The sequence below is a fragment of the Paroedura picta genome, chromosome 1, assembly GCF_049243985.1.
Source record: "Paroedura picta isolate Pp20150507F chromosome 1, Ppicta_v3.0, whole genome shotgun sequence".
In the NCBI taxonomy this organism is placed as follows: Eukaryota; Metazoa; Chordata; class Lepidosauria; order Squamata; family Gekkonidae; genus Paroedura; species Paroedura picta.
Window position 1 is genome coordinate 6,393,542 of NC_135369.1, and position 72,089 is coordinate 6,465,630.

A 72,089-nucleotide genomic window follows, 5' to 3' on the forward strand; every position below is an offset into this window, starting at 1 on the left:
TATACGCAAAGGACTGAGAAGTCAAATCTGCCAGAGGCCAGATTTGCCCCAGCTTATCAATACATTTCTCCCGCCCAAAACTTGACAGTTCCCAAGGGAGGGGGCAGGAGAGAAAAGACATATGTGTTACATAAACAGGATCTTGCTCTCCCAGCCTTGAAGAGGTGACAACAACCCGCGAGCCCACAACAAGATAAGGTTAACATAACATCACTATTCAATTTTATAACTAGCAAACTACAAGACCTGGGCAAGAAGGCGCCAGGTCCAATTAAGCAATATAACTGACATGGAGGAACTCAGGCTAATTTATGACAGAGATTCTACAATCCTGACAGCTTTGATTCCAATCCCAGGTCGATTCAGTCCCTGCCGTATTCACTGAATGCGATTTCCATTTTGATTTTGGGTGATTCAAATTTTCCCTCTGCAACAAGCGTGCTTGATCTGGAGTGACCCTACCTTCCCCCCACGACATCCTGGAGTGGGTATAACCCTCGATATTTGAAAAATCAACATGATTAAAGATGCAGCTGTCCGCTTTTCCTGAAATAACTTGCTGCCGAGCCTCCAACAATGTAGAGAAGCCCTGATTGGCCAGGGTGTCAGTTCAAAGGCTTCCTCATTCCCAGGTTGCAAGGCTTCCCTTCAAGGGGAAGCCCTAACTTCTCTTGGCAGAAGCTCCAGAAGCCCTAACTTCTCTTGGCAAAAGGTCCAGAGGCCCTAACTTCTCTCAGCAGAGATTTGCCTCTTGGATTTATTCCCTTTGTTGTCTCCAATCCTCTCCCCACCCCGTTCAAGAAAATCACAGAATCACAGAATCATAAAGTTGGAAGGGGCCATACAGACCATCTAGTCCAACCCCTGCTCAACGCAGGATCAGCCCAAAGCATCCTAAAGCAAAAGAAAGCTAGTGGGCTAGAAATTGTTGTTGTTGTTAGGTGCGAAGTCGTGTCCGACCCATCGTGACACCATGGACAATGATCCTCCAGGCCTTCCTGTCCTCTACCATTCCCCAGAGTTCATTTAAGTTTGCACCTACTGCTTCAGTTACTCCATCCAGCAACCTTATTCTCTGTCGTCCCCTTCTTCTTTTGCCCTCAATCGCTCCCAGCATTAGGCTCTTCTCCAGGGAGTCCTTCTTTCTCATGAGGTGGCCAAAGTATTTGAGTTTCATCTTTAGGATCTGGCCTTCTAAGGAGCAGGCAGGGCAGATCTCCTCTAGGACTGACTGGTTTGTTCACCTTGCAGTCCAAGGGACTCGCAAGAGTCTTCTCCAGTACCAGAGTTCAAAAGCCTCAATTCTTTGACGCTCGGCCTTCCTTATGGTCCAACTTTCACAGCCATACATTGCAACTGGGAAGACCATAGCCTTGACTAAAAGCACTTTTGTTGGCACACTTTAATAAATATTTGTAATATTTTTAAATATTGTTTTAACATAGTTTTGCAGCTCAGCTTTTGGGTTCCTGACTTTGTCCAGATTGAGTTTTTGTTCCTTTTTTTGGTTTTGCATTATAATTGATTGAAAACATAGTGTATCACAGAAGTGTGCAGGACAAGGAGACCAGAAGGGTGAGAACTCCATCTGGCTGTGCTACTGTGCATATGCACAGAAAGCTTAATTGTGCTGTCCTGACAGAATCATTGCAGCTGTCTAAAACTGGATGTTTCTACGCATGCTAAATAATGCCGTTTTATTGCCCTTCTGAGATCACCCAGTAAAATCCACTTGAAAAGTGCATTGAAAGTGGATCGAAAGTGCATCATATAGTGTGTGTGGCCCATTATGCACGGAATGGAAAGTCCACATTCGGGGTGGAATGCTGGCAGCTAAAATCACCAATTATGCACGCTGCAGGCGGCAAGCAGGCGCAGAGTCAACGTATACTGCCGAAAAAACTGCGTTAGCGAGATGTGGAAGAAAGTGGAGCTTCCGGGACCAGGGTGCAACCAGAAGCGACTCTTGAGTAGCCGCATGCATAATCGCATACCCTGGGTTTTGCCGCCGTTGCGTTCCGTCTCGTGCATAAGCGGTTTGCTTTGTTTCTTCCTCCTCCGCGTTCTCCATGCCGCCGTTTCAGCGGCCGTGCATAATAGGCCTTAGCGATGGGCACGAACTGGGAAAAAAGTGGTTTGGTTCAAAATTTGTGGAGTGCCCCCGTCGAGATTTCAGACTTGTAAATAAACACACCTCTGTGTTTCAAGAAGGTCGTTTTATTCAAGCAGTTCTCTCGGGACTTTCTAAACGAATCTGGCATCTACAGATTAAAAAGGGACATTTATGCCCCCAGCTTCCTGCTCTTTCTAGAATCATTGGGTTCACACAAGCAAGCCCCACTATCAGAGGGTCCAGGTGCAGGTCCGGGAACAGCGCCAAGGGAGATAACTAGGCGGCTAGCAAGAACCTTGAGACGTGCGCCTAAATATAAAAGGAACAAGTTGACTGTGGGAAGACAGACGAGCTACACAGAATCAAAATGGTTACAGGATGGTCAAAGCAAACTGTTACAATCATGGCAGAACCCAGGGGCTTCTGACAGCCCCGTTCACAAACCACAAACTATCGCAAACTTTTAGGGGCCGCACAAGTTAGTTCGGTTTGTGATGTTTGTGACCCAGTAGAATATCCCTCCCTGCAGTATATTAGAGACACCAAATTTGCAGGGGATTTTCAGCTGACTTGCCTCTAATTTTGCTGAGGACTGGATTCATGAGATCCAAGATATAACCCTACCCAAAAAGGTTTCCCCAGAAAGAATTGTCCTGGGGGGAATGTATTTTGGGGCTCAGTAATTTGGGCCCCATAAATCTAATCCTCACTCATTTTGGAGGGGATATAAAGGCCAGTTAGTATGAGAATCCCTGTGAGGTTGGTACATCTACCTTACCCACAAGACTCCTGAAACTGCACCTGTCAAAATGACTGAGAGGAACACATTTAGGAGGCTCAGGAGACTATTGATTGGATCCTGTGAATGCTAGAGGCATCAAAATTGTAGGGGACTTCCCCTGATGATCTTCTATGTGCTCTCCAAGTTCTAACCCACCTGTTTCTTTGAAGTTTTGCAGGCCTTTAGATCAGGCTTTCTAAACCAGGATTTCATGAAACATTGGTGGTCCTGGAAACATTTCCTGGTGGTCCTGGAAGGGTCTCCCAAACGGGTGAGAGTTACAGTTACCAACAAGATAGTTTTGGAGAGGAACAAACCAACTATGTCATTAATAAGATATCATGGCTAAAGCTCACTTACTTTGGACACATCATGCGATCAAACTTGCTAGAAGAATCATTAATGCTTGGCATGGTCAGTGGCAAAAGGAAACGTGGTCGGCAAAGGATCTTCTGGCTCGACACGATCAAAGCTGATATAGGGATGACCATGAACCAACTAAAAGAAGCAGTCAGAGACAGGGGCGCATGGCAAATACTTTCCTATAGAATCGCCAAGGGGCGGACATGACTGAACGGATGACATCATCATCATCATCATCATGACCATATATGGTCATGTTGACCACCTCCCCCCCCACACACACCAAAGTGGCCAGAGATGGGTCAGGAGGGAATGAGAAGGGGAAAATACCTGAGGGGTTATGTACACAGCTATTCTTCCAACAATACAATCATGCCCCTTTGTGGGTTTCTCAAAGCTTGAAAAATGTTTCAGGGATTTCTTAATGGTAAAAAAGTTGAGAAAAGCTGCTTTAGATTGAGCAGAAACAGTCTGTCTGGCTACGTATCCATTCACAAACAGGCACGAACCTCCGCAAACCGCTCGAATGTTTGCACCATGAGCCAACTAAAATTTGTCATGAACTTTCATCCGTGAGCTGGTCTGTGCCCATCCCTAGTCCCTCTGTCTCTTATAACCACTACATACAAAATGGGGATAAAAATCTTTGCATAATGTTGTAACAGAAGATTCCAGCCTCTGGGAATGTACAGAGTGCTTTCCAATGCACACCAAACTTCTCACGGTCTCTCAGGAGCACACCCAAGGTCCAAAAAGTTTTCCAAAATTAATATAGGTTGCCCTGCATTACTTGTCCATTAGGTGGCTGCAGTCACCAAAAAACACCACTTGGCAAACTGAAGACTTCTATAAGTATTGTCTATGACTCTGGGCCATTTCTCCTAACAAGCAATTGAACATGCATGAAGGCTTTAAGGCTATATGTGGCTTGGGTCCTACCTATCTGAGTGGCCGCTTATCTGCTTATGCCCCCTACAGGGCTCTTTGCAGGCATGAATTTGCTGGTTGTCCTGGGCCCCCAGGATATCCGCCTGGCCTTGACCAGGGCCAGGGCCTTCTCTGTCCTGGCCCCAACCTGGAGGAACAAGCTCCCGGAGGAGCTAATGGCCCTGATGGAGCTGTCTAGGTTCCGCAGGGCCTGCATGTTGGAGCTCTTCCACCAGGCGTTCAGTTGAGGCCGGGGTGGTTGACCGGAGTTTTGATCGGGGCGGGGGAGGGGGACCGTATCTGAGCATCCCAGGTTTATAATTAATTAAGATCATAAATAACATTGGTTCTGGCTGGAATCAGCAGAATTCGGTAGGGGAGATTTCCATCCGCCGTCTTATGACTATGGGATTTTGGGTTTTATACTATTGCTGTTTTAAATGGGGTTTTATGGGTTATTTTGTTTTATGCTCTTATTCTGTCTCAAGGCGACACTGTCGTGAGAGGCGGGGTACAAATGTAACAATAAATGAATAAATAAATAAATAATCCATGTGAACCTGTAGGTAGGACCGAGAGAGCTCCGAGAGAACTGTTCTGCAGGAGCAGCTCTAAGAGAACTACGATGGGCACAAGGTCACCCAGCTGGCTGCATGTGGAGGAACGGGAAACCAGACCTGGTTCTCCAGACTAGAGGCTGCCGCTCTCCACCACTACACCAAGCTGGTTCTCAATAGTCAACAGGTGTGGCACCACCCCTCCTATTTGAATGGGAGAAGGGAGATTCCAGAATGACATGAAAATACGCTCTCAGCAGATGGGTAGAATGAATAGGTGGATGAATTTGGTGATTTTTGCATAATCCGCCAGCATGTTATGCCACCAGCACAGCCTTCTATGAAAAATGTGAGGTCTTTAATAATTCAGCTAATATTTAATTCATTCATTCTATATTTCTGATTTGGAATTAGTGAGAACTGTATACTTTGCTAGACGTTTTGACCAAGGATTTATGGGAGTTTGGTCAACTGTTCTTCAAAGATAAACAAAAAGGAATCAGCTGTCAAGTTTTAAGGAAATTTTACTTCCTACATATAAACATTCAAGACATCAAGACAGTAGAAGAAGAACTGGCCTCTTGTAACCCGCTTTTTATTACCCAAAGGAGTCTCAGAGCGGCTTACAATCGCCTTCCCTTCCTCTTCCCACAACAGACACCCCGTGAGGTAGGTGGAACTGAGAGAGATCTGAGAGGACTGCTCTGTGAGAAAAGCTCTATCAGGACTGTGAGTGGCCCAAGGTTGCCCAGCTGACGCCACGTGGAGGAGTGGGGAATCAAACCCAGTTCTCCAGATTAAAGGTTTCTGATCTTAACCACTATGCCAAGCTGGGTCTCAATAGTCAATCTTTTATAACATCTGTAAACCACTCACGGGGCGGTATAAATAAAACAGTTAGTCTAAGGGGGGTGGGCTGAGTCCAGGATAGAAACAGGGGCCAACGATTGGCCCCTTTGCCCCGGACTGACAAGAATTCCAGCCAGTCGGGTGAGGGGCCATTTGAAAGGTGTGAAGGCCAGAGTTCCATCTAGTAGGAAGGTGCAAAGCGCCTCCTGACCCTCCCACCCAGCCTAGCCAGAGGCTATCTGGAGACATCATTGCCAGTCTGCTCCTGACCACTTCAGGCAGAGGAGGTTAATAGGGCTGCCAAGGGGGATGAGAACAGAGGCTTGGACAGACTGCGCCAGCCCATTTTGCCCCAAAGCTGTCCTAACTGTCATTTTCAACTGCAAATTGCCTCAGAACTCTGACAGAGCTGGCAGGAGGCTGGTGAATGCTCTCCCTCCCCCACCCTCCCTTCAGGCCTGCTGGGATGGAGCCTCTGACAGGCTCTGACTGAGGGGAGGGAGGTATTTCCAAGAGCAACGCCGTGGAGCCTGAGAGCCTTCCTTTTGAGGGGGGGGAACTTTCCCCTCCTGCCAAACAGTTGGGTGACAGGGAGGCCACAGAAAAGCCCCTTCTCACTTAAAATACTGCTTTGGCCAGGGGTTAGACACAGCCAAGCCATCTGTATTTCTTCTTTGTAACCCTCTGCAGATTTGAGGCCACTGCACAGCATTATTCTGCAGATGAAACTGGATGCTGTTGCGGAGGTTCTTTTGTCTCCTTTTTCATCTGCACAACAACCCTGTACAGTACTTATTGAATTTGTGGATGATACTAAACTGGGAGGGGTAGCAAACACAACAGAGAACAGAATCAGATCTCAGAGTCTTAGTAGACCAAACATTGAACATGAGTCAGCAGTGTGACTCGGTGACTAAAAACGCAAGTAGTATTTTGGGCTGTATCAAATGAAGTATCATGTCCAGATCATGGGAGGTGATGGTACAACTTTCCTCTGATCTGGTTCAGTCTCACTTGGAGTACTGTATTCAGTTTTGGGTACCATTGTTGAAGAGGGATGTAGACAAACTGGATCATATCCAGAGGAGAGCAACAAAGATGGTGAGGGGTTTGGAGACCAAGATGTATGAGGAAAGGTTGGGGGAGCTTGGTCTGTTTAGGCGGGAGAGGAGGAGATTGAGGGGGGATCTGATAACCATCTTCAAATATTTAAAAGGCTGCCATATAGAGGATGGAGCAGAGCTGTTCTCTCTTGTCCCAGAGGGACAGACCAGCAGTTTCTCACTGGAACAGGCTTCCTCAGGAGTTGGTGGATTGTCCATCTTTGGAAACTTTTAAACAGAGGCTGGAAAGTCATTTGACAGAGAGGCTGATTCTGTGAAGGACCAAGGGACTGGCAGGTTACAGAGGATGAGCGGTAGGGTTGTGAGTGTCCTGCATAGTGCAGGATGTTGGACTAGATGATCTAAGAGATCCTTTCCAATTCTATGATTCTATGATTCTAGGAAAGTACCATAGATGCTAGATTTGAGGACAAGCCTGGTCATAGAGCTTAGAACATGCATAAATAGCAGATGACCCACTGGTCAACTCCTCCAAACCAATTAGATTAATAATTTAGGACAATAGGTTTCCGAGGAACTGGCTACTAGGGCTAAATGCAGATTCCAGATTTTTTTTTCGGGCTCTACTAAATCAAATCACAATTTCCTTTGAAATGTAACCCAAAATCACAGGAACCCCAGACAGTGCCAGTTTAGATTCAGGCGAGTCAGTGGTTTCCCTTTTGCTTCACTCTTTTGGAAGGTGGGGGAGAAAGGAAGCTCTGAAATGGCTGCTGACAATTTAAACTGACCAGCTTGACCAGCCACTAGATGTGACGGTATCCCTTCTGGGTCATGGGAACAGTAACATGGACATGCTGCACATCAGATGGAACCTTTTCAATGTCAGTTTCTCCCCACTAACAGGTGGACCTGTTAGCAGAGGGCCCCTGCCTCCACTACTGCATGTGGCTACCATGCAATGCCAGCCTCCAGGGCACCATCAGAAATCACAATCTCCAGACAACAGAGATAATTTCCCGTAAATCAAATAGCTGCTTTGGAGGGTGAATGCCATGGCATCGCCCCAAATTCTGCCCTTTCTGGGCTCCACCCCCAAAGAGCTGGCAACCCTAATGCCAGTTACTAACTTAGATAGCAAATGTTCATTGAACAAATCAGACTATGGAAGGCAAAATTCCCAAAGTAAGATGGCACTGTGAAACACAGATAGCTTTTATTGAATGCTCATTTATATCTAATAAACAGAGAAGGGATGAGTATCGAATTATATGAGACTTCCACTAGACCAAAGGTCTCCAGTCCCACTCAGCCTATGGGTAATTTGGGAATCTGAGAACAGGGAGTGAGCCCCAATGCAAAATGGCTGACAAGGAAGTTAAGGGCAATCTCAAAATGGCTGCCATGGTGTATTGCAGCCAATCATAAAATGCCGACAGGTTCTAAGTCAAACATTTTCCTAAATTCATGCAGGGGGTGGGGGAGGGATTTAATCCCCCCCAGAAAAGATTAAATAAAGAAATAAGACAAAAATCTACGTATTGAATCAACAAAAGGCTATTAACTATGGGACAAGGTAGAAAAATAATTTTAAAAGGAGTTTAAAAATTCAAGAAAAAGTGAGAAAGCTCTAATTTAGTTTCACAAAAGATCTGGAATGTGTTGTACTCCCCTCCCCTTAAAAAAAAATCCTATGCTTAGGTCTGGTGTTGAGAATTCTTTGCATGAAATGTGTGATTCTTATTTGGAATTCCTAACCCTTCTCCCCAAACTACGTTTCCAAGGATTCTGTGGGAGAAGGAATGACCAGATCAAGGCGGATTGAAGTTGCAATCCTAAACACAATTTACTTCATGCTGTGGCGCTTACAGTGAATTGTCCTTGATTTGCATTATGCAGATGGGGGGGGGGCAGTAGTGCATTATGCTCCAGAGTCATGGCTCATAAGATGCATCTTTCCAAGAAAAATAAGCTTTGGTTGGGCAAGCTGTGTTTGTGTCAGTGTTCCAGATTCCACATTTTGTAGCCCAAATTTTCACTACCTTGGGCACGCAAGTGGCCGTGCCTTTTCCATCCCTGCAGCCATTGTTGTATGTCATGGCGCATGAGATGACACTCGTGACTGTGCATGTCCTGGGAGAAACAGTGTCACGTGAGGTGACGGGGAATGAGAAAAGGGAATCCTGACTTGTGAGATCACATGGGAGCGGACATGGTGATGGAGAGGCAGGATTGTACGCTTTGGTGCATGAATCGGCAGATGGAGTTGTGTGCGGTGCCATGGATACCGATGCGCATGGTTCTTGATGTGAGTTCACACAGTTAGGAGTGCTTTCAGATATATCCGAGGTCGGTTATGAAGTCATCAATGTATATATTCGTTAATCCTTGCGTATAGTAGCACACGAAGTCACACACGTAAGTACAGATGCATTCGGGTTCAGGAAAGGCATCAGACATGATTCCACTGAAGGAGTTGTGCAGGCAATCAGCGTAATTTGCTTCAAGTGCTGGGGGAAGGTGGCGGGGCCTGCAGTTCCATCACATCGTCTCAATCTGGACAAAAACAAAGCAAACCGATTTCAGAAACAGCAAAGGACAGCAAGGTGTATATACGTTTGGCTGTGGTTCTTAGTATCAAATCTGGGGATACTTAAATCCAGAGACTGGGGTCATGAACGGACAAGAACCTGAAAAATGTCCCAGATATGAAGAAAGATGGGAAATCTGAAAAAAAAACCTTGGGCCTTAACTCTTACAAACCAATACTCTTAAGAAATGGATTGTCTCAGTGATAGTTGTAGAAGTAGCTAGGCAACTGCAAAAGTATTGTAAGCATTCAAGCTTTCGTTTCTGTCAGTAGAAGTCAGAGGAAGGAGCTGGGGTCCTTTTCATGGCAGTTTTGGCCTTTGAAGGAGGCCAGATCTGACAGCAACCATCAGGTGATATCACATGGTTTGCGTGACTCACCCAGGAATTAGATCAAGTTGGGTGGCTGTGTTAGTCTCTCTGTAGCAGCAAAAAGGAGCAAGAGAACCAAATTTGGGATAGATCAAGATGGGTGATTGGGTTACTCTGTCTTTGACAGCAGAAAAGAGCCAGAGCCAAGGAGCCCTTTCAATACTAACCCCATTTGGGATAGATCAAGCTGGGTGGCTGGGTCAGTCTATCTCCAGGGGCAGAGAAGAGCCAAAGTCCAGAAGCCCCTTCAAGACCAACCCCATTTGGGCTAGATCAGAGTGGGTGGGTTAGTCTGTCTGCAGCAGCAGAGAAAAGCAAGAGTCCAGGAGCCCCTTCAAGACTAACCCCATTTGGGATAGATCAAGACGGGTGGCCGGGTCAGTCTGTCTGTAGCAGCAGAGAAGAGCCAGAGTCCAGGAGCATCTTCAAGACCAACCAAATTTGCATCAGGGGAAGATCTTTTGTGAGTCACTACTTACTTCTTCAGATATCTGCCCTCCTCTCATATTTTTGAATTTCTTAGCCTCCTCTGTGTATGACTCTATGTGTGAAGTAGAACAGACCAATATAGACTTTAAGAGCCAACAAGTCCAAGATACCTGAAGATATCCTTGGGAACTGGATATAAACAACATAGGAAGGGCAGGAAAGGTGTACTGCAGGTGGGGAGGGATGGCTCTGTATATCAGCCCCCTACAACTGTTATATTCACAATAACTGGGGATCCTGCTAACAGTGCATGTGAAATGTGTGCTATTCCAGCAAAGTACCCAATAAACATTCTGTGGGAATTGGGGAAGGTGTAGGCTTGGAAGGTCAGGTTTAGCAACCAGGAGAAGACTGAGAAGGCAGGACCATGAGAAAGTTCAATCGACAGCTTAAAGATACTTCCGGGTAAACTGACAAATGATGTGATACCTCTCTAGGACCTGGCTGAAACTCTATGGTAAACCATAGAGAGGGAGGGGTTTTTTGCTTATTTCTAGAAGGAGTGAGCTCACTCCCAGATTTACTTGGAAGTGACGTCACATTGTTCCCAGATGGCCCTTTTATTTTTGGAATCAGAGTGGCAGAAGAAGAAGGGTTTTATACCCCACTTTTCACTGTCCAAAGGAGTCTTAAAGAGGCTGACAATTGTCATCCCTACCTCTCCTCAGAACAGACACTCTGTGAAGTAGGTGAGTCCGAGAGAGCTCCTGACAGCACTGCTCTGTGAGAACAGCACTATCAGGCCTGTGATGAGCCCAAGTTCAGCTAGCTGGATGCATATGGAGGAGCAGGGAATCGAACCTGGCTCACTAGATTGGAACTCGTCAGTATTAACCACAACACCATGCTGCCAGTGGGCAACATCAGTTGGGGGGAGTGGCAACTCTCGTAATGCATACATGCTCCATGTGCCATATTTTCTTCAAGTATGCTAGAAGCAGGAAAGTGCCCAGAGAAGCCATGTGGCTCTAGGGCAAACCCTTTATGGAAACTCTATGTACAGAAGCAGAAACAGTCAAGAAATGATGGCTGGGGGTTCAAAAAGAGAAGGAAGCCTAGGCCTATGTGAGTTTTGCAGCCTGTCTGGATTCCTCGGGTTGACTGCTGTGCAAGACAAGATGTTGGATGAGAGGGTTCCTTGACTGGGTCCTGTGCCACTGTTCTTATGGTGAACCAGGAGAAGATTCTCACTCCATACTCTTAGGCCAAATCAGGACTCATGTGATAATGTTTGACGTACCCATCAAATCTTCTGGGCTGGGGTCGATCTCTGAAAGTTCACAGAGCTCGTAGAACAAGAGGAAATTATTCTCAGAACCAGGAGGTAAAGCTAGAAAGAAACAATATCCTTTAGAAGAGTCCTAAAAGAAAGGGTGGGTAACAATTATAGTGCATAAAAATTGCTTAGGAAACCACAGGGGCTTCTCCTATGAAGTTCCTTGTCCCACATTACCCATTACAGGATGGCATGGAGAAGAATTTGGGGTCTAATTGGGGGCTACACAATCAGGGCTACCCAATTTGAATCATTTGGGAACGCCCCTTTCCTTGTCACTGTTCTCCCTCCCTCCCACCCTCTTGTTTGCCTTAATAAAAAAAACAGTAATCATGTTACAATGCAGTCTTCTACAGTAGCATTATAATGTTACAATATTACAACTCAGAGGGTTTTAAAAATATATTCAGTTGGGATTAAGGGGCACAACAAAATGGTGGGATTAAGGGGAATGCTGGGATGAAAGGGTGCAATGAAATCAAAAGTGCAAGTAGGCACCATTTTGCAAACCCCACCCCCCACATTTTTCTAAAAGGGGAAGGGAGCAAAGCATGATGGGAGGCTGCCTCCATCGGACTCAGTGCAGGAAGTATGTTGCGCATTTCGGCTTGAGAAACGAGGGGAGGAAAGCCCAAATGAGGAAAGCCTAGAGTTGAGTCACAGCATCCAAAGGAAATCCAAGGCAAGGCTAAAAAAGGTATGACTCTTAAAGTGGAAATGGTCTGCAAGTGTTCTGACAGGACTGCTCTGCAAGAGCAGCTCTAAGAGGAATGGGCCCAATGCCACCCAAATGGCTTCATGGAGAGGAATGGAGAATCGAACCTGGTAACCACGTGAGAACACCACCCTCAGGTCAGTGGGGGCGGCTGGTTCCCTGCTTTCATGGCAATGCCGAGAATAGATTATTGTTATTGTTATTGTTATTGTTATTGTTATTGTTATTGTTATTGTTATTGTTATTGTTATTGTTATTGTTATTGTTATTGTTATCGTTATCGTTATCGTTATCGTTATCGTTATCGTTATCGTTATCGTCATTATTATTATCATCATCAACATCAACATCAACATCAACATCTATTTATTTATTTATTTATTTGTTTGTTTGTTTGTTTGTGTGACTGCCGCTCTCGGAAACCGGCTCGCGGCGGTTCACAATATTTCAATACAAATGCAGTACATTAAAACCCATTAAATTTCCCCATTAAAACCCCATTAAAACAATGACTCAGTCACAATGATGGCTATTCAGAAAAAGAACTATTCCCATATAGGCCTACCAGATGAGCAGAAGGGAGCGGATGGATAATTGGGCATAGGGTGGAACATTCTGGGGAACCAGGCCAGTCTAATACTGGCCTCCTCCTCCTATGAGCGAGAGGGTTGTAAGTGTCCTGCATAGCGCAGGGGGTTGGACTGCATGACCCAAGAGGGCACTTCCAACTCTATGATTCTATGATTCTATGGAAGGTTATTGGTGAAAGGCTGAGGAACCCCTTGAGAGCTTTCTGGGGTTCCTCAGTTCGGTTCTGCCTCTTGTCCCACCATGCCGATTTCGCTCTATTCCGCTGCTCCAGACAGATGAACGCTCTCTCTCGATCTACCCTGCAAGGCTGTTGTGTGGCACCTGCGGGAGGAGCGATAACAATGGCTCCGTCCCAAGCTGCTCGCCTTGCTGCAACCCCTGTGAAAGGGTCATTTGACCCCCAAAGGGGACCCGACCCACACATTGAGAACGAGTGATCTAAACGATCTACCACAGAAACAGAATTTTAGGACACGAATACCTGAGAGTAGCGATCCCCAACCTGTGGGCTGCGGACCACATGTGGTCCATCGACTAATTGGAGGTGGGCCGCGAAGGACACCTTCTCTCCCCCCCCCCCGGCCCTTTACTTCATCCCCCCCCGGCCCTTTACAACACACTTCGGGTGTCCTTGTCTCCCATCACTCCCAGATGGGACTATCTCGTTGCAGAGAAACAAGCTCAGGGTTCCCATTGATTTGTCATTGTCATGAGTTAAAATTTCCACGAAAATAAAATGTTCCTTATGTCCATGGTTGTGGCGTGTCTGTATCTTATTTTGAAGGGATGCTTAAACATGACCATAGCGATCAGAGAGTGTTAGGGCAGTGGCTGAGAGTAGAGGAGTAAACTACCCCCCCTCCCACCGGGCCTCAGTAAAAGGCGTTGAGTGGTCCCCGGTGATAAAAAGGTTGGGAACCACTGCCTTAGAGACAGAAGGAGTAAGGACTGTTCAGTGACGTATCAATTCATAAACACCAGGGATTTTCAAGACCCTGGGGTTTCTTGAGAGCCCTGGAAGGGTTTCCCAAATGGGTGGGAATTAATTTGCTATGTATTTTAAAAAAATGGTTAAACATTTATTGGGTGATATGACCATACATCAGCGCCCCACTCCCCAATGGCCAATGATGGGCTTGTGGGGTGGGAACAGGAGGAGTCTGGTGTGAGCATGTAAGCTATATTTCCCAGTCATGTTCTGCACAATTGCACCACTTTCAGGGTTTACATAAGCCTGAAAAATGTTCCAGAGGTTTCTCAATGATAAAAAAAAAGTTGAGCAAGGCTGGTCTACACAGTTTTGAACACCAGGTTGAAGATTAAAAAAAAACACACATTGGGACCCTGTAGAATTAAAGGAGACAAGTGGGGGGGGGGGGCTGTGATACTTATGGGAGAACCCTCTTCTTCTTCTTCCCCTGTCCCCATTTCAAAGTGGTTTTTACATGAATTTGCCTTATACTGATTCAGCATCATGGTCAGTATTGTCTACTCAGAATGGAAGAAGCTCTCTAGGGTCTCAAGCAGAGGTCTTTCATAGCACCTTCTACCTGGTCTTTTTTAGCTGGAGATACCAGGGATGGAACCTGGAACCTTCTGCATACCAAGCAGAGGTTCTTGATTTCATGGGTCTCTAGGGCAGGGGTAGTCAAACTGCGGCCCTCCAGATGTCCATGGACTACAATTCCCAGGAGCCATTGCCAGCATTTGCCAGCGAATGCTGGCAAGGGCTCCTGGGAATTGTAGTCCATGGACATCTGGAGGGCTGCAGTTTGACTACCCCTGCTCTAAGGTCTCAAGCAGAAGTCTTTCATAGCACCTTCTACCTGGTCTTTTTAGCTGGAGATACCAGGGATGGAACCTGGAACCTTCTGCATACCAAGCAGAGGTTCTTGATTTCATCGGTCTCCAGGGTCTCAAGCAGAGGTCTTTCATAGCACCTTCTACCTGGTCTTTTTAGCTGGAGATACCAGGGATGGAACCTGGAACCTTCTGCACACCAAGCAGAGGTTCTTGATTTCATGGGTCTCTAGGGTCTCAAGCAGAGATCTTTCATGGCACCTTCTACCTGGTCTTTTTAGCTGGAGATACCAGGGATGGAACCTGGAACCTTCTGCATACCAAGCAGAGGCTCTTGATTTCATGGGTCTCTAGGGTCTCAAGCAGAGGTCTTTCATAGCACCTTCTACCTGGTCTTTTAAACTGGAGATACCAGGGATGGGACCTGGGGCCTTCCCCAAGCCAAGCAGATGCTTTGCCCCCAAGCCACAGCCTCTCCCACATCAAGCACACTTGGGCTACACACATCACCACAATCTGACTTGCCACTTCCCCCCGGCTTTTTTCCATCCCATAATCCAAACCTCGTCCCTGCAATGTTGTGGCTTCTCCCTCCTCCGGCTCACACCCTGTCTGTAGCCTCCTCTTTCCTTGAAAGTCTAATAAACCCCCACTCTCACCTCTAATCCGTATAATTGTTGCTACGCAATTAAAACAAGGATTAAAGAATCGCGTGCGGTAACAACACAGCCAGGTGATGGCATTTTAGGCCACACTGGAAGCATTTCCTCAAGACAGAAAGCGGCTGATTGCCGGCTCTGAAAACAGATGGGCCAGATGAACTTCCCTGGGCCACACCCAGAAGGATGGGCCAACAGCAGAATCAACTTTTGTAAAAGTGAGAAATGGACGAGTCCCAAGCATTCCAAACTTACCCATGTCTTCCAGGGAAACGGTGGCTTCTGACCACAGCAGAACTGAAGAAGATTTACGTGAGATCCTTTTTATAGGGCTGGGTTGTCCAGGACACGGCCAAGTAATGAGGCACCTCGAGGTGAAAGGAAATGCTCAGTTAGGAAGGGAGATGCTTTCCCGGCTACTCATCTCCTTGCGTTCATGTTTGTCAGAGAGAACCTTGCTAATTTGAAGGGACGCACAAGGGACATTCAGCATGCACTGGCTTGAGAAGGGTTCATTTTTGGGTGGCGTGTCTCATTCCCAGAGGGCGTTCGGTGGCCACGGCAAACCAAGAGATTCCTTTCAAAAGGCAAATAAATCCAGGAATAAGAACATAGATTCCCTTCCCCGCCCTTACCATAGTTAAATTGAAATCTTTCCCACTAACCAATTTGGGATCAAGAAGTGAATTTCTTCCAGGACAGACTGACTAAGGAGTCTGGTTCTTTTTTATTGGGGAGGAGGGAATCTGGGCATGGATTTCGGGTCACTGTGGGCAGGAAAGTAGTTGGGAGTTTCCTGCATTCTACAGGGGGTTGGACTAGATGACCCTGGAGGCCCTTCCAACTCCATGATTCTATGATTCTTGACAAGTATCTCATCTGACCCATTGGTTGGGCGTGACACAGAATGTCGTGGTCCTGCTCAAATCGGCCCTGATTCATGTAATTAGAGTTGGTCAACTAGATCCTCCAAATTTAGGAGTTCTGGGTCCCTCAGGCTACGGGCAGGGGATGGGAGGGGTACGGTTGTCAGATACGGGGTAGGGAATGCCTGGAGGTTTGGGGATGGAGCCTGGAGAGGACTGGGACCTCTGTGGGGTTGTATCCTGTAGAATTCATCCTCAAAAGAAGCTATTTTCTCCAAGGGAAGAAGATGATAATGAAGAAGATCTGGTTTTTAGACACCCTGTGAGGGAGGTGAGGCTGAAGAAGAAGAAGAAGAGGAAGAAGAAGAAGAAGAGGAGGAGGAAGAAGAAGAAGAGTAGTTGGTTCTTAAATGCCACTTTTCTCTACCCAGAGTCTGGCTTACATTTGCCTTCCCTTTCCTCTCCCCACAACAGACACCCTGTGGGGTGGGTGAGGCTGAGAGAGCCCGGAGATTACTGAAGAAGAAGAAGAGTTGGTTCTTAGATGCCACTTTTCTCTACCCGAAGGAGTCTCAAAGCGGCCTACTTTCGCCTTCCCTTCCTCTCCCCACAACAGACACCCTGTGAGGGAGGGGAGGCTGAGAGAGCCCTGAGATTACTGAAGAGAAGAAGAAGAGTTGGTTCTTATATGCCACTTTTCCCTACCCGAAGGAGACTCATAGCGGCTTCCAATCGCCTTCCCCTTCCTCTCCCCACAACAGACACCCTGTGGGGTGGGTCAGGCTGAGAGAGCCCTGATATTCCTGCTCGGTCAGAACAGCTTTCTCAGTGCTGTGGCAAGCCCAAGATTGCATGCATTTGTTTTCGGCACGCCACACATCCAACTGGCTACTCACATCTGTTGATTATTAAGGATCCTAACATTGTAACGTAGAGGCATATAGCGTGACCACCTTACCATTCCTGTATTCAGCCAGGGCCTACCGTGGGAAATAAACAGGCCTCTATATTTCCTATCCATCTAGTCCAATCAGCCTGTTCTGTACTGTAGACCATAGATGGCCCTAGAGGGCTGGAAAATACCCCAGTGCATGGGGGGCCAAGCCTTCCTCTCAAATAGCCATCCTTCACATCTGCCCTCCTCTGTCAGCGTTTGGTCATCAGCGTTACATGAAGCGTCTGGCATTTAACTGGCTTCTGTCAGAGGGATTAAGTGTTCCAGTTGAGCTGTCCAACTCCGAAAACTGGAGTGTCTGCTTCATTCAACATTCCTCTGGAACCGTGTCTTAAAAGCCAGGCCTGGAGGGCCGCAGACCTAGTGATTAAGCACCAGGAGTCAGGCGAGGGACACACCTTCTTGCTTTCCCAGTTTCTTCCCATCTGCTGAGTCATTTGCATGAATTAACGTATGCCTGTCACAGTTCTCTAATGCCTGCCAACACCTTCTCCTTTAGATACCCACGCGGCATTGGACTCTATTAATAGACTGGCTATTTTGGGCTGCACCTCCCTAAGACCGCGATGAAGTCAACCAAAAGCCAGGAGTCATTGGTAGGTCCACCAGCAGGACTAGAAGCCCTCCTACGTTTGCCCCCCTGGCACCAAGAAGACAGAGCATCACTGCCCCAGACATAAGAACGTAAGAGAAGCCATGTTGGATCAAGCTAATGGCCGTTCCAGTCCAACATCCTGTGTCACACACAGTGTCCCAAACCCAGGGGCTATCGGGAGGTCCACCAGCAAGACTAGAACTCCTGAAGCCATCCTATTCTTAGCCCCCAAACACCAGGAAGACAGAGTATCACTACCTCAGGCAGAAAAACAGAAAAATACTCTATTGGATCAGAACAATGGCAGACCAACACTCTGTGTCACACAAAACCTAGGGGGGGGCATCAGGAGGTCCACCAGTCGGGCCAGAACTTCAGAAGCCCTCATGCTCTTCCCCTCCAAGCACCAAGAAGACAGAGTGACACTGCCCCACACATAAGACAAGCCATGTTGGATTAGGCTAATGGCCCTTCCAGTCCAACATCCTGTGTCACACACAGTGTCCTAAACTCATGGGCTATCAGGAGGTCCACCAGCAGGGCCAGAACTCCTGAAGCCCTCCCATTCTTGCCCCCCAGGCACCAAGAAGACAAAGCATCATGGCCTCAGGTACAAGAACATGAGAAAAGCCATGTTGGATCAGACCAACGTCCCTTCCAGTCCAATTTTCTGCATCGCACACAGTGTTCCAGACCCATAGGCTATCAAGAGGTCCACCAGCACGGCCAGAGCTCCCAAAGCCCTCCCACTGTGGCTTCTGGACCTCGGGCCCTGCTGACGGACCTCGTGACAGCACCTGGATTGTGACACAGATTGTTGGACTAGACGGGCCATTGGCCAGATCCAAGATGGCTTCCCTCACGTTCTTATGTCCTTCTCATTTCATGGGTTTGGATTGAGGCAAGGCCTAGAAAAACTTGAACCACCTCAGTGTCTTCACCGTCAACCGAATAGTGTGTCATTCCTCAGCAGTCATTACATTCGTTGTCTTGATGTCCCATTAGTCAAGGCTTAATGAACAGAAACTAAGCTAAAGCTTTCCAGGGCATGGAAGGAAATGACAACTCGTCATTATGAAAAAGACCAGGTATTTTGTCTTTAGGCCATCGACACACTGAGCAACTTCATGTCCAATGGAGGGAGAGGCGTTGGAGCTATATTTAAGGAGGCTATATTTAAGAGGGCTACATCTGCATTCGACAGCTGTGCTTGCTATTTCTCCAGTGGGACTGGCAGTCTGGGTTTAGAGGGTCACTCGTTGGGGGATCACGGAAGAAGTTTAGAGATTTTATGTGATTAGTCATGATGGGACTCTTTCTTTGACTGCTCCATAGTTCCACCTCTGGTGGAGGGGCTCTTTTAATTAAACAGGCCTAGCTGGGGAGGGTAACACTAAAAAGATACATGGTACACTTGTGACACACAAAAAAGGAAAACACCATGTAGGGGATTAGAGCGGGGGTGTGGCTCTTCCATGAACTACAATTCCCAGAACTGGCAAGGGGCTCATGGGAATTGTAGTTCCTGGACTTCTGGAGAGCCACCGTTTGGCCACCCCTGGACAAGAGCCAGTATAAACATTTGACTTGCTTCAAAAGAATCTGTGTTCTCCAAGGGAAGAAGAAGAAGAAGAAGAAGAAGTTCCTGACAGAGCAGTTTCTCAGAGGAATAGCCTTCCTCGAGAGGTGGTGGGTTCTCCATCTTTGGAAGTGTTTAAACAGAGGCTGGATAACCATCTGATGGAGAGGCTGATTCTGCGAAGGTTCAAGGGGGTGGCAGGTGACAGTGGATGAACGATAGGGTTGTGAGTGTCCTGCATTGAGCAGGGGGTTGGACTAGATGATCCAGGAGGTCCCTTCCAACTCTATGATTCGAAGAAGAAGAAGAAGAAGAAGAAGAAGAAGAAGAAGAAGAAGAAGAAGAAGAAGAAGAAGAAGAAGAAGAAGAAGAAGAAGAAGAAGAAGAAACTTCAGACATTTGGATCAATTGATCTTAATCAGTGCAATTATTCTTCTCATAACTTTCTGAAACAAAAATAATGCAAGTATAATATATACATACATGCATGCATGTGCACACACACACAATAAATAAAAATAATAAATACAAGTCAATACAATGATGAGGCTTTGACATTGAGTAACTCTTTTGTATTAAGGTTGGAAAAATTATACGAAGATCATTGTATTAATTTATTTTATTTGTATTGTTTTTATTTCAGAATGTTATTTCGTAAGAAGAAGAAGAAGAGATGGTTCTTATATGCCACTTTTCCTCCACCCAAAGGAGCCCTGATAGCCCTGCTTGATCAGAAGAGTTTTATCAGTGCTGTGACTAGCCCAAGGTCACCCAGCTGGTTGCATGTGGGGGAGCGCAGAATCGAACCCGGCATGCCAGATTAGAAGTCCGCACTCCTAACCACTACACCAAACTGGCTCCTTCCAAACTGTCTCTCTCACATTCAAGGATGGTGAGTGTACAACCTGTAAATAATAATGTTGTTACCCATGTGGATTTATTATTTAATATTTGAGGTATGTCTTCATTTTTAGAATGATAATTGCACTGAGCAATATTGGTTGATCTAATCCTCTCCAATTCTTTTCACTATAGAAGCAGGCTTGGCTTTTATTATGAATAATATAGAAGACTCTTCAAGCAAGTCATAACAATTGAAGTTATACTTAGGTTTTATTATATTGACACTGGTTGGGGAGGGGCCATGGCTCAGTGGCAGAGCATATGTTTGGTATGCAAAAGGCCCCAGGTTCAATCCCTGGCATCTCCAGCTAAAAAGACCAGGAAAAAGGTGACGTGAAAGACCTTTACCTGAGACACTGGAGAACTGCTGCCTGTCTTAGTAGACAATAGTGAGATCCCAGAGAACTGCTGCCCGCCTGAGTAGACGATATTGACCTTGATGGACCACTCTAAGACATCTTCTTGTGTTCCTCATCTTGGCCTTTCTCACAGGGTCGGGGTGGATCAAGGATGGGATAAGCATGCACGCCACCGTCTTCTCAGTGGCAGAGCCTCTGGAGGGCATGCAGAAGGTCCCAGGTTCAATCATCACCAGCTAAAAGGACCAGGCAGTAGGTGATTTGAAAGCCTTCTGCCTGAGATGCTGGAGAGCAGCTGTCAGTCTGAGTGGACAATACTGACCATGATGGGCCAAGGGCCTGATTCAGTAGAATGCAGCTTCATGTGTTTCATGGAAGTGCCCCTGCTTAGCATGAAGAAGGTCCCAGGTTCAATCCCCAGCAGCTCCTGCTAAAACAACTGGACAGGAGGTGATGGGAAAGTCCTGAGACCTAGAAGACCTGCTGCCAATCTGAGTAAATACTGACCTTTATCATTCATTCATTCATTCATTCATTCATTCATTCATTCATTCATTCATTCATTCATTCATTCATTCATTCACTTATTTCATTTCATTTCATTTCATTCAATCTATTTTATTTATAGCCTGCCATTCATTGCACGAATTCAAGATAGTTGTGAATTTCCTGCATTAAGCAAGGGATTGGACTAGATGACCCTGCAGGTACCTTCCAACTCTATGATTCTATGATTATAAGATAACACAGAGTGAGTCAATCCAAGCAACAGGATCCAGGTAGTAGACAGAAGAAGAGTTGGTTCTTATATGCCGCTTTTCTCTACCCAAAGGAGTCTCAAAGTGGCTTCCATTCGCCTTCCCTTTCCTCTCTCCACAACAGACACCCTGTGAGGGAGGGGAGGCTGAGAGAGCCCTGATATTACTGAAGAAGAAGAAGAGTTGGTTCCTAAGTCCCTAAGAAGTGGAATTGGTCCTTTTATGCTGCTTTTCTGTACCTGAAGGAGTCTCCAAGTCGCTTACCACCTTCCTTTTCCTCTCCCCACAACAGACACCCTGTGAGGGAGGGGAGGCTGAGAGAGCCCTGAGATTACTGAAAGAGAGTTGGTCCTTAGATGCCACTTTTCTCTACCTGAAGGAGGCTCAAAGCGGCTTACAGTCGCCTTCCCTTTCCTCTCCCCACAACAGACACCCTGTGAGGGAGGGGAGGCTGAGAGAGCCCTGATATTACTGAAGAAGAAGAAGAGTTCTTATATGCCACTTTTCTCTACCCAAAGGAAGGCATACAATTGTCTTCCATTCCTCTCCCCACCACAGGTACCCTGTGGGGTAGGTGGGGCTGAGTGAGCTCTCACAGTACTCCTCTGCAAGAACAGCTGAAAGAGAACTATGACTAGCTCAAGGCCAGCCAGCTGGCTGCATGTGGAGGAACGTGGAATCAAACCCAGCCCTCCAGTTTAGAAGCTGCCAGTCTTAACCGCTATACCACTCTGGATGTTGTGGTGGGAGGAGAGGACTTTTAAATATTGTTGACAATTTAAATAAGCAAAGGAGGGGCAAAGCACTGGCTGCTTAAAGAATACATCATTTTACTCAGAAAGAGAAACAACGGTGGGGAGAGAGAGAGAGAGAGAGAGAGAGAGAGAGAGAGAGAGAGAGAGAGAGAGAGAGAGAGAGAGAGAGGAGAGATGGTCCCAACAGTCTAACTGGCTAACTGTGTTCTTCTGAAGATAGTCAGGGAAGGAAGTGTGTTTAAAGGGCAGGAGCCAATCAGGACACAAGAGGAGATTACTTGATAGACACACACACATACAAACATTTCTTATAAAGTGAACATAAGAATATTCATAGATTCATAGAGTTGGATGGGATCTCCAGGTTCATCTAGTCCAACCCACTGCAGAATGCAGGGAATCCACAACTATCTGCAATTTATTATTCCTGACGTGTTTTCTCCGGTTGTTTTTTTTTCTCTTGTTGTTTTTCACTGTTTGTGTTGTATAGCCTGGAGAAGGGAGGACTTCCTGGCAGCTGGGCAAGGGTTGTTCGGAGGTGGCTTACCATCACCTGCCTCTGAGACATGACCCCTAGTGTTCCTTGGAGGAACTACCACTCAAATCCATGGAGGACTCTCATCCAAATACTAACATGGGTCAGTCCCTATTTAGCTTCCCAGATCTGACAAGACTTGGCCTTGCCTGGGCTATACTTGTGGATGGTAAGCTAAACATGAGCAGGCAGTGTGATGCAGCAGTAAAAAAGGCAAATGCCATTTTGGGCTGTATCAATAGGGGCATCACATCAAAATCACAAGATGTCATACTCCCATTGTATACAGCACCGGTCAGACCACACCTGGAGTACTGTGTGCAGTTCTGGAGGCCTCACTTCAAGAAGGACGTAGATAAAATTGAAAGGGTACAGAGGAGATCTACAAGGATGATCTGGGGCCAAGGGACCAAGCCCTAGGAAGATAGGTTGAGGGACTTGGGAATGTTCAGCCTGGAGAAAAGGAGGTTGAGAGGGGACATGATAGCCCTCTTTAAGTATTTGAAAGGTTGTCACTTGGAGGAGGGCAGGATGCCCTCAACCATATGCCTGGCCGAAGGGCTCTGTCTTACTGGACCTGCAGAAAGCTGACAATTCCGACATGGCCCTTAGCTCTTCCGGGAGCTCATTCCACCCGGTTGGGGCCAGGTATAGCTGAGAAGGTATAGCCAGAAGATCCCAGGATTGTCCAGAAGTCAAACAAGGGACATTCAAAGGGGGGTTGCAGTTACCTGCCTCCATATCATGACCCCCAGTGGTCCTTGGATAAGGTGACCAGAGTTGAAGGGACCGTAAGGCAGGACGTGGCACGGCGGTGGTGGCCTCCCTCCCTCTCTCCGTCCGACTGGGCTCACTGTTGCTTCCCGCATGCCGCTCCCATGAGCGCATCTTGTGCGCCTGTGCGGCTTCTGTTGGCACAGGTCAGGTGGGGGCCGAGGGCGGGCCTCCGCGTGGTGCGCCTGCGCAGGCCAGCCACAGGGCCAACCAGGGCAGAGCGTGATGCTGGCCATCTTGCCGGAGGGCAGGGAGGGAGGGAGGGAGGCAGGGAGGGGGCTCCAGCTGGGCCATGGCCTAGAGCAGTGGTCCCCAACCCCTGGTCCAGGGACCTGTACCGGTCCGTGGATCAGTCGGTACCGGGCCGCGCCTCCTCGTCGTCCTCTTCCCTGGCTGCTGCCTTGGGGGCTGCCCTGCCACTCTGCCGCCAGCTCACCTTTGGTGCTCTCCAGTGGCCACCAGGGCTGGGGCTCCCCCTCGGTATGACACTGCGCAGCTGCTGCTGGCAGCACCCCCCAGTGGGCGGCGGGAAGTCAGGGGCACCGACGGGAAAGCAAGTGGAGCAGGGGCTCAAGCAGCGGCGATGTCCCTCGGCAAAAAACTACCCCCCCAGACCTCAGTAAAATTGTCAAGCATTGACCAGTCCCCTGTGATAAAAAGGTTGGGGACCTCTGCCCTAGAGGAGGCAGAAGCGGGACTTGAAAGGACCCGGACAGGACGCGGGATAAGGTCCTAGAAGGCGTGAGTGTCCCACAGAAGTCGGGACAGATGGCCAGCTTATCCTTGGAGGAACTACCACCCCAATTCCTGGGAGTCTCCCCTCCAGATACTAGCCAAGGTCGTCCCTGATTAGCACCCAACATCTGATGGGGTCCTGTGTTGCCCTAGCTACAATGGTCTGTGTTCTTTCAAGCTAGGCCTCGAAATGGGATGAGTCCCCCAAGCGCCGAAGGATGCAAAAAATTCCCCAGATCCTGCTGCTTATTGGTTGAATTGGCCAGAGGAGTCTGGAGGAAGTTTCCCTTCGTGCTGGGTACATGCATCTGAACTCTGGCTCTGGCACGGCAGGGAAGAAGGGAAACAGGTGAGGCTCCACACCTGCCAGCAGAGAAACACCAGAGGCGATGACAAGGGAGGTTTGGCGGCATCAACTGTACAGGGCGGGGTTGCTTCTGAGCAGTTTATGAGCAGGTTGCCTCTTCGAAGCATCAACTTGCCCTGGGTGGGTCGAGTTCACCTTAGCCGCTCGTGAATCAGTTCTCACAGATCAGTCACTCAACGAAAAAAAGGTTTCATCCAGATCTTATTCTTGGCTCTTACTTCTAGGATGAGGGCAACAGGCAAACTGCCAGGTCACCATTGATGCCCCTGGTCCATCCAGGTCAGTACTGTGTACTCTGACTGGTGATTAAGGCAGGAGCCTGACCTGTTGGACAGTTCGCCAGCGACACCCACCTTGGTCTAGCAGGATCAACATCACAAGCTACTCTGGGAGCACCAGTTGCCATGGCTTGGACAAACTGACCCAAGTCCTGATTCAGCTTTATCGAGAGACCGGCCGGTACCAACACATGTGAAAACCCGGAACAACATTCTGTCATTAAATTTTAACATCCGTCTAAAAATTCCGTCCAAACATCCGGAAGAAGTTCCTGACAGTTAGGGCGGTTCTTCAGTGGAAGAGGCTTCCTCGGGAGGTGCTGGGTTCTCCATCCTTGGAGATTTTTTAACAGAGGCTGGAGAGCCATCTGACGGAGAGGCTGATTCTGTGATGGCTCAAGGGGGTGGCAGGTGACAGTGGATGAGCGATAGAGCTGTGAGTGTCCTGCATAGTGCAGGGGGTTGGACTAGATGACCCTGGAGGTCCATTCCAACTCTAGGATTCTATGATTCTATATTTCTGGTTGTTACAAAATATCGTAAACCAGTAAGTAGTTGTAAAAATCGGGAATTTAAAATAATATCCAATAGGAATAGTTGGACAGGAAAATTATATAAGCCAAATTAACAATGAGTTTCCAGAACTAGCATATGTTTGGCGTAACTTGCAAACTACAGCACGAGATTTAGCTACATCGGTGTTTTTCCCTGAGAGGAGCATTTTGATGTTTGCTTCTTTTGATGCTCCAGGAGAACAAAGCAAAAGGGGAGCAATAATCCAACTGTGGCATAATGCACAGAATCATAGAAGCATACAGTTGGAAGGGACTTCAGGGTCATCTAGTCCAACCCCCTGTACAATTCAGGAACTCACAACAACTTGCCCACCCTCAGTGACCTCATAGAATCATGGCATCATAGAGTTGGAAGGGGCCACACAGGCCATCCAGTCCAACCCCCTGCTCAACGCAGGATCAGCCCAAAGAATCCTAAACCTCAATTCCATGTCCAAGTGACCTCCCCCCAAATATCCAGAATCCAGCCTGGCCTGGAGGGAATCCACCTACCCTCCCACATTGGCGATCAGCAATTCGTTCTTATTTATTTTACTTCTTATTACATTTGTATACCGCCCTCCCCTGAGGCTCAGGGCAGCTCACATGGAACATAAAAGAAAAACCAACAAATTTGGGGCTTGTGTTAAGTAGAAATATAGCAACGGTATCAACAACAACGATAACAACAACAATAGGAACCACTCCCTCTCCTCTTCTAACAACTTTTCAGACCCTTCAAGAGAGCCCTCCTGTCCCCTCTCCACCTGCCCTTCTCCAGGCCGAACATTCCCAAGTCCCTCAGCCTTTCCTCACAGGGCTGGGTCCCCATTCCCCGGATCTTCCTCGTCACTCACCTGTGCCCCCTCTCCATTTTGTCCATGTTCTTTTGAAGTGAGGTCTCTACAACTGCACACAGGGCTCCAGCTGGGGTCTGACCAATGCGGTATATGGCGGGACCATGACATCTTACTCGGTATAAGGCAATTTCATCACAAACAGTGCACGAGCTTTCTTCTTCTTCTTCCCTTCAAACTCCTTTGAGCTATTTAATTGAGTGGCAAATAGGGAACCTCTATTACTTAAAGGAAGAGCCTCTTGTGCTGCAGAGTGGTCAGGCAGCAGACATACAGTCTGAAAGCTCTGCCCATGAGGCTGGGAGTTCGATCCCAGCAGCCGGCTCAAGGTTGACTCAGCCTTCCATCCTTCCGAGGTCGGTAAAATGAGTACCCAGCTTGCTGCTGGGGGGTAAACGGTCATGACTGGGGAAGGGAATGGCAAACCACCCTGTATTGAGTCTGCCATGAAAACGCTGGAGGGCGTCACCCCAAGGGTCAGACATGACTCGGTGCTTGCACAGGGGACACCTTTACCTTTATTACTTAAAGGAGAATGCAGTGGAGAGATACATGGCTACTGCCACTGCAATCCTTGGGGCTCTGTCCACCGACAAGTACAGGAATCTGTTCTCTTTTTATTGCAGTCAAAGGCAATCTTTGTTTGATTGTTCATTTGTTCAATTTTTAACCAATTGCTCTCACCAAGCTGGCTTGCAGTGGGCCATAGCATTAAAACTACCACAGTAAATTATAAAGAAAAACAACAAGAAGAGTTGGTTCTTCTCCCCACAACAGACACCCTGTGAGGGAGGGGAGGCTGAGAGAGCCCTGATATTACTGAAGAAGAAGAAGAAGAATTGGTTCTTATATGCCACTTTTCTCTACCCGAAGGAGTCTCAAAGCGGCTTACAGTCGCCTTCCCTTTCCTCTCCCCACAACAGACAGCCTGTGAGGGAGTCTGAGAGAGCCCTGATATTACTGAAGAAGAAGAAGAAGAGTTGGTTCTTCGATGCCGCTTTTCTCTACCCGAAGGAGTCTCAAAGCGGTTTACAGTCGCCTTCCCTTTCCTCTCCCCACAACAGACACCCTGTGAGAGAGGGAGGCTGAGAGAGCCCTGAGATTCCTGCTCGGTCAGAACAGTTTTATCAGTGCCGTGGCAAGCCCAAGGTCACCTAGCTGGCTGCAAGTGGAGCGGAAGTGTGGAATCAAACCCAGCTTTCTAGATTAGAAGCTGCCTCTCTTAACTACTATAAGAATCTGACTCTTGCCATCCTTCCATTGATGAAAGCACTAATCCTCCTTCCTCCCATCTGTCCCAAAAATTCCACCCTTCCAGCAACCCAGGATATTAAGATATAAGTAGGAGAAAATGCCTGATGACCAGATCAGTCTAAGGAAGGGTCTGTGCTCTTAGCTCTCACCCTGCCTCAACTAAATGCCTAGTGGAAGAGCTCCATCTAGCAGTTAAAATCGGGGCAAACCACCAGTCTTACTCAGGGTTATGGTGAGGGGTAGTCAACCTGTGGTCCTCCAGATGTTCATGGCCTACAACTCCCATGAGCCCCTGCCAGCGTTTGCTGGCAGGGGCTCATGAGAATTGTAGGCCATGAACATCTGGAGGACCACAGGTTGACTACCTCTGCCCTAAGAGATAGGGTGTCCACCTTTTTTCTATTGCATTGGCCAAGCCAATCTGAATTCGGTGGTGTGAATATCTCCTAGACTGCTGGAGGGACAAGGTTTAGGTGTTTGAACATGAGTGCTCTGCCACAGTGTACTATAGGGAAGCTGGTCCTTAGAATGAGGGCCAAGGAGGGTTACATAGTCTATATCTGTTGGTTGCAAACTTGGGGCAGAGAAAGCCGTTCCTCCTTTGGCTAAAAATCACCTCTCTCTGAGGTCCTGACCTGAATAAGCCAGGCGATGTTGATCCCGTTCAGACCTTGGAAGTAAAGCCTAGTATTTGGGTGGTAGACCTTCCAAGATTTGAATGGTAGTTCCACCTAGAAACACTAGGGGTCATGATGCGGAAGCAAACCACCCTGGATTTCCCTTGTTTGGTTGCCAGAAAATCTACAGACCTCCTGGCTGCACTTCATGCCGTATGATAATAATTATTAATAATAATAATATTTTGTTCCTCCTGGAATGATAGCTGTCATTTCTCCCAGCAATCTAAAGCCTGGGAAAAGCCTGGGAAAAGACCGTTTCGCGCTGGGAAATGTGCTGCCCAGCTACCATGTGGGAGCACAAATCTGAAGTGGACAAGTTGCATTGGGTCAAATGCTCCCCCGTGCAGAAACAGGAAGAGGTGGGGGGTAACCTGCCCCAAATCAAACTCCAGCCTGCAGCCTGGCGCAAAGCCTCCAGTGCGGAAATGGATGTCTCCTGAGTTTGTGCCTACCAGATCAAAGACCTTTGTGTGCAAACTGTGTTTCCCTAAGGATAGGGAAATCACCATCCCTTGTCTCTACCAATGCTTCTGTTCCTGTACCAATGCTGTCTGACGCTTGTCTTGGTCCCTTGTCTGTCGCCCCGAATTGCTTCCCTGGACCTCCGGAACTCTGCTCCACCCAGAAGACAGGTAGATATCACTTTCCATCAACCCTTAGTACAGGTTCCTCCCCTATAAGCCTTTTCCTAGTGCGCTAGTGGCTACGAACACATATTTCTATGCCAGAGTGCGCCTGTGTTGTCTTTTGTCTAATTAGTGTGTGTTAATAAAATCCTTCCATGTTTAGATCGTTGTTTGCCTCGGTTCTATCTCAGTGACATAATTACCCAGTAAACTGTGCAATAAAAGGTTTCTTTCTTTCTTTCTTTCTTTCTTTCTTTCTTTCTTTCTTTCTTTCTTTCTTTCTTTCTTTCTTTCTTTCTTTCTTTCTTTCTTTCTTTCTTTCTTTCTTAGGAGGTGGGGAGCTCCTTCCTTCCTTCCTTCCTTCCTTCCTTCCTTCCTTCCTTCCTTCCTTCCTTCCTTCCTTCCTTCCTTCCTTCCTTCCTTCCTTCCTTCCTTCTTTCTTTCTTTCTTTCTTTCTTTCTTTCTTTCTTTCTTTCTTTCTTTCTTTCTTTCTTTCTTTCTTTCCTTCCTTCCTTCCTTCCTTCCTTCCTTCCTTCCTTCCTTCCTTCCTTCCTTCCTTTCTTTCTTTCTTTCTTTCTTTCTTTCTTTCTTTCTTAGGAGGTGGGGAGCTCCCCTTCACTGGCAGACTTCCAGCAGCTACAGGGCAGATCCTTCTCCTGGATGCTTGAGGCTGATCTTGTACTGAGCAGGGGATTGACTAGGCGGCCTGTGTGGCTCCTTCCTAATCTATGACTCTTGGACAAAAAGCCGGCTCTCAAGATATAGCTGTGTAATCTATGGTGGCGTACATTGTATTCCTGTAATGGCTTCTAGGGCATCATCTTCTCTCTCTGTAACCCACTTTCTGCATCAAGATAGGTCGTGCCTTGGGCAAGTTGTTCTTTCTGTTTGTTCACCTGCGTTGTTTCCCAAGTCTTTAATCAAAAATAACTTAAGTCCCTTCCAGGGCGGTCTCTGCCCCCTTTCTTCGGGCAGCTTCTTGCCACCACTGCTAGGAAATTGGGGGAATCCTACTAGGCAGCCAGGCTCATTTCAGGTGGGGCCTTGGGGGTCAAAGATGGAGAACCCACCTCCTCCCGAGGAAGCCTGTTCCACTGAGGAACCGCTCTAACTGTCAGGAACTTCTTCCGGAGGTTGACACGGAATTTCTTTTGCATTAATTTCATCCCATTGGTTCTGGTCCGTCCCTCTGGGATAAAAGAGAAAAACTCTGCACCATCCTCTATATCAGGGATAGTCAGCCTGTGGTCCTCCAGATGTTCAAGGACTACAATTCCCATTAGCCCCTGTCAGCAAATGCTGGCAGGGACTCATGGGAATTGTAGTCCATGGCCATCTGGAGGACCACAGGCACATAAATACAATAAACAAACAAACAAACAAATAAATGAATAAATAAATAAATAAAAGTGGTTTGCGATTACCTGTCTCTGTGTTCCTTGGAGGAAGTCCATCCAAATCCTTTGAGGTCTCCCATTCAAATACTAGCCCTTCTTAGCCTCTGAGAACTGACAGGACTTGGCTATCCTGGTCAAAGCTGCGTTGTGCATTATTGAGAAAAATACCAAGGGTGTCCTGCAGGGGGCATCAGAGGAGATGTGCTTTTAGCATAGCTAGGATAGGAACTTCCTGATGATTTCCAAATACTCCGCTCATGTGTCTTGATGGGCTCAACGGGAGACTTCCTGCTCCTTTGAGTAGACTTCCTGCCTGCTTGAGTCCCAAACAGAACAACAGAAGAATGACTGCCGGCAACAGACAGCGGGTTAGGTCTCTCCTCTGTCTTTCTTTACAGAGTGGTTTGTCTTCACAGTGAAATGATCGTCTTCATTTGAGCAAGCTGGTCCTCTGGTCCCCTTTTCAAATGGAAACCCTGCCAACAGAAAGGACCCAGTAGCACGAGAGGCAAAAGACCCTGGAAAGTTGTGGCCAATCTGAGTGGTGGACCAGTTGTTTTAATGGTATAAGGTAGCATTATATGGCATTTGAGGAAGAATTGTGGCCCAGTGGTGGAGCTCAGAAGGTTGTAGGTTCTATCCCTGGAACCTCCAGTTAATAAACGGACCAGTTAGAAGGTGATATAAAAGAGAAGAGCCGGAGACAATGGAGAATGGCTGCCAGTCTGGGTGGTGGCCATGACACAGTGGAAAAGCTTCTGCTTGGCTTACAGAAGGTCTGGGTTCAGTCCCTGGCATCTCCAGTTGAAAGGACCAGGCAGTAGGTGATAGGAAAGGCCTTCACCTAAGACTTCCAGACAATACTGATAATAGAACCATAGAATAATAGAGTTGGAAGGGACCTCATGGGTCATCTAGTCCAACCCCCTGCACTATGCAGGACACTCACAACCCTCTCGCTCATCCACTGTCACCTGCCACCCCCTTGAGCCTTCACAGACTCAGCCTATCTGTCAGATGGCTCTCCAGCCTTTGCTCCATCCTCTAAATCAGTGGTCCCCAACCCCCGGTCCAGGGACCGGGATCGGTCCGTAAATCAGTCAGTACCGGGCTGCGGCTCCTCCTCGTCCTCCTCCCTGGCTGCTGCCTCGGGGGCTGCCCTGCCACTCTGCTGGCGGCTCACCTTTGGTGCTCTCTGGCGGCCGCCATGGCTGGGGCTCCCCCTCAGCATGGCACTGCACAGCTGCTGCTGCTGGCAGCGCCCCCCCCAGCAGGCGGTGGGAAGTCAGGGGCGCCGGTGGGAAAACAAGTGGATCAGGGGCTCAGGCAGTGGTGACGTCCCTCAGCAAAAGACTACCCCCCCGGCCCTCAGTAAAACTGTCAAGTGTTGACCGGTCCCCGGTGATAAAAAGGATGGGGACCACTACTCTACATGGCAGCCTTTTAAATACTTGAAGATGGTTCTCAGATCCCCTCTCTGTCGTCTCCTCTCCAGGCTGAACAGACCAAGCTCCCCCAGCCTTTCCTCATCCGTCTTGGTCTCCAAACCCCTCACCATCTTTGTTGCCCTCCTCTGGACACGTTCTAGTTTGTCAACATCCCTCTTCAATTGGGGTGACCTTGATGGAACAAGTTAGAGAAACCTCTGCTTGCCCTGCAGTAGGTCCCAGGTTCAATCCTCGGCATCTCCCATGAAAAATATTAGGTAGGAGGGGATGGGAAAGACCTCAGCCTGAGACCCTGGAAAGCAGCTGCCAGTTTGAGTGGGCAATACCCAGGAGAACTGCTACCAGTCTAAGTGGACAAAACGGAACTCGATAGACCTAAGGTCTGATTCAATAGAAGAAGAGAGGTCATGGTTCAGTGGTAGAGCATGCAGAAGGTCCCAGGTTCAATCCTGGGCATCACCAGTTAGAACAATAAGGTGAGCAGTGATATGAAAGAGAGCTGCTGCCAGCCTGAGCAGGCGATTATGATCTTGGCAGCCTGATGGTTTGCTTCGGCGTAAGACAGCTTGATAAGTTCATCATATAAGAAGATCTCAAGAGGATAGCTGGAAGGACCACTGGAGGGGAGAATGACTGATTTGTGCCAAGCGACAAAGGGTCTGCGTACTTCGCGGAAACCAGAACGGAACAACTGGTGTTTCCCCGGAAGTCACCCATGAAATTAGACTCCGGTCGGTTCAAAGCAAAGATGCTTAACAGCAGTTTAAGGTTTAATGCTCCGAGGTGGATTAAGTTCTCTAATAGGAGGTTTCTTTCCCCCTGGGGTACTTCATTTCCGGAGCATGTCACATTGGAATGGTATAAAAGGGTTGGGACACGTTGCTTCCTCAGCTGTCACTTTGACCACGAGACTCCGGTTGGTGATTTGGGGGTAAGTATCCAAAATATTATTAGAAATAATAATTTGAAATGCCCTCCCAGCCTGGTTCCCCAGTTGGTATGTTTGGAAGCAGCAATTTTCTGTCTTGGGGACGTTTTCCAGAATTTAAATGCCAGCAGCAACCCCTAAGCAGAAGATGACATTCCATCTTCCATGGTTTCATGGTTATCTCCAATGGGGGTAAGACCTTGCACAGTGTCTTCACTAGAATCCCATGCTGTTGGGGTTACAAGATTAGCTGATTTCATGTGAAGGATCAGTGGTAGAGCCTCTGCTTGGTGTGCAGAAGGTATCAGGTTCAATCCCCAGCATCTCCAGCTAGAAAAGACCAGGCAGGAGGTCATGGGAAAGGCCTCCATTTGAGACTCTGGAGAGCCATGGAGAGGGACTGTGGCTCAGTGGTAGAGCATCTGCTTGGCATGCAGAAGGTCCCAGGTTCAAACCCCAGCATCTCCAGCTAAAAAAGACCAGGCAGGAGGTCATGGGAAAGGCCTCCATTTGAGACTCTGGAGAGCCATGGAGAGGGTCTGTGGCTCAGTGGTAGAGCATCTGCTTGGCATGCAGAAGGTCCCAGGTTCAATCCCCAGCATCTCCAGTTAACAGGCAGTCAGTGATGTGGAAGACCCCAACCTAAGACCCTAGATAGCAGCTACTAGTCTGAGTAGAGAATACTGACCTTAGTAGACCATACAATGAACGTGAGTCAACAGTGTGCCTCGGTGGCTAAAAAAGGCACGTGGGATTTGGGTCTGTATCAAAAGAATAGAGTCCAGATCACCACAATTGAATAAGGATGTAGACAAACTGGAGCGTGTCCAGAGGAGGGCAACAAAGAGGGTGAGGGGTTTGGAGACCAAGAAGGATGAAGAAAGGTTGGGGGAGCTTGGTCTGTTTCGCCTGGAGAGGAGACGACTGAGAGGGGATCTGATAACCATCTTCAAGTATTTAAAAGGCTGCCAGGTGGAGGATGGAGCAGAGTTGTTCTCTCTTGCCCCAAATGGTCAGACCAATGGGATGAAATTAATTAAAAAGATTTCACATCCAGATGTTTCTGAGAGTTAGAGCGGTTTCTCGGTGGAACAGGCTTCTTCAGGAGGTGGCGGGTTTTCCTTTTTGGAACGGTTTAAGCAGAGGCTAGAGAGCCATCAGACAGAAATGCTGATTCTGTGAATTTAGGCAGACTGTCAGTGGAAGGGAAGAAGGGATTGTGTTTGAACTTGGCTTTTGTGGCCCGGGGAAATGCCAATTGCCATGTTGGGGTTAGGAGACAAATTTCTTCCAGACCAGACTGGCCAGGGATTATGGTGTTTTTTTTTTTGGGGGGGGAGGACATAATCTAGGCATGAGGACAGAACTGTCAGGACTGTGACTGGCCCAAGGCCACCTGGCTGGCTACATGTGGAGGAACGGGGAATCAAAACCGGCTTGCCACTGGTGCAGGAGACATTTGCCACAATGGGACAACTATAAAGGTGTTCATAGCCATATCGGGACTCCGAACTGGATGGAAAGGCGGGCATACAAATATTTTAAATGCAAATTTGTATGTGATTCCCCAGTGAGGGAATCTCTGGGCTCTTTTGGGTTTTGAAAAGAGTGCAGCGGGATAGATTTAAACCCTCCCCCCCATTCTGAGTGCGGATAAAGACCATGTTATCTATGCAAATTTGTCCTGATAACTGAATTTCAAAAATGCTGAGAGCGTTCCCAGTTTTAGACGTTCAGTTATAATTTCAGATCCTGGATTCCCACACACAAAGAGTCACAGCTCAGCACAGCTCAACACATATTATATATATACATAATAAATAAATAAATAAATAAAAATACACCTCCAAAGAAATTCCTTCTCTGAGTCTTGTCTCCATTGGTGACTGGCTGGGAGTGCAGTCTCCCAAAGGATCCAATCGGAAGGGAGAAACGTGATTGCCCGGAAAATCGGGAGAATCAAAGAAATACAAGAGGCCTGTTTTTAAGAACAACAAGAAGAAAAGTGGATTCTTATATGCCACTTTTCCCTACCCGAAGGAGTCACAAAGTGGCTTCCATTCGCCTTCCCTTTCCTCTCCCCACAACAGACACCCTGTGAGGGAGGTGAGGCTGAGAGAGACCTGAGATTACTGAAGAAGAAGAAGATTTGGTTCTTATATGCCGCTCTTCTCTACCCGAAGGAGTCTCAAAGTGGCTTCCAATTGCCTTCCCTTTCCTCTCCCCACAACAGACCCCCTGTGAGGGAAGTGGGGCTGAGAGAGCCCTGATATTACTAAAGAAGAAGAGTAGGTTCTTATATGCCACTTTTTTCTACACAAAGGAGTCTCAAAGTGGCTTACAGTCACCTTCCCTTTCCTCTCCCCACAACAGATCCCCTGTGAGGGAGGGGAGGCTGAGAGAACCCTGGTATTACTGAAGAAGAAAAGTTGGTTTTTATGTGCTGCTTTTCTCTAACCGAAGGAGTCTCAAAACGGCTTACATTTGCCTTCCCTTTCCTCTCCCCACAACAGACACCCTGTGAGGTGGGTGAGGCTGAGAGAGCCCTGATATCACTGCCCTGTCAGAACAGTTTTATCAGTCCTGTAGCGAGCCCAAGGTCACCCAGCTGGTTGTATATGGGGGAGTGCGGAATCTGCCCTGGCTCGCCAGTTTAGAAGTCTGCACTCATAACCACTACACCAAGCTTAGGTTGGCACCTGAGCACAAAAAAATCAACTCTGAATTTTCGGGGGGGGGGGGTGATCTAGGAGAAACCACTCCTTTGTGAGTCTTTTTCAGACAAACAACCCCAATGATGGAGTTCTTGCGGTGAGAACTGGCAAGTGTATTTTTGGTGACTGGCCCAGTTAGAACTCATCCCATGCGGAATTCCTTGAAAGCCGACAGCAACGACTTAAATAGGCCATCCTGGAAAACAAGATTAACAATGGAGCGTAGAATGCTGACGTCTGCCTTTGCTCGCAGGCTTAATAAATTATATTAACTTGTACGGGATTACTGAGTTGGGTTGCTAGAGGGGTCTGGAGGAGGATTGTTGTCCTTGTGTCCCCTTCCTTAGGGAGGGGTGGAAAACCCTCCGGAGGCACAACTGGGTAAGGGCTTCATTTGCTCATGCCAGTCACAGCTTTAATGTTTGGGCAACTACAGTTTGGGCAACTAGTTTGGGGGTTGAATTGCCAGTCAGGGGCGGGTTGGAGGCTGGGAGTCTGGGACCAGGAGAGGAAACCATTGAAGAAGAAGAAGAAGAAGAAGAAGAAGAAGAAGAAGAAGAAGAAGAAGAAGAAGAGTTGGTTCTTATATGCTGTTTTCTCTACCCAAAGGAGGCTCAAAGTGGCTTACAATCGCCTTCCCTTTCTCTCCCCACAACAGACACCCTGTGAGGGAGGCTGAGAGAGCCCTGAGATTACTGAAGAAGAAGAAGAGTTGGTTCTTATATGCCGCTTTTCTCTACCCGAAGGAGGCTCAAAGCGGCTTACAGTCGCCTTCCCATTCCTCTCCCCACAACAGACACCCTGTGAGGTGGGTGAGGCTGAGAGAGCGCTGATATCACTGCCCGGTCAGAACAGTTTTATCAGTGCCGTGGCGAGCCCAAGGTCACCCAGCTGGCTGCATGTGGGGAGCGCAGAATCGAACCTGGCATGCCAGATTAGAAGTCCGCACTCCTAACCACTACACCAAACTGGCTCTGAGTCAACAGCAGTGTTCTAGATTGTTGGAAAGGCAAAACACAAGCTGACGTCCAAGCCAAAACAAGCCCTGTTAAAAAATACTAAATTTTCAATTGGACCTTTGTCAGTGGCTGTGTCTTATCCGTTCCACAATATTTCTGGTAAGGGCTTGGAGGAGGAGCCAGTCTCATGGCTTAAGTGCCACTCAGCACACACTCAGGGCAGCTGTCCGGCCCCTGAGGACCTTTCCCTCCTCCAACTGGCTTGCCTTTCTGCCCAGCAGCCAGCCAATCACCTTCCATCCCCCACCCTTAACCACCCCCTCCTCCTTGCACTTCCCTCCGAGGCTCGGAGGCTGCAGATCCCTGCTGGTGAGAGCTGCCCCTGCCAGTAAATTCCATAACAGCTGCCTGCAGCCTTGCCAAGGCCTGGGGGGGGGGGAGAGGCCATCTGCAGAGTTCTTCCACTCCACCCTTGTAATCTAGCGCCTGTTGTAGTCCTGGATGCAACGGGCTTGGCCCCTATTTTATAAATAAGGATATTAATATGGAGCCATACAAAGAAACTGTTACCATCCATAAGAGCGATACAAAACTTTAAGATTCTATTCTAGCACAATGTCATGTCAATATCTGTTCTAAAAAAATCAGACATACTTGAAATGCAGGAAGGGCCCCTTCGAAAACAAGTATTTCTGACCAGGGCTCATTTGGGCTTGGTTTGTTCTACCTGCTTATAAAAAGGAAAAACTTTCCGTGGACATCGTTATGTGTTTCGTCTTTCTGCTGTTCTTCGGCTGACAGATCTGACTTTTGTATTCTCTACAATTTGTCAGAATTCGAGGAGACCATCGAATCCATAGCAAGATTAGAATAGAATTTGGCACAAGTATTATGGTTCCATTTCTGTTGCAGGACCCCACCCCTCACCCCCACGAAAGGTCAATGAATAAAACTTCATCATATCTTATTGCTATATATCTTTTCGTTATTGTTGGATGTATACAAATCTGTTGTTTCCAGCAGACTGCACATCTGCTGGAAATAAACTGCATCTCTCCACGTCTTTTAATCATGTCTTTTGTTTTATATGAGCCTCTTGTGGCGCAGAGTGGTAAGGCAGCAGAAATGCATTCTGAAGCTGTCTGCCCTTGAGGCTGGGAGTTCAATCCCAGCAGCCGGCTCAAGGTTGACTCAGCCTTCCAGCCTTCCAAGGTCGGTAAAATGAGTATCCAGCTTGCTGGGGGGTAAACGGTAATGACTGGGGAAGGCACTGGCAAACCACCCTGTATTGAGATATGAGGATGGGGAGTATCTTCCTAAATGGTGATAACGACACAACTGTCATGCGACATTCTACAAACTCTCTCGGTCTTTATGGTAAAGACCACAGAGATTAAGGGAACTTCTAGAACATTTCATTCATTCGTTCGTTCATTCGTTTGTTTGTTCATTCATTGATTCGTTTGTTCATTACAGTTCTGTACCCCGCTTTGCTACTGCTCAGGGCAGTTTACAATGAAATTTATGGCTCACATAAATGCTGGCCTAAATGTATTTATTTATTTAATTTATATACCACTTTCCCTAGCAGCTCAGGGCGGTGTGCAGTGGCAGCCCCTTAAACAAGAATAACACATGAATGTTAAAAAAAAAACCTTTCAAAGATTAAACACATCACAATATTAAAAGCTTCATACATCTCAGTGAAGCCATGCAATTTCCTTTGGATGTAAACTGTTAGTCGTAATTCTCTGAGGGTAGTGGTCCGGGGGATGTTACTCAATCACTTCCCCCAAACGAAACCTTGGCGGAAGAGCTCCGTCTTGCAGTAGGTGAATTCTGTAGGGCAGGTATATGCTGGCAGGGGCTCATGGGAATTGTAGTCCACAGATATCTGGAGGACCACAGGTTGACTACCCCTGCTGTAGGGGGTTGGACTAGATAACCATGGATGTACCTTGCAACTCTATGATCCTATGCCTAGCAAAATGCTTCCAGTAATATGCACTACATTCTGTTCAGTCAATTTAGCATCAAGACGTACTTTGTTGGTCTTCAAGGTGCTACTGGCCTCTGATTTTAATGGTGACAGGCATTGACTCCCTTGAGAAGAAACTACATTTCAGTGCAAAAGGTCTCCTTGTGTCACAGGATCCTAGGAACACAGGAAGCTGCCTTATCCTGAATCAGGTCCTTAGTCCACCCAAATCAGCATTGCATGCACTGACTCACAGTGGCTCTCCAGGGTTCCAGGCCAAGTTCTTTCACCTCACCTACTGCTAGTTTCTTTAAGTGGAGAAGCTGGGGATTGAACCTGGGACCTCATGCATGGCGATCAAATGCTCTACCCCTGAGCCACAGCCCTCCTATACAGGATCACATGACTTATACTGAATCAGACCCTTAGTCCATTAAAGTTATAGTCAGACTAGCTGCAGGTCGCCGGGGTTTCAGGCTGAGGTCTTTCACATTAACTGGAGATGCCCAGGATTGAACCTGGGATCTTCTGCATGCCAAGCAGAGGCCCTTCCATTGAGCTATGGCCCCTCTCCATGGCTCTCCAGGGTCTCCAGCTGAGGTCTTTCCCACCCCTTCCTGCCAGGTCCTTTTAACTGGAGATGCTGGGATTGAACCTGGGACCTTCTGCATGCCGAACAGAGGCCCTTCCATTGAGCCATGGCCCCTCTCCATGGCTCTCCAGGGTTTCCAGATGAGGTCTTTCCCACCCCTTCCTCCTAGGTCCTTTTAACTGGAGATGCTGGAGATTGAACCTGGGACCTTCTGCATGCCGAGCAGAGGCCCTTCCATTGAGCCATGGCCCCTCTCCATGGCTCTCCAGGGTTTCCAGATGAGGTCTTTCCCACCCCTTCCTCCTAGGTCCTTTTAACTGGAGATGCTGGAGATTGAACCTGGGACCTTCTGCATGCCAAGTAGAGGCCCTTCCATTGAGCCATGGTCCCTCTCCATGGCACTCCAGGGTCTCGAGCTGAGGTCTTTCCCACCCCTTCCTGCTAGGTCCTTTTAACAGGGGATGCTGGGGACTGAACTTGGGACTTCCTACAAGCCAAGCAGAGGCTTTACCGTTGAGCCACGGAATCTCCAGGTTTGTTCGAATTGTGTTTCTCATTAAAACCGCAAATGCAAATCCCCTCCTTTGTTCTCCACGCAGGCTAACTTGAAATTCCCCAGAAGATGGCTTACCAGTGCAAGCAACCGTGTTTGGGCCCTCCTTCTTTTGTGAAAGGGACCACCATAAACTATGTGGATGCCGACTCTGTGAAGCCCTCAGGCACACCTCCCTGCAAAGAGGCAGCCGCAGATGCATCTAAAGCCGTGGCCATCGAGGAAAAGTCTGCGTTTCCATGTGCAAATCCGTGTTCAACAGCCAGCCAAACGGCGAGCGCTAAATCGAAAGGCAAGGCGTCCGTGAAGGCCGCGGATACGGTGGAGATATGTAGCACAGCGGCCGGAGAATCTATGAAAGTGGTGTGTACTGAGGGATGTGGCGGCTTTCCCATGAAGACCATCAGACCTTCCGCACGGAGCAAATCACCCATTGGTGCAGTTTCTTCCCAATCCTCAACTTGGGTCCCTGTTTGTGAATCACCTGACCAGGGTCCGGCTGGTGTCCCTGTTTGTCCCTCACCCGGCAAAGCTCCAGTCTGTATTCCCATCGGCAAAACTCCCGATCAGGGCCCAACCTACGTCCCTGTGTGCACATCACCGAGCAAACCTCCCATCTATGTCCCCATCTGCCAGCCCTCTGACCAAGGTCCACCTTGTGTCCCTGTCTGTACCTCACCTAGCAAAGCTCCAGCTTATATTCCCATCTGCAAAACTCCTGATCAAGGTCCAGCTTATGTCCCTGTCTGCGTCTCACCTGGCAAAGGTCCAGTTTGTGCCCCTTTCTGCACAAGACCTGGCCAGGGGCCGATGTACATCCCTGTTTGCGTCACACCCGGCCAGGCGCCAACTTACGTCCCCATCTGCACAACACCAGGCCAAGCTCCAACATATGTCCCCTTCTGCACTCTGGGTCAAGTTTCAACGTGTGTCCCTGTCTGCACTACTCCGGGCCAGGATCCAACCTGTGTCCCTGTCTGCACTACTCCGGGCCAGGCTCCAACCTACGTCCCCATCTGTGCAACTCCGGGTCAGGCTCCAACCTGTGTTCCCATCTGCACTACTCCGGGCCAGGCTCCAACCTACGTCCCTGTCTGTGCAACTCCGGGTCAGGCTCCAACCTGTGTCCCCGTCTGCACTACTCCGGGCCAGGCTCCAACTTGTGTCCCCGTCTGCACTACTCCGGGTCAGGCTCCAACCTACGTCCCCGTCTGTGCAACTCCGGGTCAGGCTCCAACCTGTGTCCCCGTCTGCTCTACTCCGGGCCAGGCTCCAACCTGTGTCCCCGTCTGCACTACTCCGGGTCAGGCTCCAACCTACGTCCCCGTCTGTGCAACTCCGGGTCAGGCTCCAACCTGTGTCCCTGTATGTGCCACCCCAGGCCAATCTCCCACCTGTGTCCCTGTGTGTGGCACCCAGGGCCAAGATCCCACCTGTGTCCCTGTCTGTGGCACCCAGGGCCAAGCTCCCACCTGTGTCCCTGTATGTGCCACCCCAGGCCAAGCTCCCACCTGTGTCCCTGTGTGTGCCACCCCAGGCCAAACTCCCACTTGTGTCCCTGTCTGCAAATCACCTCCCCGGGTTCCTTATAAATCTCCCCGCTCTGCTCCAGTCATGTATGCGCAACGTTGTCGTGGACGATGTGGCTGCATGTTCTTTTTGGCATACCCAGCCCCAAATCTCAAATCTTGCCCGTGCAGCTCATGCTCCTCCAGTAACAAATCAGAAGGTTAATGCTTTTGGGGTGAGCTCATTAGCTTTGAGATGAAGAAATGAATGAGCAACAGAGGTCTTGGCGCGACCCACCTCGGCTTCCCCTTGCGCATCCAAGGGTGCACCTGTGCGCAGCTTCATGCTTGGACTCTTTCATCTCCTGCTCATTAAAACATGCAGAATGCTATGCGTCCTCTAAGAGGGTAAACAGAAAAGAGCTACCTCCCTTCAAAGTATCCCATGTGCATTGGAGAGAGCATCACTATGGATTGGGTTCAGGGTTTGATTTCAGTTGCTTTAAAATACGACTTTTAAATTTAGATGGCGAATAGGCCATCTCAGTTTTTGTGGTCAGAGTACTTAATGGCATCTCTTGACAGCACTGATTTTGGAAAAGGTTGGAGGCAGATCCCCGTAGACTGTGACCTTTTGAAGCTTATCAAATATTTTGTGGCTAGCATGGGAACAAAGGAGCTGTTGGCGTCATCCCACTCGACACAGTCAAATGCTAAATCCTTCTATGTCAGCCCCCACGTTAAATATCAGCGTTACCGCTTGCAGACTTCCAAAGGGAATTCCTGCATGGAAGTGCCATTCAGTTCAGCTTTGCTTGGAACGCATATTTGGCTTCATGCTTTCCCCTTTTCACTCACCTATACAACGTTGCAGCTACATATGTCAAATAAAAGCTTTTTTTCACCTATAACATGATCTGATTCTTGTTTTGCTGCATTTACCTTGATTCAAACTAAGGAATAAAAGAGGTTACGATAAGATTAGGAAATATCCAAAGAATGGTGGCTTACCCATGCCTAGGTTGTGATAGAAATCATGTTTGATACTTTCACCCGGAATCTGATTTCTACAGTCCGATTACATTGTTTATGAGATAGCTCCTCATCCTATTGATTGTGGATGGCGAACGTGTCATCAAGTCACAACTGATTTGGGGTGACTGCCATTTCTTGGCTGGAAGTAGAAGCACTGGACTTCCTTGGTGATCTAACCAGCATCTAAGAACAAACCAGGACAGACCTTGCAAATCCAAATCTCTCATCCATACACACAGTGTCAGCTTTCATGTGGATGCACATTTCCTCAGACAATGGAACAAGAATCATAAGAGTACAGATATAAGGAGAGTAGTAAATTAGTAAGCTTCACAAAGGCAACCCACAAATATGCAGCCTGACAGTGACGTGGATAATTCCTTGCTAGAAGAACCGAATCAGTCCTTAAGGTTAAATTGCCATTCGCAAAAATAGGACTCAACAGGGATATTGGTTTCTACATATGCTAACCTCATTCAACTCTTATATCTATATTCCTTACAATCCGCTCTTCATTTCATTTCACTGGGACAATGCAACTGTAATGTGATATAGGTATGTATGTAATGTAATTTAAAATCTAACTCTCTGGTCTTTGGACAGGAGAACAAATACAGTCATTTGTGGATTGATTATGCACTTGACCGGGAGCAATGGGCTGCTGCTGGTTCCTAGCGGTGGGGCAACGTTTCATAGAATCATAGAATCATAGAGTTGGATGGGACCTCCTGGGTCATCTAGTCCAACCCCCTGCGCTATGCAGGACCTTCACATCCCTATCGCTCATCCACTGTAACTTGCCACCCCCTGCCACTTCATGTGTATGCATGGGGGATGAACTGTCAGGAACTCTAACTGTCAGGAACTTCTTCCAGAGGAATAGACAGAATTTAGAACCATGGAGTTGGAAGGGACCTCCTGGTTCATCTAGTCCAACCCCCTGCAATATGCAGGACACCCACAACCCTCTCACTCCTCCACTGTCACTTGCCACTCCCTCAAACTGCATCTCTGTCAGATGGCTCTCTTGAGGAAGCCTGATCCACTGAGGAACCGCTCTGACTGTCAGGAACTTCTTCCGGATGTTTAGACGGAATTTCACCCCATTGGTTCTGGTCAGACCCTCCAGGACAAGAGAGAACAACTCTGCTTAAATATGTTTGCTTAGAGATCAGGGTGTCATAGAATGAAACGCATTTACCAGGTAGGAGGGATTATGGAGAAATATAACATCTTAAAAATTTAGCCAATCATTCCACAAGAAAACAGACCGATCTTTGGCTCACTTATCAAAGTCACTGCAAAGATCTCAAACACTCACTAAATTCCTAATGGTGAAAGAATATCCTTGAACACACACATTATCCAAGAAGAACAGTTGGTTTTTATACCCTGTTTTCTCTCCCCGAAGGAGTCTCAAAGCAGCTTCCATTCACCTTCCCTTTCCTCTCCCCACAACAGACACTGTGCAAAGTAGATGGGGCTGAGAGAGCTCGTGAGAACAGCATTATAAGGGCTGTGACTCACCCAAGGTCACCCAGCTGGCTGCATGTGGAAGAGCAGTGAATCGGCTCAACAGACGCTGCTCCTAACCACTACCCCAATATATCAGCATTTGGGTGAACTCCTCTCATCATATAGCTGTTCATAATTTTGGGGGAATGCTCTGTGTAGTCACCTGCTCCCTACTGTCGCAGATGCCCCCTAGTGGCCAACTGCCTTATTCCCAAGCAATGACATTAGGCAATCATAGAATCATAGAGTTGGAAGGGTCCACACAGGCCATCTAGTCCAACCCCCTGCTCAACGCAGGATCAGCCCTAAGCATCCTAGAATCATAGAATCATCGAATCATAGAGTTGGAAGGGGCCATACAGGCCATCTAGTCCAACCCCCTGCTCAATGCAGGATCAGCCCTAAGCATCCTAGAATCATAGAATCATCGAATCATAGAGTTGGAAGGGGCCATACAGGCCATCTAGTCCAATCATATGGATCCTCTTCATTTATGAGGGCTTTTCAGTGGAAGGAGAAGGAGGAATTTTGGGTTGCCATGGAAGGAGTGAGGAGATAAGACCGCTCTGTGGTTGGGGTACTGGCTCAGCTCATGCCGTACAAAACCAAAAAGGGAAACCAAAACCTAACCTAACCAGAAAAGTTAGGAACCCAGCGGTTGAACTGCAAAAGTAATTTAAAAAAATTGCAAACATCTGTAAACCGCTCCTGCGGGAGCAGTGAAAATAAAACAGTCAGTGGTAAGTGAGAAAGGGGCAGGGTGAGTCCAGGATGCGGCTCCCAATTGGCCCCTCCAAGTATCAGTCTGGGGCCAAGGAGCCAATCAGGCGTTGCCCAGTGGGCGGCTCCCGATTGGCCCCTTGGCCCGTCCCAGACGTCATTGGCCAAACCGTGTGAGCAGGCCCATCGCGTGAGGCTTCGGAGCGGGGAAAGGAGCTGGGCCTCCACGTCTGCTACAGAATGGACTGGGCAGGGTCCAGCTCATTAAACAATTAAATTAAACAATTTAATTGTTTAATTGTTTGTTTGACTGGCCGTGAAACAACTTGTTAATGAAGAGCAATTTTACCTCTTATTCCCTTTGCAATGGTGATTAACTCCCAACACCTGTGAAACCAGATATAATTTTCTTTGTGTAACTTGACGTTTAGACAGCGTTTGTGCATTTGCCTTTCTACAGCTCGATGGACGTGGCTATGAACATGTTTGTATTAAGCTATGAACATTTTTGTATTTAGTTCTTTGTATTTCAAGATGAGGGTATAGCTCTTTTTTTTGTATGTACTGTACCTTATAGATAATTTTTAAAATTGTCAATCAATTGAGTCCAGGACTCAATATGTTTGCTTAGAGATCAGGGTGTCATAGAATGAAACACATTTACCAATGAATTTTTAAATTTATCAGTCAATCAATCAATTGATTGATAAATTAAAAAATTCATTGGTTGATGATTTTTAAAAAAATAATCAATTAAAATTACTTAATTAATTAACTGGACTAGTTCCCCACCCTCACTGGCAGTCTTCAAACAAAGGTTGGATACACACTTTTCTTGGATGATTTAGGATGCTTTGGGCTGATCCTGCGTTGAGCAGGGGGTTGGACTAGATGGCCTGTGTGGCCCCTTCCAACTCTAGGATTCTATGATTCTATGATTCAAGCCAGATCATGGTGGGTGACAGAATAAAACCCCATAATTCTATAAAACCCCCATCAGAAACCCAATTAACATTAACAATACACAACCATGGCAGTAAAAAACAAACCTTCCCCCACTATGGAAAGACCCCCCAACTGGGGCAACCGGGCAACAGAAGTGTGGTGGAGTAACTTCCTTAGGGCAGTGGTCCCCAGCCTTTTTATCACCGGGGACCACTCAACGCTTGACAATTTTACTGAGGCCCGGTGGGGGGGGTAGTTTACTCCTCTACTCTCAGCCACTGCCCTAACACTCTCTGATCGCTATGGTAATGTTTAAACATCCCTTCAAAATAAGATACAGACACGCCACAACAATGAACATAAGGAACATTTCATTTTCAGGGAAATTTTAACTCATGACAATGACAAATCAATGGGAACCCTGAGCTTGTTTCTCTGCAACGAGATAGTCCCATCTGGGAGTGATGGGAGACAAGAACACCCAAAGTGTGTTGTAAAGGGCCGGGGGGGATGAAGGAAAGGGCTGGGGGGGGGGGGGAGAAGGCGTCCTTCGGGGCTCACCTCCAATTAGTTTACGGACCACATGTGGTCCACGGCCCACAGGTTGGGGATAGCTACCTTAGGGGGCCCATCAGATCTTCTCCCAGCCCTGGCCTCAGCCATAGTCCTGGCAGAAGAGCTCCATCTTTCAGGCCCTGCGGAATGCCGGAAGCTCTCACCGGTCCCACAGCTCTTCCAGGAGCTCAATCCACCATGTAGTGGCCAGGCCTGAGAAGGCCCTGGCCCTGGTTGATGCCAGGCAATCTTCTCTGGGGCCGAGAATGACCAGTGAGTTGGTAGCTGCAGAGCACAAAGCCCTGCAGGGGGCACAGGGCAACAGGCGGTCCCTCAAAATAGTCCTCCAGACAAAATTTTATGAAAACAATATTTAGTAGAAATTGTTTGAGAACAGAGACATAAGGTAAAGGTAAAGGTATCCCCTGTGCAAGCACTGGGTCATGTCTGACCCTTGGGGTGACGCCCTCTAGCGTTTTTATGGCAGACTCAATACGGGGTGGTTTGCCAGTGCCTTCCCCAGTCATTACTGTTTACCCCCCAGCAAGCTGGGTACTCATTTTACCGACCTCGGAAGGATGGAAGGCTGAGTCAACCTTGAGCCGGCTGCTGGGATTGAACTCCCAGCCTCATGGGCAGACAGCTTCAGACAGCATATCGCTGCCTTACCACTCTGCGCCACAAGAGGCTCATAACAGAGACATAAGGAGGGTTTATTCCCTCGATGTCAACATGCTTTGTTTGCATGGAAGGAGAAGCTATTTGATTACCCTAGTAAAAAAAAATTTTTTGCCTCATATGGACTCACCTTTTGGGTTTTGCATCAGGAACTAAAAAATGCAGCGTCCGCGTGGTCCTCTTAATGGCCGCTCCATAAATTAGGCTGAGCAGCCTGCCCGGAAGTCATCCTGCAATCATTCACTGTCGAGATCCTTTGCAGCCCGGCAGCTCAGTAAACATGCCGAGCATCTCCTCTTGGGTAATGTGACTCTGAGTCTTTGCCAACAGAGTCTGGCTGCTTGGGGAGAGCCTGAACGGCTGCTTGCTTCAGAGGCTGTAGCTTTAACAGGAATGCCAATCAAGGACCCTGGCTGGGGCTGTGCTTCCACTGGCTGAGCCTGCATTCCTTCACCTGCCGAACAGCTCATATGATGAATGGTCCCCACTGGCTATAGTGGCAGGGGCATGACAACATGGTCCCCGTGAGGCAAAGCACTTGCCGACCTCCCCAAGGGCTAATGTGTGTGGTAACAGCTCCATTTCATCTTGCGGGCGTTACTAATTGGGCCTTTCGCCCCACAAGGCCCTTTTTTCTGCAAGGACAAAATAAGGCAGGAGATAATTGGCTCACCTATGGAATTGGCAAGCCACAGGTGGGGAAGGGAGCGACTGAGGAGAGTTGAGGTGATTTTCTAGAAGGTTCCGTGTCCTAATTGGTTGGTCACCAAGGCCAGATCTTGGTTGGCCTAAAAATGACAACCAGGCCAAGAACTGGGAAGAGGTAACCTAGGATTTGGATGGACAACAGGCCTACGCCCATGACCTCCTGACCTTCAAAGAGTTAGTAAGCCAGAAACTGCTTGAGCAGAGGATGCATCATTTCATCACTGGAAGATTGTGTGCCAGCTAAGACAACACCTGAATGTGTTATGCTCAAGCTAGTATTTCCTATTTTCTGAGCGGCTGGCTTTTCGAGACTCGCGTTGCTGATGGATAAATTTATATTCAGAAAAATTGTTTTAATAAACTATGTGTGTGGGTGAGTTTCTTGTGCACACTGCCCCTAGGAACCCATAGGGTTTGGGTCTGAGAGCCAACGAGAACCAAGCAGCCATTTCCTCCTGGGGAAGAGACCTCTGTGGTCTGGAGATTAGCTGTAATTACAGGAGATCCACAGTTCTCACCGGGAGGTTGACATCCTTAAGGGAAGGGGGTGGGTTGGGGTTGCCAAACCCGGGTTAGGGAACTCCTGGAGAAGGAGCCAGTTTGGTGTAGTGGTCAGTAGTGCGGGCTTCTAATCTGGCAAGCTGGCTTTGATTCCCCACTCCTCCTCCACATGCAGCCAACTGGATGACCTAGGGCTAGTCACAGCACTGATAAAGCTGTCCTGACTGAGCAGTAATCTCAGGGCTCACTCAGCCTCACCCACCTTGCAGGGTGTCTGTGGTGGGGAGAAGAAAGGGAAGGTGAATGTAAGCCACTTTGAGACTCCTTCGGGTAGAGAAAAATGGCATATAATTCTTCTTCTTCTTCTTCTTCTTCTTCTTCTTCTTCTTCTTCTTCTTCTTCTTCTTCTTCTTCTTCTTCTTCTTCTTCTTCATTCGTCTTCGTCTTCGTCTTCGTTCTTCTTCTTCTTCTTCTTCTTCTTCTTCTTCTTCTTCTTCTTCTTCTTCTTCTTCCCGGGGAAGACATGAACCTCAGTGGAATCCAATGCCACTTTGTCCCCCCTCCAAAAACACCCTTTTCTCCAGGGGAATTGATCTCTGTAGTCTGGAGATGAGCTGGAATTCCAGGGGAACCCCAGGTCCCACCTGGAGGCTGCCATCCCTAACCGTTACTCTTGTCTTCGCACAACATGACCAAAGTACAATAGCCTCATTGGGGTCATATCAGCTTCCAGGAAGCATTCAGGCTCGATTTGATCCCAAACTCTCTGATTTTTCCCCCTCTTTTGGTGGCCCCCACTATCCCAAACAGCACCCTATTTCAAACCAATTAACGTCTTGCCTGCCTGTTGTCTTTGTCATCAACTTTCACAACCGTACATAATAACAGGGACCCTTACGGCATGAATGATCCTGTCCTTGGCCACCAGAGACCCATCCTCACCCTTAAGCAGAAGGGGGGAAAGGGTCCGGAACGTAGCCTCCACCATGATACTGTCGGACAGTGGTTCTCAACCTGGGGGTCGGGACCCTTTGGGGGTTGAATGACCCTTTCTCAGGGGTTGTGGCAGGGCAAGCAGCTTGGCCAGGGGGTTAGAGTGCCATCCACACAACAGCCTTGCGGGGTAGATCGAGATAGAGCCTTCGTCTGTCTGGAGCAGCGGGAAAGAGCGAGATCAGCATGGTGGGACAAGAGGCAGAACTGAACTGAGGAACCCCGGGGGGGAAAAGCCAATTCATATACAATCATGAACAATGGATCTTCACGCCATGGGTCAGTTTCGGTTTAATTTCTGTGAAAGAACACTGGCATAATTCTATGGTTGGGGGTCCCCACAACATGAGGAACTGAATTAAAGGGTCGCGGCATTAGGAAGGTTGAGAACCATTGCTGTCCACTTCCACTCCCCCCCCGATTGGCCTCCCTGCCCCTCCCCTAACTGGGGCAACAGCCTCCAAATCTCTGGGCAATGGGCAAGACTGTCCTGCCTGCTTTTCCAAGTAGCAATACGACATTCCATCACATTGCCCAAGCTCAGGATTCAATCTAATTTATGGAACACATGATTTAGCACAGGGGTAGTCAACCTGTGGTCCTCCAGATGTCCATGGACTACAATTCCCATGAGCCCCTGCCAGCAAACGCTGGCAGGGGCTCATGGGAATTGTAGTCCATGGACATCTGGAGGACCACAGGTTGACCACCCCTGATTTAGCAGGTTGAGATCAGAATCACACAGAGCTGAAAGAGATCCCCGAGGGATTTATCGAAAAAGGAAAAAGGATTTTCAAAAGCCTTTGAGGGGAACAAAAGGGATGGCATTAGCCCCCCCCCCCCCGATAATATATTCTCTATCTGAGCTAGAAAAATTGACACGTTGATTCTGCAGTTTGTTCTACTCCCTACAGGGTTCTATGAAAACAATCACAGAACACATTCATTGAATGCCACTTAAATTTAAGGTTTAAAACGGCTTAACAAATTAAGGTTTACAAATTCAGATCGCAAGGGTAAAGGCATTGATCTTTTTGGTAGCCAGTTTTGGGGGTATAGAATCATAGAATCATAGAGCTGGAAGGGGCCACACAGGCCATCTAGTCCAACCCCCTGCTCAACGCAGGATCAGCCCAAAGCAACCTAAAGCTTCTTACTCCCTCTCAAAATTACAGAAATTATCAGGAGGGGGGGTAGGATCCCTGTTCCAGCCACTGCACTATGTCTTCCAAAGATTCTTGAACAGGTGAGCATTCTAGAAAAATCTCCAGCCAGGTGACCTCTAGCTGAATGTATCTATTTTCCTGTCCCCCTTCCGTTCATCATTTCGTTCTTCCAGTCGAGATGGATGATGCATAGGAACAAGGTACGTGTAATTTCCTGTTAATTGCTCATGTTAAATTTAGTTTTCAAGCATCATACCGCACTTTTTAAATGAGCATGACGTTCGGGTGACTGGCCCTGTGGACCTCGACCTTTGCAGAAGGAAAGAAAGCACCGAGTTAAATCTGGGCTATTAGATCTCCAGCTGGTTGGACCAGAGTCATGGGAGTTTGCCTTCCATCCGTTTTACAAGGTCCCCATTTGGCTTTACGAGCATAAGGCGTGAATGTGTTTACGGCATGCTATGGGTTCCAGGTCTCTTAACACAAGCCATGAGTAATCCTGTGAAGAATTAGTTGGTTGGTTATCCCAGGCTTGCCCGACCCCATCAGATCTCAGAAGCTAAGCAGGGTTGATTGATATTTGGAAGGGGCACTTCTAAGGACAAATCCTTAGAAGTTCCTCCAAGGAACATTAGGGGTCATGACGCAGAGGCACCTCTGAACATTGGATGCTTTAGGATGCTTTGGGCTGATCCTGCGTTGAGCAGAGGGTTGGACTAGATGGCCTCTATGGACCCTTCCAACTCTAGGATTCTATGATTCTATGATTCTATCCATTACCTGGTCTTGTGGATCATTCTTGCATGCCCAGGGGAGTGTTGATTGCCACTACGGGGTCAGAAGGTGAATTTCCTCTAGACCAGATTCTCCAGGGATTCTGGGTTGATTTTTTTTTTTGGAGAGGGCATCATCTGGACATGGGATTGGGGCCATTGTGGCTGGGCAGGTAGTTGTGAGTGTCCTGCATTCTGCAGGGGGTTGGACTAGATGACCCTGGAGGCCCCTTCCCACTCTATGGTTGTATGATTCTAATTTTTGGCTACACTTCCTCCACCATATGATAAATAAATAATAAACAGTTGGTTGGTTTGATGCTGGTCTCTGTTTGATATGGCATTCTTTTCAGGATTCTAAATGAGAATCTTGAGATTCTCAGGATAGAGAGGAGAACTTGCTGGGCAGGGGTAGAGTTCCCCGGTGCACAGAAGACATGGACACAAATTATTCCATTTTGGCATGTAAAGGCCACAGATATATTGTCATGTAAATGAACTATAGATGTGAAAGCTGGACCCTGAAGAAAGAAGACAGGAGGAGAATAGATGCTTTTGAATACACCAAGAGCCAGCTTGGTGTCGTGGTTAGGAGTGCGGACTTCTAATCTGGCATGCCAGGTTCGATTCTGCACTCCCCCACATGCAGCCAGCTGGGTGACCTTGGGCTCGCCACGGCACTGATAAAACTGTTCTGACCGAGCAGTAATATCAGAGCTCTCTCAGCCTCACCCACCTCACAGGGTGTCTGTTGTGGGGAGAAGAAAGGGAAGGCGACTGTAAGCCACTTTGAACCTCCTTCGGGTAGAGAAAAGGGGCATATAAGAACCAACTCTTCTTCTTCTTCAGTAATCTCAGGGCTCTCTCAGTCTCCCCTCCCTCACAGGGTGTCTGTTGTGGGGAGAGGAAAGGGAAGGTGACTGTAAGCCCCTTTGAGACTCCTTCGGGTAGGGAAAGGCAGCATATAAGAACCAATTCCTCTTCTTCTTCTTCTTCTTCTTCTTCTTCTTCTTCTTCTTCTTCTTCTTCTTCTTCTTCTTGAATTATGGTGTTGGAGATGAATGCTGTGAATACCACGGACAGCCAACAAGATAGTTTTAGAGAGGAGCAAACCAACTATGTCATTAGAAGGGAAGATATTACAGCTAAAGCTCACTTACTTTGGACACATCATGCGATCAAACTCGCTAGAAAAATCATTAATGCTCGACGTGGTCAGCGGCATAAGGAAACGTGGTCACCAAAAGATCCACTGGCTCGACATGATCAAAGATGATACAGGGATGACCATGAACCAACTAAAAGAAGCAGTTAGAGACAGGGACGCATGGTGGAGACTTTCCTATAGAATCGCCAAGGGTTGGACACGACTGAATGGATAGCATCATCATCATCATCAAATGAGCAGAGGGACAGAGACGGGAAGATCCTAACAACTCCTCCCCATCCTGCAGCCTCCTGACCGCAGGGAATGAGGGGTGAAACTGCCAGCAGGCCCATACATAGGGACCGAGTGACACCCAGGTCAAGCTCCCCCTACCCAGGGACGTGACACACAGGAGAAGCACCATGGGTGTCAGCCTCTATTGGAGCGCCCCATGGCCACCTGCCATTCAAATAACTGTCCCCCAAGATGGGGAGATGCGACTGTTGTGTATGTGCAGCCTCTCATGGAGGCCCCTAATCTGGAGAACTTGCATAAAGTCTTCTCCAGGACTTATATGAAGTTGACAACTGGAGAACTGGTTTTGATTTCCCTCTACTCTTCCACTTGGGCCAGTCCCAGTTCTCTTAGAGCTGTTCTCACAGAAAAGTTCTGTTAGAGCTCTCTCAACCCCACCTATCCCCCAGGGTGTGGGGAGAGGAAGGGAAAGGTGTTTGTAAGCTGCTTTGGGACTCGTTTGAGGAGTGAAAAGCAGGGTATAAAAAAACCTGTTCCTCTTCTTCAGTCTCCTCCTCCTCTTCTATCCCGTGCTGAATTTTGGAGATATGTTTAGACTGAAGCTTCCAAGATGCAGGGATATGTCCCCCTTGCCATGCAGATCTGCTGTGGTTAGCAGGTGAGTAGACCAACGGGTTGAAGATGTTTTGGGAGAACCCGTCAAAACGATCCTACCATTCCCCCACAATATCCTGGAGTGGATATAACTCTCGATATTTGAAAAATCGGCATGAGTATAGGTGCAACTCCCTGCTTTTCCTGAACTAATTTGCTGCCGTGAGCTTCCAATGCTGTAGAAAAGCCCTGATTGGTCAGGGCATCAGTTCAAAGGCTTCCCACTTTGCAAGGCTTCCCTTAAAAGGTGAAGCCCCAACTTCTCTTGGCAGAGATTTTCCTCTTGGATTTATTCTTCCTTCTCTGCTGTCTCCAATTCCCCCCCCCCTTCAAGAAAAGGAAGAAAGAGGCTCCTGATGCATTTGGCTCCCCTCCCCTTCTGAGCTTCCCTAATCACATGCAGAACACTTTTCTGTTTCAATGGGGGGGGGGAGATAGAGGAAGACTCGAGTTCAAATCGATCTGAATTCAGCAGGATCCACAACGGAATAAACAAAGTAAATGCAGAATCAGCCCTGGTGTACCTCAGGTTCATCCAAACCGTCTCCAAAAACTGATGGGCTATGCATAGCACTTCCGTGTCTGTATACTTGATTTTCATGCTCAAACATTGGTAACAAGAAGTTATGATTATAACCAGCATCAGCATCAGCATCTCTCCCTCTTGAAGTCATCACGCAGCAGTGAATTCAAAGGTTCTCACCAAATCTCCCTGAAAGTCAAACAAAGGACATGGGCACAGATTAGACCTACCTTCAGCAAAATTAAACAATTAGAGCAGGCTTTCTCAGCCAGGGTTTCATGAAACTCTGAAGTTTCTTGATGGCCCTGGAAGGGTTTCCCAAATGGCTGGGAGTTTATTATTTTTAAAATATATTTCTAAAATTGGTTAAACATTTATCAGGGGACATGACCAAATACTAGGCTCAGAATTCCGTTACAGCATAAGGCGTCCTCAACGGACCAAATATGGCCACCCCAATCTTGTATAGCCTGTTGGGGTATTCTAGAGAAGCAACCTCTTCAGGATGCAGTTTCCATACTGCAATGTTAATGAAAGTTCACTTCTAGAAACAGAGAATCATAGAACCAGAGAGGGCATCTAGTCCCACCCCCTGCTCAGTGCAGGATCAGCCTCAAGCATCCAAGAGAAGAATACGTCCAGCGGCTGATTGAAGACTACAAGGAGCTCACTTTCCATGGCTAAAACTAGACTCCTAGAATCCTAGAGTGGGAAGGGGCCATGCAGGCCATCTAGTCCCACCCCCTCCTCAATGCAAGATCAGCCTCAAACACCCAAGAGAAGGATCTGTCCAGCTGCTGCTTGAAGACCACCAGTGAGGGGGAGCTCCCCACCTCCATAGGCAGCCCCTTCCATGGCTGAACTAGACTCCTAGAATCCTAGAGTGGGAAGGGGCCATGCAGACCATCTAGTCCCACCCCCTCCTCAATGCAAGATCAGCCTCAAGCAACCAAGAGAAGGATCTGTCCAGCTGCTGCTTGAAGACCACCAGTGAGGGGGAGCTCCCCACCTCCATAGGCAGCCCCTTCCATGGCTGAACTAGACTCCTAGAATCCTAGAGTGGGAAGGAGCCATGCAGGCCATCTAGTCCCACCCCCTCCTCAATGCAAGATCAGCATCAAGCATCCAGGTAAAGGACCTGTCCAGCTGCTGATTGAAGACCACCAGTGAGGGGGAGCTCCCCACCTCTTGAGGCAGCCCATTCCACTGCTGAACTAGACTCCTAGAATTCTAGAGTGGGAAGGGGCCATCCAGGCCATTTAGTCCACCCCCTCCTCAATGCAAGATCAGCCTCAAGCATCCAGGTGAAGGACCTGTCCAGCCGCTGATTGAAGACGGCCAGTGAGGGGGAGCTCCCCACCTCCTTAGGCAGCCCCTTCCACTGCTGAACTAGACTCCTAGAATCCTAGAGTGGGAAGGGGCCATCCAGGCCATTTAGTCCACCCCCTTCTCAGTGCAGGATTAGCCTCAAACATCCAGGAGAAGGATCTGTCCAGCCGCTGCTTGAAGACCACCAGTGAGGGGGAGCTCCCCACCTCTTGAGGCAGCCCATTCCACTGCTGAAATACTCAGATTGTATCCCATCCCCATATCTAGCCAGTATTATTCTGCATGTAGTTTAAACCCATTACTTTGGGTCCTCTTCTCTGCTGCCAATGGGAACCTTTCTGTGCCCTCCACTAAGTAACAACCTTTCAGATCTTTCAAGAGAGCCCTCCTGTCCCCTCTCAAACTCTTCTTCTCCAGGCTGAACACTCCCAAGTCCCTCAGCCCTTCCTCAGAGGAGTTGTTCATTCTCCTCACCTCCTCTGCACCCTCTCCATTTTGTCCATGACCCTTTCTTGAAAAGAGGCCATCAGAACCTCGTCAAGATGTAAATAATTGGTCCCCCTAGCTCTGCCTGGCATCAGTCCTCTAGCTGAGGAAGTTCTCCTTCCCATAGTTCCTTGAACCTGAAGAAGTCAGGGACCGAGGATGGAAACTCTGACATGCAAAGTTAGTGATTTAGAGCTGAGTCACAAACCCTGCTGATCATTCAACCTACTAAACATTATGAGAGGGACTATTTTTTTCCCCTTTCCTGTGAGGGGCGGGACACGCTCGAGATACGTCCCTGGAATGTGCTAAAAACCTGTCCCCAAATGAGGGCAGATGATTCCAAGCGGCAATTGTTACGAGCCGTTCGTGGCCGTGATGATGGATAAGTCATCGGCTTGAATGCTTTACACACCGCTTTGTCATGTCCCAGGAAACGTCAGCAGCATATAAAAGTCCTGACCTGCCTCGTCTTCAGAACATCCTTCTGCTTTGACCGTGGAAAGTTGGGTAAGTCCATTGCTGATGGCTTCGGGAGTCTACCTTGGTCCATGGTTAAGTCTGCTCTGTGCCTCTGAAATTGGGGTTAGCATCTTTGGAAATTTGGGATAGCATCTTTGGGATGTCTTCTGTGGCTTTCAAATGACTCCAAGAAAGCTTCTCCTTCCCTTGTTCTGTTAGGGGGAAATTCTGACAAGAGACTCTTGGGAAGAACTTCTGGGGTTTTTTAAATGGCTTTTATTTTTCTTTAGAGAGCCAGCTTGGTGTAACGGTAAGGAACGGGAGCCTCTAAACTATAGAGCTGGGTTTCATTTCCCACTCCTCCTCCACAGGCAGCCAGTTGGGTGACCTTGGCTTACTCACAGTTCTCTTAGGGCTGTTCTCACAGAGCAGTTCTCTTAGAGCTCTCTCAATCCAACCTATCTCAGGGTGTCGGTTGTGAGGAGAAGAAGGGAAGGCAGCTTTAAGCTGCTTTGAGCCGTTTTGAGTGGCATATGAAAACCAACTCTTCTTTTAGTTTTGTCACATTGTGTTATTGATTTTTTGGATGTGAAATGTTATATTTGGGGACTAGCTTGGTGGAGAGCTTCTTGTGGCGCAGAGTGGTAAGTGGCAGAAATGCTATCTGAAGCTGTCTGTCCATGAGGCTGGGAGTTCGATCCCAGCAGCCGGCTCAAGGTTGACTCAGCCTTCCATCCTTCCGAGGTTGGTGAAATGAGTACCCAGCTTGCTTGCTTGGGGGTAAACGGTAATGACTGGGGAAGGCACTGGCAAACTACCCCGTATTGAGTCTGCCATGAAAATGCTGGAGGCGTCACCCTGAGGGTCAGACATGACCCGGTGCTTGCACAGGGGATACCTTTACCTTTAGCTTGGTGGAGTGGCTAACAGTGGTGGCCTCTAATCTGGCGAGCCACGTTTGATTCCCTGCTCCTCCACATGCAGCCAGCTGGGTGACCTTGGGCTTGTCACAGTCCTGACATTGCAGTATTCACAGAATGATTCTCTCAGAGCTCTCTCAGCCTCACCTACCTCACAGGTTGTCTGTTGTGGGGGGAGGAAGAGATCCTGGGGAGGGGGGAACGGGGACCTTAGTTGAGTACAATTGTCCTGCCTGGAATGTTAAGGCATGTTGCACTGCAGCACAATGATAGACTCCTAGAAACCTAGAGTGGGAAGGGGCCATGCAGGACATCCAGTCCCACCCCCTGCTCAGTGCAGGATCAGCCTCCAGCATCCAGGAGAAGGATCTGTCCAGCCGCTGCTTGAAGACCACTAGTGAGGGGAGCTCCCCACCTCCTTAGGCAGCCCCTTTCACAGCTGAACTAGACTCCTAGAATCCTAGAGTGGGAAGGGGCCATGCAGGCCATCTAGTCCCACCCCCTGCTCAGTGCAGGATCAGCCTCCAGCATCCAGGAGAAGGATCTGTCCAGCCGCTGCTTGAAGACGGCCAGTGAGGGGGAGCTCCCCACCTCCTTAGGCAGCCCCTTCCCCTGCTGAACTAGACTCCTAGAATCCTAGAGTGGGAAGGGGCCACACAGGCCATCTAGTCCCACCCCCTGCTCATTGCAGGATCAGCCTCCAGCATCCAGGAGAAGGATCTGTCCAGCCGCTGCCTGAAGACGGCCAGTGAGGGGGAGCTCCCCACCTCCTGAGGCAGCCCATTCCACGGCTGAACTAGACTCATAGACTCCTAAAGTGGGAAGGGGCCATGCAGGCCATCTAGTCTGACCCCCTCCTCAAGGCAGGATCAGCCTCAAGCATCTAGGTGAAGGATCTGAACTACTCGGCCTGAGGGAAAACATTTCCTGATAACTGGACGTTACTGTTCTAAATTTAACCCCATTTCTGCGGGTCCTCTCCTCTGCTGCCCACAGGAACCTTTCCCTGGCCTCCTCCAAGGGACAGCCTTTCAGATCCTTCAAGAGAGCCCTCCTGTCTCCTCCCAACCTCCCCTTCTCCAGGCTGAACATTCCCAAGTCCCTCAGCCTTTCCTCACAGGGCTTGGTCCTCTGCTGAGCTCGAACGTAAACCTTGAGTAAGAACATCTGTTGGGTTCAGGCCTGACTGAAGCCAGAGCTTCTTGCTATCAAGGGAGCAGAGATATGAGGACTAAGCCTTCTTTTCTTGAATCCGTGTCTCCCGAAGCTGATCTTTTTGAGTCCAAAAGTTTTCTTCAAGGTGTAAGCTTTTCATCTGAAGATGCACACACAAAACCTTCTTAAATCATGAAGGGAACTTTGTTGCTCTTAAAGTCGCCGCTTCTTTGCTGCTTCAGACCAACGTGCTGTTAAAGGGGCCAGACAGCGGGACTGGAAATAATCAAAGAATTAAGCACCTTTGGGGCAAAAAAACCCAAATAACCTTTAATTTACGATCATATAGAGCACCATCTTCTCCCTTTTCTGGCCAACTCATTTCAAGCACTTCACGTAGAAAATTGTTTCCGAAATATTAAGTCGGAAATTATTATTATTATTATTATTATTATTATTATTATTATTATTATTATTATTATTATTATTATTATTATTATTATTATTATTATTATTATTATTATTATCATTATTATCATCATCATTATTATCATTATTATCATCATCATCATCATCATCATCATCATCATTAATATATTTATATTTATATTCACATTCTTATTTATATTTATATTTATATTTATATTTATATTTATATTTATATTTATATTTATATTTATATTTATATTTATATTTATATTTATATTTATATTTATATTTATTGCCCACCACTCCCAGAATCGGCTCGTGGCGGGTTACAAATATCCAGTAAAACCCCAATAAGATCCCATTAAAACGGAGAGCAAAAAGTACAATAAATACAGAACAACATGGCAGTGAAACTTCCCCAACCTTCCCGCCCTTAAAACTCTCTGGGGAAATAAAGAGGGTCACAATGACAATTGACTGCAGAATCATAGAATCATAGAACCATAGAGTTGGAAGGGGCCATACAGGCCATCATAGAGTTGGAAGGGCCATACGGAGTACACCAGGGGGCCCCTGCAGATCTTCCTCACTACCTGGCTAAGACAGGTCTTTAGGAGAGAAGCAATATTTCCCAAATATTACCAAAAATCCTATTGAGCGATTTTCACCTGCGTCTTCATAACGAACATTTAACGTTTCTTTTTTGCATCTGTGCTTACCAATGGCTAATCCCCCAGATCTATCTTCAGATGAGGAGGTAAAAGGACTAGGTGATAGGAACGGAGGAGCAGAATGCCGGCCTCGCTACATGCTATCCTTTCAGGATTCTTTAAACGCCAAGCATATTGAATATAGTAACTTCTTCCCCTAATTTGACCCTCCCCCCCAACAGCCTGGCCTTGTTGTTGTTACGTTAATCCACGGCTTCTGTTGCAGATTAAGAGCTGCAGTTTGGGAATGGGTAGAGCGCTAAACGGCAGTTCTTTTTGTGGTCCCTGCTTAACTTTTCGTTTGCATCCCAGCAGGCTTCGTCATCCAGGAAAACGGAAAGATGTCTTGCTATCAACACCAGTGCAAGCAGCCCTGCATGCCTCCTCCGTGCGTGAAGACATGCTCTCCATGTGTCAAGACATGCGGCCCCAAATGCGTGGATTCCTGCAACCCGTGCGCTCCCCAGTGCATGCAGCCCTGCAACCCTTGTGCTCCGAAGTGTGTGCAACCCTGCAACCCGTGCGCTCCCAAGTGTGTGGGGCCCTGCCACCCATGTGCTCCCCAGTGCGTCCAGCCCTGCAACCCATGTGCCCCCAAGTGCGTGGGGCCTTGCAATCCATGTGTGAAGGTTTGCCCACCCCCGTGTCCTCAGACCTGCGTGCCAGCTTGCGCTCCAACATGCACACCATGCGCTCCGCCCTGTCCAGCTCCCTGTGCTCCTCAGTGTGTGAAAAAGTGCACCACCACATGTGTGGAGCCCTGCGTCCCCAAATGTAAATAGTTGCCACCACACAGAGGTCTCCAGAAAGCCACGAATGGCTGAATACAGGACCGACAAGGGAAGCGCAAGGCCATGTGCGTTTTCTTCCGAGAAACGAAATTGTGTAACGATTGTCGATTCCTACAAATAATTAAACCATTCAGCCATAAGTATTGATCATGTGATTTAAGGTCTTTCTTTGTGTGCATTATGTCACCTTCCTTTCCTGCATTGAAAGTTTTGTTTGTCTCCTGGCATTTAGGGGTGCAGGTAGGGCACCTTGAACATTCGGTCTCATGATTCCTGTGGTTTTTGAAATATTATTTAGCATTGCTCACAAATAATCGTAGAATCATAGAGTTGGAAGGGACTTCCTGGGTCATCTAGTCTAACCCCCTGCACTCTGCACGACACTCACAACCCTCTCGCTCATCCACTGTCACCTGCCACCCCCTTGAGCTTTCACAGGATCCAGCCTCTGTTTAAAAATCTCCAAAGATGGAGAAGCCACCACCTCCCGAGGAAGCCTGTTCCACTGAGGAACCACTCTTACTGTAAGGAACTTCTTCCGGAGGTTTAGACGGAATTTCTTTTGAATTAATTTCATTCCATTGGTTCTGGTCCGTCCCTTCGGGGCAAGAGAGAACAACTCTGCTCCATCCTCTATATGGCAGACTTTTAAATGCTTGAAGATGGTTCTCAGATCCCCTCTCAGTCGTCTCCTCTCCAGGAGGACAGACCAAGCTCCCCCAACCTTTCTTCCTACGTCTCCAAACCCCTCACCATCTTTGTTGCCCTCCTCTGGACACGTTCCAGTTAGTACATATGCCTCTTCAACTATGGTGCCCCAAAGTGAACACAGGACTCCAAGTGGGGCCGAACCTTTGTATGAAATATGGCAACTTTATTGATAACTTTATGGTGGGAGAAAAGATATTACTGTTTTGAAGGATCTATTAATTACCTTCATAGACCGCCCCAACGTATCAGCTCACGGTGGTTAACAACATTATACAATCATACAAATTTAAAATGAAAAACCCACCTCTTAGAATTGAATTACCTATAGGTCCCTCAGAGTCTGGAGGACTCTCCACTGGTGGATATTTCATGTGGGGCCAGTATTTCCTGGTGTTATTTCCTGGCCTCAACCATTGGCCTGGCAGAACAGCTCGGTTTTGTAGACCCTCCAAAATTGCTCCAGGATTGAAAAGGCCCTGGCCCTGGTTGAAGCCAGGTTTATTTCCCTGGGGCCAGGGAGCTTGAGCCTCTCCTCCCTCTAGTAGATGAATAGGGAGGAGGGGGGGGGGTTTGAGGGTTCCGTCATCTTTACTTGCTGTTGACTGTTGCTGTTATAGCTCTTTTAATGGGGTTTTCATGGGATTTAATGGGGGTTTTATGAGCCTCTTGTGGTGCAGAGTGGTAAGGCAGCAGTCATGCAATCTGAAAGCTCTGCCCATGAGGCTGGGAGTTCGATCCCAGCAGCCGGCTCAAGGTTGACTCATCCTTCCATCCTTCCGAGGTCAGTAAAATGAGCACCCAGCTTGCTGGGGGGTAAACGGTCATGACTGGGGAAGGCACTGGCAAACCACCCCGTATTGAGTCTGCCAGGAAAACGCTGGAGGGCGTCACCCCAAGGGTCAGACATGACCTGGTGCTTGCACAGGGGATACCTTTACCTTTACCTTTTTAATGGGTTTTTTAGTGGGACATATGTAAACGATCCTTTGGGAGTGGCGATCAATGAATTGAATAAACAAACAAACAAACAAATAGCAGGACTATATAATCATATGTGGTCATATCACCTGATAAATGTTTAACACATTTAAAAAATATATAGAGAAGAAATTAACTTCCCCCCCCATTCAGCAAACCTTTCTAGGGCCGTCAAGTAACCCTGATTGAGCAAGCCTGCTTCAGGTTACAGTAGGCAAGGGAATGCTACTAGAGAATCTCTGCTTCCATTCCATTAAGGCGTTGCTGCAGTGTCCTTAAGGCTGACTAAGCCCACGAACCATTATGCCATCCATCACTGTTACACAGATCATTAAAGGTGAGCAATTATGTGGGAGCGGGAAGTGCTGTCAAGTTATGGGCCTGAGGGCTTTCAAGGAGAGGGATTAAGTAGAAGTGGTTCTCCACTGCATTCACCCGCCAACTCTTCCTTGGTGGTCTCCTGTTCAGGTACTGGCCCTGTTTAGGTTAGACTTATGGTGACCCCGTTTTCAAGGAAAGTGAAAAGCAGAGGAAGTACCAACTCTGCTTAGCTTAGAACAGGGGTAGTCAAACTGCAGCCCTCCAGATGTCCATGGACCACAATTCCCAAAAGCCTTCTGGGCTTCTGGGAATTGTAGTCCATGGCCATCTGGAGGGCCGCAGTTTGACTACCCCTGGCTTAGACTTATGATGACCCCAGCAAGGGGCTTTCAAGGCAAGGGAGGAACAGAGGGGGCTTGCCCTTTCCTTCCTCTGCAGACCCTTCCTTGGTGGTCTCCCATCCAAGCATAGACTCTGCTTAGCTTAGACTTATGGTGATGTTCTGATGGATAAATTGAAGGACTGCAATCTGGATTTTCAGATAGTTAGGTGGATAGGGCATTGGTTAGAGAACCGCACTCAAAGAGTTGTTGTCAATGGTGTTTCATCAGACTGGAGAGAGGTGAGTAGCGGGGTACCTCAGGGCTCGGTGCTCAGCCCGGTACTTTTTAACATATTTATTAATGATCTAGATGAGGGGGTGGAGGGACTACTCATCAAGTTTGCAGATGACACCAAATTGGGAGGACTGGCAAATACTCCGGAAGATAGAGACAGAGTTCAACGAGATCTGAACACAATGGAAAAATGGGCAAATGAGAACAAGATGCAATTTAATAAAGATAAGTGTAAAGTTCTGCATCTGGGTCAGAAAAATGAAAAGCATGCCTACTGGATGGGGGATCCGCTTCTAGGTAACACTGTGTGTGAATGAGACCTTGGGGTACTTGTGGATTGTAAACTAAACATGAGCAGGCAGTGTGATGCAGCGGTAAAAAAGGCGAATGCCATTTTGGGCTGTATCAACAGGGGCATCACAACAAAATCACAAGATGTCATAGTCCCATTGTATACGGCACTGGTCAGACCACACCTGGAGTACTGTGTGCAGTTCTGGAGGCCTCACTTCAAGAAGGACGTAGATAAAACTGAAAGGGTACAGAGGAGAGCGACGAGGATGATCTGGGGCCAAGGGACCAAGCCCTATGAAGATAGGTTGAGGGACTTGGGAATGTTCAGCCTGGAGAAAAGGAGGTGGAGAGGGGACATGATAGCCCTCTTTAAGTATTTGAAAGGTTGTGACTTGGAGGAGGGCAGGATGCTGTTTCTGTTGGCTGCAGAGGAGAGGACGCACAGTAATGGGTTTAAACTACAAGTACAACGATATAGGCTAGATATCAGGAAAAAAATTTTCACAGTCAGAGTAGTTCAGCAGTGGAATAGGCTGCCTAAGGAGGTGGTGAGCTCCCCCTCACTGGCAGTCTTCAAGCAAAGGTTGGATACACACTTTTCTTGGATGCTTTAGGATGCTTAGGGCTGATCCAGCGTTGAGCAGGGGGTTGGACTAGATGGCCTGTATGGCCCCTTCCAACTCTATGATTCTGTGATTCTGTGATCTAAGGGGCTTTCAAGACAAGGGAAGAACAGAGTGGGTTGGCCATGGCCTTACTCTGCGGAGCCTTCCTTGGTGGTTTCCCATCCAAGCTCAGACTCTGCATAGTTTAGACTTATGTTGATCCCAACAAGGGGCTTTCAAGACAAGGGAGGATACATATATATATCCGTATCCATGGTTCCTCTATATATTTGTGAAATAGCCTGGGAGGAGGAATGTGTCCATCTGTCCAAGTTGGAATAGGGCCAATCATGGTGCAGCAGCCAGCAAAGCTGTTTGCACCCTGATTGGCCCTGCCCCTGCAGATCCAGCCCTCTTCCCCTGGACTCTAGCCTCTTTGTTCTCAGATGCACCTCAGTGCCTGAAGCCAGCAGCAGGTAATGGAAGAGGGCCCTGGTCAAAGGGTCATGGTGAAGGGCCTGTTAACGAGGGCCTCTTGGCCTGCTTCCTGCCTGCTAAGGAGCTCTGTCCCACGCCTTCCCCTGCCTGCCCCACTTGATCTGGCTGTGAGCTGCGGCCCAAAGCCACCTTAGGCTCCCTGGCCAGAGGCCAGGGGGACACTCAAATACTTTGGCCACCTCATGAGAAGAAAAGACTCACTGGAGAAGAGCCTAATGCTGGGAGCGATTGAGGGCAAAAGAAGAAGGGGACGACAGAGAATGAGGTGGCTGGATGGAGTCACTGAAGCAGTCGGTGCAAACTTAAATGGACTCCGGGGAATGGTAGAGGATAGGAAGGCCTGGAGGAGCATTGTCCATGGGGTTGCGATGGGTCGGACACGACTTCGCACCTAACAACGACAACCCCCTCACTGAGCCTGGGGCATGCGCAGGAGTTGCTGTTCTGTCATCCGGTTCAGGGCGCATACCCAACCCTGTGAAAGTTGGACCATAAGGAAGGCCGAGCGTCAAAGAATTGAGGCTTTTGAACTCTGGTGCTGGAGAAGACTCTTGCGAGTCCCTTGGACTGCAAGGCGAACAAACCGGTCAGTCCTAGAGGAGATCAGCCCTGACTGCTCTTTAGAAGGCCAGATCCTGAAGATGAGACTCAAATACTTTGGCCACCTCATGAGAAGGAAGGACTCCCTGGAGAAGAGCCTAATGCTGGGAGCGACCGAGGGCAAAAGAAGAAGGGGGCGACAGAGAATGAGGTGGCTGGATGGAGTCACTGAAGCAGTCGGTGCAAACTTAAATGGACTCCGGGGAATGGCAGAGGACAGGAAGGCCTGGAGGAGCATTGTCCATGGGGTCGCGATGGGTCGTACATGACTTTGCACCTAACAACAACAATCTTAGGATCCATCCAGCCACCTCATTCTCTGTCGTCCCCTTCTTCGTCGTGCAAAATGCCAAAAATATGGCATCTTCCTAATGTAGAAAAATATAGATGCACTGGGAAACCAATATGGCAATAAAATATCCAAACTGGACTTATATTGAGTCTTCTCTCTTCATTTTTTCTTCATTCTTATTATTTCACACAAGTCCCGACATGTTTCGCCCTACAGCTTTTTCTAGGGACAATGGTTTTGATATTTAAGGATCAACTTCAACTTATTAAGGAATCTCTTGATAGAGTATAAGATCATGCTAACAATAGCTAAACTTAGATTCTGGCACTCCAGACTTTTGTGAAATAATAAGAATAAAGAAAAGCTGAAGAGAGAAGGCTCTATAAAAGTCCAATTTGGATATTTTATTTCCATATTGTTTTCCCAGTGCATCTATATTTTTCTATATTTGTTCTTCACAGGGACCCACCCCTCCCAGGTCATTATTTTTTATCTTCCTAATGTAAGCATTTCACTACATTTATTAGGTGCGGAATTGCCCAGAATCATGGAGCTGGAAGTAATATCTAGGGTCATCTATTCCAGCCCCCTGCAGAATGCAGGAAATTTACAACTACATGATGATAATGCTAGTACAACAACAACAATAATATTTATTTATCTCCCACTCTGTCCTGAGGTCTCAGGACAGTAACAACAAGCCCAATGCACAATAAAATCATACAATACACAATAAAATAATTTTATGACCATAGTATTAAAATCATAAGTTAATTCACATTCCAAATCCTTTCTTAATTTAACAATTTGGTAATCATCTATCAGAAATTATTTTAAAAAGCTATGCTACAAAGTGATCTCAAAAGTTAAGAGAGGAAGGAGCAGCCTTCTTAAAGTCTTTTGACAGTCCTTTCCAAAGCTTATTTATTAAATCGGAACAGAAGAAGCGGAGCTGTTGTATTTATACCTTGCATTTCACTACCCAAAGAAACTTTAAAGTGGCTAACATTCATGTTCCCTTTCCTCTCCCCACAACAGACACCCTGTGAGGGAGGGGAAGCTGAGAGAGCCCTGAGATTACTGAAGAAGAAGAAGAGTTGGTTCTTATATGCCGCTTTTCTCTACCTGAAGGAGTCTGAAAGCGGCTTACATTCGCCTTCCCTTTCCTGTTGGTTCTTATTGACCAACAGGCAAGAGTTGGTGGATGAGGTGAAGGAGGTTGGGGACCCTAGGGGGAAGTGACCATGTCCTCATAGAATTCCTTTTGAGATGGGGAGCCAAGGAAGCTTGTAGCCAGACGCGGATGTTGGATTTTCGTAAGGCAAACTTTAATAAACTCAGAGACATGATGAGTGTCATACCATGGATGAGAATGCTGGAAGGGAAGGGAGCATGTGAAGGGTGGACGCTACTCAAACAAGAGCTATTGCATGCTCAATCAATGACTATCCCAGAAAGACGAAAACACTGCAGGAGCTCTAAGAAGCCTATTTGGATGAACAGAGAACTTCAAGAGGAACTAAGAAAGAAAAGGAAAATGTTTAGGAAATGGAGGGAAGGACAGAGCTCTAAAGAAGAGTACCTACAGGTTACTAGGCACTGTAGATCAATCATCAGAAAGGCCAAAGCTAAGAGTGAGCTAAGATTGGCCAGGGAAGCCCATTGTAACAAGAAAAGCTTTTTCAGTTATGTGAGGAGCAAACGTAAAGTAAAGGAGGCAATAGGCCCACTGTTGGGTGCAGATGGACAAACTCAGTGCCTATTTTACATCTGTTTTTCCCCACAGGTCAAAGGGTTTAGTCACATCTAGAGATGGCAAAGAACTTTCCAGAGAACTTGCACAGCCCTTGTCCATCATCTTCGGGACCTCTTTAAGGACTGGAGATGTCCCAGAGGACTGGAAGAGAGCAAACGTTATTCCGATCTTCAAAAAAGGGAGGAAGGATGATCCGGGAAACTACAGACCAGTGAGTCTGTATTCTCTTCAAGTTTCTCAGACATGACCACCTGGTGCGTAAAAGAGGCAAGCTGCTGATTTGTCCATCAACACGGCCACAAACAGCTTCTAAGCATGACCGCTAGTGTACATCTGCCTTCTCTCTGGGACCTGTTCCAGCACGTGTTCTGTATGAGCCTCGTTTTTCTTCCCACTCTCTCCTGGGGTGGGGGGAGATAATGACAGGCTGCGCATTTGCCCTTCCATCGACATATGGCTGCCGTTCACGCTTGAATGCTGGACAAAGGATGTGTCCATCAGCTCCCCAACCAGCCCTCATTCCTGAGGGACTCACGTCAACAGCGTTTGTAGAGATGTCCATGGAATCTCCCTGAGAGTCAAAATGCAGAGAACAGTTCAAGCGCAAGAAGATTCAGGTTTCCCCCTTTTAAAAGTGAATGATCACAGAAAAAGGCGCTCACGTAGATGATACATTCTTTTTTGTTTTTAATAAAATCTTTTTAAAATATAAGAATAAACAAAAATATATGGGTTAAGATTCCATATATGAGGTGGCCAAAGTATTTGATACTTTGGCCCCCTCATGAGAAGGAAGGACTCCCTGGAGAAGAGCCTAATGCTGGGAGCGATCGAGGGCAAAAGAAGAAGGGGACGACAGAGAATGAGGTGGCTGGATGGAGTCACTGAAGCAGTCGGTGCAAACTTAAATGGACTCCGGGGAATGGTAGAGGACAGGAAGGCCTGGAGGATCATTGTCCATTGGGTTGCGAGGGATCGGACATGACTTCGCACCTAACAACAAAACAAAATTAACAGAAAAGACCTCATCAAGTTACAATATAGCCCTGTTCTACAGCTTCCAGCCTCCCACGTGTCTCCCATTATTTTTCATTTGGTTAGATATTCCAAGGAGAAATGCCACCCTTCTTGAAATTCTTCCATCGGTTTTCTATAAACGATAGAAGTAATTATGACTATTTTCGACAAATTAGCCACCTTGTCGAGCCAAAGCGAAATAGCTGGTATTTTCGGTACTTTCCAGTTCTTGGCCAAAACCAACCTCGCAGGTGTGGTAGCATAAAAGCAAGAGCTTTTTGCTTGCGGTGGTAATATATCTGGACACATGCTTAACAACATATATTCAGGTTTCATAAAGATTTCTTCTAATTACAGCATGTACTTTTTATCCAAAATTTCCTTACTTTCCCACATCACCACATATGAAAAAAGTGCCCACTTTCTCACTACAATCCCAGCAGGTGTTGTTGTATCCCCTTAGCCAGTTTTCCAATTGCTTTATGTGTAATATACCGTCTGTAGAACATCTCATACCAGTTTTCTCTTAAGATTTGACCATTTGTAAGTTTAGGAATCTTAACTCATATACATTCCCAGTCTTCCACAATATTAGACTCAATATTTTGCATCCATATAATCATACATTTCTTAACCTGTTCTGTTTCAGTTTCATATCTCAGCTGCAATGTATATACCTGAACTTGTAGGTGCCGTTTACCTTGGAGTAAGATATTTTCAAATTCTGAAAGCAGAGATCTAGTCTCCACCTTTTTTGCAAATTCTGACATGAACTTGGAAGAGAGTTGGGTGATCCATTCTTGTTTCCTCTTGGTGGTAACCTTCTCAGTGTGCATTTCCAACTCTGCAGGAGGCATCAGAATGTCATTTCTCCTTGAAATGAACATAATAACATCTATGACACCCCCCCCCCTAAAACATCCCCATTGAGACCCTCACACTGGAAAAGACCTACTGGTAGTGGACAATTTCTGGTTCATAAGACAACAATTGATTCTGCTAATTAGATGCTGCTGACTGGTTAATAGGTTTTAAATTGTCTGTACTGTGATTAGTTATTGGTTTAATCACTTGTTATTGATAAACTGTGCATATACAATGCCCTGAACTGGTCTTGGGAGGAGTGGTTTAGAAATCATATAGATAGATAGATAGATAGATAGATAGATAGATAGATAGATAGATAGATAGATAGATGGATGGATGGATGGATGGATGGATGGATGGATGGATGGATGGATGGATGGATGGATGGATGGATGGATGGATGGATGGATGGATGGATGGATGGATGGATGGATGGATGGATGGATGGATGGATGGAAAAAATAGAAGAGTTCTATTTTTAGAAGAGTTCTATAGAAGAGTTCTATGGAGGCTTGGATATGGGATTTTTTCTTTTAAAATGAACTGCCTGGAGCAATGAATAGGCATACAAGCCCAAAATAATTTCCCCCAAAGTTGTCACACAAAGCATGCCTCTCTAAAGTCCCTCTCCCCCCAAATTAGGAACAAGATTAATTTTTTAAAGATTCAAGACTCGTGATTCCATAAGGGGTGGTGTTATAAAAAGCACTCTACATCTATGATTAGGTGCATAGGCATTTAAACAGAGAATTATTAATTTTAAAAAATTGGCCGGCATCATGGGACCTTTAAGAAAAGGAGAAAGGGGATTGGCTGCCTAGCTTGATGGTGGAAGAGAGTCACGGATTGGTTGAATTGCCAAACCACAATTTGGGTAGAAGAAAAAAGTCTCAAGCTGGCGTTGGCAAAGTGATTTAATGTTCAAACCAAATTCCCAATATTCAAAACAATTTCAGAATGGATTCCCAGGTATATGTCCGTCTTTGATTTCTTCATCAGTGAATTCTAAATGGTGTCATCTGCAAACTTGATGAGTAGTCCCTCCACCCCCTCATCTAGATCATTAATAAATATGTTAAAAAGTACCGGGCTGAGCACTGAGCCCTGAGGTACCCAGCTACTCACCTCCCTCCAGTCTGATGAAACACTATTGACAACAACTCTTTGAGTGCGGTTCTCTAACCAATTCCCTATCCACCTAACGATCTGAAAATCCATATTGCAGTCCTTCAACTTATCCATCAGAACATCATGGGGAACCTTGTCAAAAGCTTTACTAAAATCCAAGTAAATGACATCAACTGAATTTCCCCGATCCAGCAAACCTGTTACTTGGTCAAAAAAGGAAACCAGGTTGGTCTGGCAGGGCCTGTTGAAGACAAAAAAGTCCATGCTGACTTTTTACCGGTACTTTTTAACATATTTATTATTGATCTAGATGAGGGGGTGGAGGGACTACTCATTAAGTTTGGATCACCAAATTGTCCTCCAGATGTTTGCAGATCGCTCCCTTTAATATCTGCTCCATTATCTTCCCCACAACAGAGGTCAGACTCACTGGTCTGTAGTTTCCCGGATCATCCTTCCTCCCTTTTTTGAAGATCGGAATAACGTTTGCTCTCTTCCAGTCCTCCGGGAATCTCCAGTCCTTAAAGAGGTCCTGAAGATGATGGACAAGGGCTGTGCAAGTTCTCTGGAAAGTTCTTTGAGCACTCTCGGGTGCATTTCATCCAGCCCAGGGGATTTGAACTCATCCAGTGCAGCTAAATGCCTCTCAACAACCTCTCTGTCCATGTCAACCTGCCACCTAGACACTATCTCTTGGCTACTGCCATCTCTAGATGTGCCTAAACCCTTTGACCTGTGGGGAAAAAACAGATGTAAAATAGGCACTAAGCCTTTCTGCTTTCTCTGCATCTTCCATTAGAGTTTGTCCATCCGCACCCAATAGTGGGCCTATTGCCTCCTTTACTTCACGTTTGCTCCTCACATAACTGAAAAAGCTTTTCTTGTTACAGTGGGCTTCCCTGGCCAATCTTAGCTCACTCTCAGCTTTGGCCTTTTTGATGATTGATCTACAGTGCCTACTAACCTGTAGGTACTCTTCTTTAGAGCTCTGTCCTTCCCTCCATTTCCTGAACATTTCCATTTTCTTTCTTAGTTCCTTCCAGCATTCTCATCCATGGTATGACACTCATCATGTCTCTGACTTTATTAAAGTTTACCCTACGAAAATCCAACATCCGTGTCTGGCTACAAGCTTCCTTGGCCCCCCATCTCAAAAGGAATTCTATGAGGACATGGTCACTTCCCCCTAGGGTCCCCACCTCCTTCACCTCATGATTCACCTATGATTCTAAACAATTCTACAATCTAAGTTCAAAGCACAGCAAAGCACAGGGAGTCTGTGGGGAGGGGAGATAACTGAGTGAAGCTTTGGTGTGAGAACGGAACAGAACTACAGACTAAGGAATTCAGCCTTTAGATGCAAAGCAGAAACAAGAGCTGGGAAGCATCACAGGCCTGGCAAAAACAGACAGCTCTAATAATCAATCGAAATCAGTATGACAGAATTCCCGGGATTCTGACAGCCGGGGGTTTGAGATAGAGACGCCAAATTCACAGAGTAGCTGTGGACATATCTCCTCAGACGAACCACCAAGTGTCAAATAGATTGAGCCAGCGGGTGCAGTTTTACAAGCACTGAAAGAGGATGCCCCCATCCAACCTCCATTGTTTCCAATGGTCATATAGGAACAGGAAATCTTTATTTCCTCACCATTGGAAACTATGAGGGTTGGATGGGGGCACACTCTTTGGGCACCCGTAGAATTAGACTCCCTGTTTCAAACTTTTTGAGACTTGGGGGTTCCTTTGAGGAGAGGCTCCCGCAGTTGTGCTGCAAATTTGGCACCTCTACCACAAACTTCCCCCCCCCAGACCACGGAATAACCAGGACGCAAAAATTTCTCATTAACTTGAATGGCATCATTGAACTACGACGAATCGCTTCCGATTCAGCTGAATTCATCTGCTGATTTTAAGCCGGGGAATGGGGCTTCAGGTGCTTCAGTTTCAGCCTGTATAATTTGGCCTATATCCCAAACGGTCCAAATGGATTTAGGTCTGATCCAAAACGGTTCAATTTTATTATGGCACATGCCTACTTTGTACCCCCCTGCCCCAAAAATTCACTGTTGTGGGCACAGTAAGATAGGAGTAATGGCGCAACCAGTTTGCAAGTGGCCACACCCTAGTGTTCCTAAAGTAATAAACTACTACACCCTTGGTAACCAGACGATGGGTAGCGGAATTTGCAAGCATAATATGAGGACTTAGAATAGGAAGGTAGGGAAACGAGGTTGTCAGCATTGGTCCTTTCGGTGTAGGAATTGTATCCTGTGTAGAATCTCTTGACTCAGCGAGCAGCAGGTGAAGATTCCTTACCATAGAGTGAAATAGATAGGAACACTGACCTGTCTCTTCTCTGATCTTTCTATCACTATCCCATGAAGGCTAGACAGAGTCTTTTACAGACATCTTCCTGTTCCCTGCATCTTCTTCAGAAACCTCTATTTCTCTCTCCATCTTGCCTGCCTGCAGACTGATGTGTGTAGAGAGGTGTCACCCAAATTGCATGGACACGTGTCCTAAAACACGTATCTTTGAGCTTGAGGGGAAGGTTAGCCCAAATGCAGTAAGAGGGGGGTAACTTAGCGCAGTGGTCCCCAACCTGTGGGACGCGAAGACCATGGCGCCGGGCCGCGGCTCCCTCTCCCCACCCCCCCCGCAGTAAAAAACTTCCCAGGCCGCAAGCTTTCGGCCCAGGAAGCTTCTTACTACGGGAGGGTGGGGGAGGGAATCAGGGCCGCGCCCGTGCATCACGCATGTGCGGGTCATGCCCGTGCATCGTGCATGTGTGAATGCGCCATGTGCGACCGGAATCGCGCATGTGCGGCGTTTTGAGCATGCGCACATGCGCGAACGTGCTGCGCGTGTGCGATTTCGGCCGCGCCTGCGCGCTGTGCAGGCGCGGGCCACACATGCGCGGGCCACAGGGCGGCCCGCTGCCCTGCCGGTCCCCAGCCTCAGAAAGGTTGGGGACCACTGACGTAGCGTTTATGAGTCAAAATGCCTATATATACCAGGGTTGATTACACCCGTAGGAACTCAAGGCAAACACAGATGTAAATGGTAAAATAGTAATATAAGCTTCATTGAAAAGAAAATCACAACCCCCCCACACACAAATAGCTAACACAGCTACATAGAGAAGGGGGAGGAAGAGTGGAAGGCTTGATAGTTACCTGTCTGAGGAATGGAGGGTCAGAGGAAGAAGCACGAACCAGCGTGGGAGGTCTCCAAAGGTCCTGGGTTGGAAGACACTCAGAGTGGCTGTGTGAAGCCACAGTTTTTATGGGGTTTTGGGAA

At 47.5% G+C, this 72,089-nt stretch overlaps 1 long non-coding RNA gene across 3 annotated transcripts; it reads right to left on the bottom strand.

Annotated features, from left to right (window-relative positions):
• Nucleotides 1-7,873: 7,873 nt before the first annotated feature.
• Nucleotides 7,874-46,384, bottom strand: LOC143830169 (uncharacterized). 3 transcript variants are annotated; one of them, XR_013228386.1, is made up of 4 exons: nucleotides 46,231-46,384; nucleotides 15,401-15,513; nucleotides 11,345-11,434; nucleotides 7,874-9,210 (listed from the first exon to the last, which is right to left on the bottom strand). It is a non-coding gene; the product is annotated as an uncharacterized LOC143830169 (long non-coding RNA). The 3 variants fall into 3 exon arrangements; XR_013228376.1 differs by lacking the exon at nucleotides 46,231-46,384 and adding an exon at nucleotides 30,000-30,224; XR_013228388.1 differs by lacking the exons at nucleotides 11,345-11,434; nucleotides 46,231-46,384 and adding an exon at nucleotides 30,000-30,224.
• Between the last annotated feature and the right edge of the window lie 25,705 nt (nucleotides 46,385-72,089).